Genomic DNA, 72,089 nt, shown 5'->3' with positions numbered 1-72,089 from the left:
CACATAGGAAGCCATTTTAAAGAGGTTGTCATGCGAAAAACTAAATTTAGATTCCTAAATACCCTTCCCTAGGATAAAGCAGTTGGGAGAGTCTCTAATAGGTTCATTAGGGGGATTCTGACCTAGTGCCTCAATTGCAAGAGAAAATCTATTTGGTCAGCATTGGATCAACTGGTCAAAATCAAACCCTGTCCTTGAACAACGGCTCTCTAACTGATGGGGAGCACAGAGAGATTATGAACATGGAGCAGCAAAGCTCAGCTCTGGATCTGCATGACTTCAGATTTCTGGATGTTGGGCCTATTTCTAGTCGAGAATTATTCAGCAGCGATTTCTAGCATATTCTCGAACAGTTGCAGGATAGCAAGATGGGCATTTTTATATCCTGTTCTTTGACAGGAAAGGTTTCATGGGTGGGGGGTTTTAGCACCAAGCACTGGATGGCTCAGCACCAGGAAGGTGCTAATGAGAGATGGATTCTTTCCCTCGAGGTCACTTTTCTGCAGCTGAGTCACCTGTAGATAATCACCATGCGCACATGACCATGGTATCTAGGGAGCAGAACCCTATTTTATTCTACAGTCCCTTCTTTGCTGCTTTTCTTGCAACTGCCCTGTTCTGGGGCTTGTAAATTACCCCAGGTGTAACCCCCCTCACTGACTGCTAATGGGGGCAAATGATGCTCTTTAACCACTTACGGCTGTTTTCTGATTGCCTTAAACCTGATGCTAGAGAGACAAGGTGGATAAGGTAATATCTTGTATTAGACCAACTTCTGTTGGTGAAAGAGACAAGTTAATGAGCTGCACAGAGCTCTTCTTCAGGCCTGAAGCTGTATATAGCTCAAAAGCTTGTCTCCTTCACCAACAGAAGTTGTACCATATAAAAGGTTTTACTTCACCCGCCTTGTCTCTCTAATATGCAGGGACCAACAATGCTTCAACCTGATGTGTAACTTACTCCACTATTTACATCACTATTAAATTGGCCCCAGAGGTTTCCATTGGAGCTGAACACTGGCTGCATTTGGCCTGCAGTGCGTATAATTAATAATAAACCTGTGTTGACTAACATTCTTGTAACTTTAAAACAGGGGTTCTTAAACTGGGGGTCGGGAGCCCTCGCCTCGGGGATCATGAGGTTATTACACGGGCGGATTGCGAGCTGTCAACCTTGACCCCAAACCCCGCTTTGCCTCCAGCATTTATAATGGTGTTAAATATATAAAAAAGTGTTTTTAATTTATACGGGGGGGTCACACTCAGAGACTTGCTATATGAAAGGGGTCACCAGTACAAAAGTTTGAGAGCCACATGCATCCGACGAAGTAGGTATTCACCCATGAAAGCTCATGCTCCAATACGTCTGTTAGTCTATAAGGTGCCATAGGATTCTTTGCTGCTTTTTACAGATCCAGACTAACACGACTACCCCTCTGATACTTGACTTCTTTAAAACATGTTTTTATACCCCGGTGAAGGTATTAACTAGTAAATTGACTTAGAGCCAATCAAAAGCCAGGGGAGGACAAATTAGGTCCATAGTTCGATTTCCTTGTGGGGGAGGGGTTGCCAGCTGCATAAAGATCTCATGATCAGGCCCTTGATGGCAATGACATTTGCATAAACATCAAGGGTACGCTATTGCTTTTTTGGATCTATGTTCACTTCCCTTTCCCTTCAGTGTTACATGCTTCACAGCTGTTACTCTGCCCTGGAATATATATTGCTGTGTCCAGCTGAACTGTCTTAATGTACTATCTTACCACATCTAGCAAGAGTGGAAGTGAATGTTGCCTAGCATACCTGCAATGTTAAGCAATGAATGGGAGCAGTTAGGCGGTTAAGGGGAGTTCCTGATATCAAGGATTCAAACCTGAGAATGGTGATCACTTGAAAGAGTGCTGGTCATTTGAAAGCCTTCATCCTTAATGGATTATCACAAGGGGAGTTTTGCTTGCATAAGTCTCTAGTACAGCAAGCTGCTTAAGCATGTGCCTAACTTCCTTGAGGTCACATCATTTATTGATTAATGGTGGCCAGAGGGGACAGTTAACCACTTAGGCTACAACGTGGGAGAATTAAGGCTATGAGCCCTAATTGGAGAAACTCACCTGTGTGGGAACAGGCGGGGGTGATAAAGACAGGAAGCTGATGCAGAGAAGGGGGTGGGGGTGTGCTGCAGTTATTCTTAGGAGAAGGGCAGTATGTTTGGAGGCTACAGAACTAGGGTACCCTAGAGTCACTCTCTACGGGGAGGGAGTTATGGGGTTGGCAAGCTGAGAGAAGTGGGAAAAACCAGCAGGTAAGGACAGACTCAGGGAAAAGGTAGCAGTGTTCAAGGGGGTGCAGATCTTGGCTGCTGAGTGGGGGGTTCCTGAGGTGGAACCTGGAGTAGAGGGTGGGTCTGGGTTCCCCTGCTGGTCACTGGGGAAATGGTACCATAGAGCAGTGAAAGGGGAGACTGCCTGAGACTGCTGGTCAGAAGGGACTTTGATACACCCCTGGAAGAGGGAAACACGTAGTGACCTAGCTGGAGGGCCAAGTTGTGAAGAAGGTGTCAGAGAGCGAGAGCGCAGCAGTAGGGCATGCAGCAAGCAGCAGAACGGGCCCTGGACCTGGAAGAAGCTGATTCCCAGAGCAGCCAGGAGGAGGTGTCCACCTGGGGTGAGTGGCCCTTGTGACAGCCTACCACAGTGGAGTTTGAGGCCTCTAGGACCTACTGCAATACACGATGATAAATAATCATCATAACTTGTACCTCGTTGAAGCCAAAGCTAGGAGGATCTGTACAGTGCATGATATGACAGTAACAGGCCTATTCCCAGGTGATACTCAGCTGTGACTTCATCAGCCCTCCCTACTCCATTTTTTTAAAATTTTCCTTAGCATTATATAATGGAAAATGCCAACACTGCAGAACTTTATAGTCCTGGACTTTAGAACTGCAGAGTGAATGGCAACCGAGAGGATAATCTTCTCTTATCTCTCTGTAACTTTGTCCTTTCCCGTCCTGTGCTGGCAACAACATTGTTCATTTGGTTGCGGCACATACGTGCGCTGGCATCTTTCTGACGTCAACTGGACCAAAGGAATCGGAAGGTGTTTGTAGCATGGGGACATGAGGCTAGAGTCATAGAACTAGCTAGTCTCTTTTTCAAAGCAACCTCAGCAAATGGCCAAGAGTTACAGAATTTGGACATTGTCAAAGATGGTGCCTATTTAGGAGATCTTAAAATTGCAGGTATTTGTCAGAGCCAGGGGAGGTGAAGGAAGAGTTTTGTAAATGTCTCTTCCCATAGGGTATTGGAGAGCTCCTTTCACAGGGATTTTCAGGAAGGCATCTCCCAGGAACATTCAGCTGTAAAACAGATCATCTCCAAAGTAAACCCAGCACTGAGTTAGTTACAGGTCCAACAGCAGCACTGCGGAGTAATAAGACTCTCCTCCTGACCTACAGCACTCTTACCGTCTCCTCTCCTGTCTCCAGATTGACAGAGCTAGAAAATGGAGGTCAGGGACATACACTAAAGTGAGGAAACAGCAAATTGTCACTGTCAGCTTGCTCCCAGTATGTCTCCCAATGTATTCCATTCAAAATCGGGAAGGTAATATACAGCAGCCACCCAGGTTTCTCTCCCACTCCCCAGTTTTTCTCAGACTTCCTCCCCATCTTCTTGGTCTTTCCTTCTATATTTTCCATTTCATTTTTTCTTTTCCCCATGTTCCTTTCTTCTCCCTTGGAACTGTGTACAACTTCCATTGACCAGGAGGTTTGATTCCTTTTTCATAGTATCACTGGCAGTGCTCTTTGGAACAGTACTGAATCTTGTCGCTTTCCACCTGCTGGGTAGAATGGTGAGGGCTCTGCTCTGCTCTCTGGAGGTTCTGTGCACTTCATCCTGCAAAGTGCTGGACTCTGGCCCAATCTAGCAAAGCACTTAAGCACATGCTTAATTTGAAGCATTGGAGTCTGGATGAGAATAGGAATTAGGTCCTATATATTTTACTACGGAATCAAATGGCAGACACTTGCATTTCTTTTGTGAATAATCAAGGTGCAAATCCAGCTTGTATTTTTACGCATCTTAGTTTACTCCTTAGACCATGCTCTGGCAGATGACTTAAGCACATGCTTAAGTTGCCAACTCCTGAACAGACACAGGAGGAATTGACCTGGACTGTGGCTTCTACCAGAGGGGAAGGTCTCTGGGCTGTTTCCTGACCCACATGGTGAATCTCTGAGGCGAGTGTTGTGTATTTGGTTGTCATGGTTTTTGTTGCTATGGCAACTGAGTTAGATTATTATGGGTTAGCTCAGCCGGTTTCAACCAGCTGAGTGAGCTCTCTGTATATCTGTAAATAAAATGGAGGTTTTGATTAGCTGCCTGCTCTCTGGCCTCAAGTGATTGCTTCCTACACCGGCTGCCCCAAGGATATAACACTGGCGACGAGGGTGAGACTCGGTGCTGCTCCAGTAACAGAAGGAAGTAGAAGTTAAGGTAAAGAACAAACAAACAAAAAATGCTGCTTGTTTGCACTGACTGTGAAAGTGAAACTAAAAATCATGGCTACTCTGACCAGGCCCCTGGAGCCTTTTGATGAGAATACAGAGCAGTGGCATGTGTATACTGAGCGTTTTGAGCTTTTTGGTATTGCAAATGACATTACAGAAGCGAAGAAGGTGCCAATATTCTTAACTGTTGTAGGGGCTAAAACCTACTCTCTGCTACGCAGCTTACTACACCCTGTTAAGCCTGAGACTAAATCTTACAGTGACATTGTGGAAATCCTGGGGTCTCATTTCTCCCCAAAACCACTGGTAATTGCTGAAAGATATAGGTTCCACAAAAGAGACCTAAAGGAAGATGAAACAGTTGTACAATTTGTAGCCATTTTAAAAAAGCTAGCAGAACACTGTGAATTTAAAGAGATGTTAAATGATGCCCTGCGTGACAGGTTAGTGTGTGGCCTCTGCAGTGAAGCTATACGGAAGCGCCTACTGACAGAGGCTCAGCTTACATTACAGAAGGCTGTTGATATTGCTGTCTCCATGGAACTGGCTACAAGGGAGGCACAATACATCGGTGCATCCCCTAGGGTGCAAAAAGTGTCACAAGAACTGACCCACAAAACGGTGCAGAGTCAAGAATGTTACCGCTGTGGTAAGCTGGGTCACCAGGCATCAGAATGCTGGTGTAAGGACCTGGTGTGTCGACACTGTGGCAAAAAGGGACACATTGAGTATGCCTGTAAACAAAAGAAAAAGAGGCCTGTGGTCTGGCCAACAAAAAGAGGAACCTTGCATACCCTAGAGCAGACCCAGGATGATCAAGGTGACACCTCCTCACAAGAGGAAGTGCCACTGCATGTTTTGTCTTTTGCAGCGGGCTCACATGAATACTGGGTAACCCCTTTATTGGAGGGCAAACCTATACGCATGGAACTAGACACCGGTGCAGCTGTCTCGCTGGTTCCTGAGACTGTGTATAAGGAAAAGCTACAGCATCTTCGGCTTAAGGCAACAAAAACTGTTCTGAAGACGTATACAGGTGAAGCTGTGCCCATGTTGGGCACTATTGATGTTAAGGTGGAGCTCAATGGACAGGCGGCTAAATTGCCACTGTTTGTGGTGAGAGGTGACTACCCAGCCTTAATGGATAGGTCTTGGCTTGGGAAGATTCAACTGAACTGGGCAGAAGTGCACCGGATGACTAAAGAAGAAACCAGTCTAACCCCTATTCTAAGGAAACATGCTGCTGTTTTTGGAGATGATTTGGGAAGTATGAAGGGAATCACTGTGACATTGAACATTAAACCTGACAGTCCACCAAAATATCTGAAAGCCCGAACTGTGCCATATGCCATCAGGCCAAAAGTTGAAGCAGACCTGGAGCGCCTGGTCACCAATGGAGTCCTAATACCAGTTACCCATAGCTCATGGGCCACTCCTATCGTTCCAATCGTGAAGAAAGATGGCTCTCTCCGGATTTGCAGCGATTTTAAAGTCACTGTCAACCCAGTGTTGTGTGCAGAGCAATACCCGCTTCCCCGCATCGATGACCTCTTCGCAGGCCTGGCTGGGGGACAAAAGTTCAGTAAGATTGATCTGAGTCAAGCATATTTACAGATGCACGTCGATGAAAAGTCCCAAGAGCTGTTGACTATTGTGACTCATAAGGGGCTTTATCGATACTGTCGCCTACCCTTCGGAATCACATCGGCTCCCGCCCTGTTCCAGAGGGCTATGGACCAGATCTTGTGTGGCTTGTCAGGAGTTCAGTGCTATCTGGATGATATCCTGGTCACTGGAAGAAATGAAGAGGATCACTTAAAGAATTTAGAGGCTACCCTACAAAGACTGGAAGAGTATGGCCTACGAGTTCGCAAAGACAAGTGTGAATTCTTCAAGCCCTCTGTTGAATATTTGGGACACATCATTGATTCTGCAGGTCTTCATAAGGCCCCTGCAAAAGTTAAAGCTATTGTGGAGGCTCCCCCACCTCGAAATGTAAGCCAGCTGTGCTCGTTTCTAGGACTCCTGAACTATTATGGAAAGTTCATCTCACAGTTAGCCACACTGCTAAAACCACTTCATGAGCTCCTTGGGCAGAACAAGGCCTGGAAGTGGACTGAAGCCTGTGATGTTGCGTTTAACAAAGCTAAGGATGCATTGCTAAATTCTGAAGTTCTAACGCACTTTGATCCATCCTTACCCCTGCAATTGGCCTGCGATGCCTCCCCTTATGGAGTGGGAGCAGTCGTGTCACATATTATGCCTTCAGGAGAAGAGAGACCTATTGCTTTTGCTTCACGCACTCTAAGCAAAGCAGAAACTAACTACGCTCAAATCGAACGTGAGGCATTAGGAATTGTTTTTGGAATTCGGAAGTTTCATCAGTACCTGTTTGGGCGAAAATTTACTCTTCTCACAGACCATCGACCTCTGACATCAATTTTTGGACCCTACACAGGCATTCCCCCATTAGCTGCTAGTCGTATGCAACGTTGGGCATTGTTACTTTCAGCACACACATATGAAATCAAATATCGGAAATCCACTCTGCACGGCAATGCAGATGGCCTCTCAAGGTTGCATTTGCCGGTCAAACACCAAGATAGTGCCCAAAAGGAAATCTTCTACTTTGAACAGGTAGAGAATACACCCATCACTGCTACTCAGATAAAGAAGGCAACTCGCGTTGACCCAGTATTGTCCCACGTTATGGACCTGGTGATGCATGGAAAATCTCGACAAACCTCTCCGGTCTCATCCGATCTTGTTCCCTACATGTCCAAGCGGACGGAGTTATCGGTCCAATCTGGTTGTTTGTTGTGGGGGAGACGTGTCATTATTCCACCACCACTGAGATCACAGATGTTAGAACAGCTACATTCCGGTCACTGTGGAATAGTGCGCATGAAGGAAATTGCACGAAGCTATTTTTGGTGGCCTGGACTGGACAGCGCTATTGAAGAGAAGGCAAAAGCTTGTATGTCATGTCAGGGTGTGAGGAATGCACCCCAGTGGGCACCCCTACACCCATGGGACTGGCCTGAAAACCCGTGGCAACGTATTCACGTTGACTTTGCTGGCCCCCTTGAAGGAAGCATGTTCTTGGTGGCAATAGATGCCCATTCTAAATGGCCAGAAGTCTCTATAATGCAGTCCACTTCTGCAGAGAGTACTATCCAAAAACTACGAGGACTCTTTAGTCGTTTTGGTCTGCCAGAACAACTTGTGAGCGACAACGGACCGCAGTTCGTTTCTCAGGAGTTTCAAAATTTTATGAAGGCAAATGGGATACACCACATCACGTCAGCACCATATCATCCGTCCACCAACGGATTAGCTGAAAGATTTGTGCAGACAATGAAAAACGCTTTGAAATCAGCAAGGGGACAACACTCCATTCAAAAGCGTCTGGATACCTTTTTACTTTCCTACAGAAACACACCTCATGCTACGACCCACGCATCTCCGGCCTTTCTAATGATGGGACGACAGCTGCGCACTTGCTTTGATCTGCTGAAACCTTCTGAACCCCGACAAATTGTGCAACATCAGCAGCAATATCAAGTCATCAGACGGGCACCCAGAGCAAAAGATCGAACCTTTAGCCCGGGACAGCCAGTTTTGGCTCAGAATTATACTTCCAGAGCTAAATGGATTCCGGCCACAGTCATCACTCAAACAGGACCTGTTTCCTACACAGTCCGGACTGCAGAGAATCTTACCTGGTGGCGACATGTAGATCAGCTGTTGCCAGGTCATGCCAGTCCTCAGGACCCATCTGCAGTTGAGGGGTCTGACTTCACCTCTTCTGGTGAGGGACCGAATCACGAGTCACCTGTTTCTGACTGTTCTCCTCCATTACTGCCGGCGGCTGAGATACCCCTTTGCCCAGCACGAGCTGATACCACCTCCTCACCTGTTCGTGCTGCGGACCCTGAGCCCCTAGTGCTTTCGGGTGCAATAACACCAGAAGTTCGCTGTAATCCACCTAGAGACAGAAGGCCTCCTCATCGGCTGGATCTTTAGCTAGGGCGAACCCACGGTTATGGGGCAAAATAATCCCCAGGGTTTAGCCGGGAATGGAGGCAGTCTACCCTCCTTCTCTAGTCTAGTGTGTGTTTTATTTAGGGGATGTTCTTATTAGGGGGGGAGGAATATGTTGTGTATTTGGTTGTCATGGTTTTTGTTGCTATGGCAACTGAGTTAGATTATTATGGGTTAGCTCAGCCGGTTTCAACCAGCTGAGTGAGCTCTCTGTATATCTGTAAATAAAATGGAGGTTTTGGTTAGCTGCCTGCTCTCTGGCCTCAAGTGATTGCTTCCTACACCGGCTGCCCCAAGGATATAACAGCGAGCAAATCTGCCAATAAGCGCAGGACCCACCAAGGTAGAGGAGGAACTTTGTCACAATATTGATTTCAATTACAACACAGAATACAAAGTGTACAGTGCTCACTTTATATTTTTGCTTATTATTTGCACTGTGAAAATGATAGTATTTTTAAATTCACCTTAAATTCACTGTAGTGCAATCTTTTTATCATGAAAGTGCTGCCCCTCCCAGCACAGACTCAGGGCCCTGCGCCGCAGCGACTCACACACCTGGGAGCCGCAGAGCCTGAGAGCGGCGAGGAGGGAGCCGGGGGGAGCATGGAGGCCATCGACCACATACATCTGCTGCCGCCTGTAGGAGCCCCCGGGGGGGAGGTGCCGGGCCGGGCCGCAGCCTGGGCAGGCGGAGCAGGGGGCGTGGCTGCTCCCCACTAGCAGCACCACCGCCTTTGCAGGGCTGCTGCCCCCCTGCACCGTGCTGGCTCCTCCCTGGCTGGGGCTCGCCGCGGCCGCAAGCGGGATGCTCTGGCTCTCCGGTGCCTCTGGAAGGCGGCTCCTCTCTGTCGAGCTGTGGCAGCGGCCCAAGCTCAGCAAGTCCAGTGAGTGGACTTGGGGTGGGGGCCATCGGGGTGGAGTGGGGAGGGCTCGTGGGGGGGCTGTGCACCCTCCAGGGGAGTTCAGGGGGCAGGGAGGGGGGAACCTAGTCTGGAGAGCAGCCCCTGGGCACAGCTGGCCCCTGAGCAGGCTGGCCCCTGGGGTCTATAAAGGCTCATTGGGATTTGCCCCTCAATGAACCAGTGTGTGGGAGGGGCACAAGGTGGAAGTTTCGCCTAGGTGCAAAATATCCTTGCACTGGTCCTGGTGCATGGTATTTATGTGCCAGACATGCTAAACATTCATATGCCCATTCATGATTCGGCCACCATTCCTGAGGACATGCTTCCATGCTGGTGACGCTCGTTAAAAAATGTGTTAATTACACTTGTGACTGAACTTTTTAGGGGAGAATTGTATATCCCCTGCTCTGTTTTACCTGCATTCTGCCATGCATTTCATGTTATAGCAGTCTCGGATAATGACCCAGTACATGGTTGTTTTTTGTTTGTTTGTTTTTTTCCCCAAGAGCTCTTTCACTGCAGATTTGACAAGATGCAAAGAAGGTACCAATGTGAGATTTCTAAAGATAGCTACAGCACTCGACCTAAGGTTTAAGAATCTGAAGTGCTTCCAAAATCTGAGGGATGAGGTGTTGAGCATGCTGTCAAGGCTGATTCCCCACTCTGGCACTTTGAGTGCAGAAGGTGGGGGCCTGCGAGGATTTTAAAAATTAATACTGGCCACTCCAGGCTTGTATCAAACTCCCAAGGTTACAGCTTTACTCTGACCTTGGATGACTAGATGCTGCCACCACCCAAGTGCAAAACCCCTTTGAGAACCCAGGAAGGTGCACTTGGAAATTCCTTTCTGTGGGGTACCCTCAAGCCCTTTCACGCCCCCCTCCCTGCCCCACAGGGAAGAGCTGAGAAAGAAAAACAGAGAATCAGTAGTTTCCACCAGCTAATTAAACATGTGCACAAACCCATTAGGACACACACGTCCAATCCAGTTCTTAAAAATGGTAAAAAAAAATTAAAAACAAAAAAGAAAATCTGGAAATTCAGGCTATTGCTAGATTTAAAAAAAACAACCTTTACAAGGATTAAGCATCAAGAGTAACGTTTTTGAGGTCCAGGTTAAAGGTTACAAGCAAAACAAAAGCATTTGGGGTTAGCACAGAGATGTCCACAAACCATAAAGAAATAATAAGAGAAATCTAATCATGTCTTCCTAGACATTTCCTGATCTACTTACATATCTGGGATTTCAAATGAGTAGTTTCTCAGTATGATACTGATGATTTTTTTTCATACCTGGCCCAAAGCTTCTTACGGCATAACTGCCTCTCTGACAACGACAGACAGACAAAAGGGGAGTCTTGTTTCAATTTTAAAATTTTAGCTTCCCCATTTTGACCAAGTGCCCACTCACTTCCTTTTACCTATGCATCACAGTGACTTTTAAACCTTTACAGGTAAAGCAAGTAGAGAACAGCTACTAAGAGGGATTTTTATGGCTGGCTGGCTGGCTCCATAAAAGGGAGCTAACCTCCCACCCCCTTCATTATATCCCACATGCTTTCAGAAGTCTTAAGAGCAACACTCCGATGCAGAAACTACAGAACCTGAACCATCAAAAAAGAGAATCAGCCTTCTGTTGGTGGCCTCCGCTCAGATGATGAAAATGAACATGTCTGTCTGCACTGCTTTGGATCATTGTTGAGCAGAACCTGTCATCAGCATGGAGACATGTCCTCTGGAATGGTCGTTGAAGCATGAAGTGTCATATGAATCTTCAGGGCATTTGGCATGTAAATATTTTGTGATGCTGGCTCCAACAGTGCCATGTGAACATCTGTTCTCATTTTCAGGTAACATCATAAACAAGAAATGGGCAGCAGTATCTCCTGCAAATGTTTGTCTGAGTGATTGGCTGAACAAGAAGTAGGACTGATTGGACTTGTAGGCTCAAGTTTTACATTTTATTTTTTAATGCAGGTTTTTTATATAATTCTAATTTGTAAATTCAATTTTCATGATCGAGATTGCACTACAGTACTTGCAATGGGGGAATTGAGAAATACTATTTCTTTTTTTACAGTGCAGATATTTGTAATAAATATAGAATGAGCAATGTACACTTTGTATTCTGTGGTGTAATTGAAATCAATATATTTGAAAATGTAGAAAACATCAAAAATATTTAAATGGTATTCTGATTGTTTAACAGCACAATTAATCATGTGATTAGTCACAATTTTTTTAATCGCTTCACAGCCTAGTAAAAACTAAGCATTGTGGTGAGGATCCTCACATTCATTCCCTTACATTCCTCAGGCCCAAATATTTACAATGAATGTATCCACCTTCTAGCTGTTGCCTTGCAGACTTTCCTGAGGATCAGGATTTGAGCAATAGAATGTAGCTGACATACTGTAATGTATTACATTTATAATACAGTTATGACTTGATTTACAAATGCTCGTCAACACATCAATGGGCATAATTTGATCAAATCTACTCAGTATTTATCAAATGAATTTAATAGTTGGGGGGGAGGTCCCTTTTAAAAATTAAGTGCAGAACCGACAACCGTGGAGACATGAGTCCTAAACTTACTCATGCCACAGGTACAATATGGGCATCAGCAGTGCACAGCCCTGTCTCCCATGCGGCCGTGCAAATGTGACTCAGCCCAGATGTGAATGGGGGAAGTTGGCATCTCTGCTCAGGCTGCCAACAAAGGGGCAGACTGTGAACTGAGCTGGTGGTGGCTGTGATGTGGTCACGTGCCACTGGAAACTGGACTGTTGCCAACAATTCATTTCAGGTGGGCCACAGAACAGCCATGAGATGGTAATTCTTTTCAGTCGCTGCTGCTCTAGGGCCTGATCTGAAGTCAATGGAAAGACTGTCTTTGACTTCAGTGAGCTTTGGATCAGTTCCTAGGCTGGACTTGCTCTGGCATGTTTTAATCTTTTCTTCTTTAGGCTTTGGAATAAGCATTACACCAGTTGCAGGTGGACAGGATCTTAGGGCTTGATAGAAATAACATTGGCATATGCATCTGAGTCATTTTGTGAGTGAGATCCTAGCCCAGTTGCTTCTGAATTTTTCCCACCTGTTTTAAGCAAACAGGTTATTCTATGGAAGAGAAGAAGTTGAGTAACTTACTGGTTGAGTCAAATGTAAATATATCCCTCTGACTTACACATGTGTCTCCCATTTTCCCACAATGATTGTCTTTTTCATGCAGGGGCTGAGAAACCTAGAGGGATTTCCCTATTACAAAGTCAGATTTCAAGTGTGTAGCTGAATTGATTTTTAGAGCAGTGGTTCTCAAACTTTGCTACTGATGACTCCTTTCACATAGCAAACCTGAATGCCACCCCCCTTATAAATCAAACATTTTTATATTTAGCACTATTATAAATGCTGCAGGTTTGGGGGGGGGAGACTGACAGCTTGTGACCTCCCCCTCCCCATGTAATGACCTCCTGAGGGGTTACAACCCCCAGTTTGAGAACCCCTGTTTTAGAGGCTGAACCTAAACCCTAGTAAACAGCTTTGTAATTGGAAGACTAGCAGGAATCATCCTAACAAGGCATTACCCATAGCCTCCCAAGGAGTTATTGTTCTGGTGTATGCCATTCACATAGTCCTTCATCTCCCTGTTTCTAATGCCCCTGCCCAGCAACTGCCTGCTTCTTTCACTTCTGGCCTCATCTACTTGATGGAAATGCCTGGAGGTGGGAGGTTTCTGGTCTTTTACTGCAGTTGTCCTGAGGCTACCACAACCTGCATGGTGCCACTCACCACATCCACTGCCATGCTTGGCTAGTTTGTATACTTACCACTGCTCCCTAGTGGACGGCATACCAAAAGTGTTATGTCTGGAATTATCACAGCTACCCAAACTGCCAGCACCCTCAGGCAGAAGTTCTTTAATTCCAGGCACAGGAGTCTGTGTTAACTAGAGTGAAACATCCTGGGTTCTATCCCTAGTGCTGTCAGAACTAACTCCAGCTGTCTCTGAAATCCAATAGGAAACTCCACATTGACTTCAGTGGGACCAGAATTAGGCAGGGAGAGTGTGTGTCTGTCTGTCTCATCAATTCCTGGCAACACCACCTAGGGTTCTAGCTGCTTAAATTAAATTGGATAAAATTCATTTTTCCTAACTGTCCCATACTTGATATTTCAACTATAATTCTGTCTCAATCAGGTCATTGTTTCGTACTTCTCATTTCCCTTTCCAGACAGTCTAATCATCGTCTTTAACATTATCTCTCTGACACACACAGTTCAATATTTCTTTGAAAAATGAAGACTTCATCGCTACCAGACCCTGTTCACTAGTTTGTCTTCATTTCATGGTTCATTTCAGATGACTAAATTAATAACAATCTGTGATCTTGACATGTCCCCTGTAGAATGCAGTCTGGATTGGAAATGGTGCAGTGCTGCATGACACGGCTGTGTAGACCAGTGGCTCTCAACCTTTCCAGACCATTGTATCCCTTTCAGGACTCTGATTTGTCTTGTGTATGCCCAAGTTTCACCTCATTTTAAAACCACTACTACAAAATCAGACCTAAAACTACAAAAGAGTGTCCCAGCGCACTGTTACTGAAAAATTGCTACTTTCTCATTTTTACCATATAATTATAAAATCAAGTGGAATAAATATTGTACTTACATGTCAGTGGGTAGTACATACAACAGTATAAACAAGTCATTGTCTATATGACATTTTAGTTTGTACTGACTTGTTTCTAGTGCTTTTTATATAGCCTGTCATAGAATTAGGCAAATATCTAGATGAATTGATGTACCCCCTGAAGACTGCTGCATACCCCCAGGGGTATGCGTACCCCTGGCTGAGAATCACTGGTGTAGAACTTTCAACAGTGCTGCGACTGTGTCACTGAGCATCACGGGGGACTTTATGCATAAACACTGTGTTTTCTCTGATGTAAACTCCTGTAGACAAAAGAGAGACCAAACTCATTTAGTGAAATTTAACTATTTTTAATTCCTCATAATCTGAACTCTCATAATTAGACCATTTGAAATAACAGGGCAGACTCATCCCAGGAACAACTCCCTGAGTTCCTTAGAGCTACATCAAGGCTGAATTTGGCCCAATAAGCTAGCGGAGAAAAGAATCCCTCAAATATAGGGCTATTGTGTCTAGTCTTGTATTCTTACCTCTGTATCCCAACAGCTTGTATTCTCTTCCCTCTGCCCCCCTTTTTTTAAAGTTTGTAGGCTCTAGCCTTAGAACAGCTAGGCAACGTAGGGAGATGAGCAATGCAGACTTTCTAGTGTCTTAACCCCATTTCACACAGACGTGACATCGTAATTCCTACACAACCACCTGTAGAGAAAAGCCAATAGTTCCCTCTCTATACTCATTTGATGCTTGATCTCTCCACTGTGCCTGCCAATAAGGGGGCTGAACTGACAAATAGAATAGCATGTTGTTGTTGTTTTTCTTCCTACTGTCAGAGATTTCTCCTCTGCAGCTCTTTCCAACTGGAGCAGCCTTTCTGTATCTCTTTGCCTCATCAGCTCTCCACTTTTTTTGCTCTTTGACCAATATCACTCAGTGTGTGTTGAATGTAAATTAGAAGGGAATGGCTGCATTAGCTTGTCCAGTCCTCATCTGCCTTGGCTTATGCAGCAGTATTGCTAGGGAGAGAGCTTTCTCCCCCATATGTTGTCCAAGGGAGGAACACCAGGGCAGATGGTTCAGGATCTGGGTGGGTAAGGGCTGCAGACCCTGGTTGGGGTCTGTGGAGAAGGTTGTTGGCTTCAAAGGTATAAACATGAATGTTTTGCTGTGGACTTTTTTCCTGTGCTGAGTTTGCTAGATATAACTTTCTATTTCTTCTTCAAGAGGAGTCTTTGCCAGGTCCACTCCATCCCTTTGAGAATCAGTGCCACATGTCCACTTCTTTACAGCAAATCTGCCAATAGTGCAGCTGGTGATAGGCCATGGCAAAGGGGAAGTTTCTGTAGTCACTGGTAATTTCTTGTAACAGGGCCTTAGCTATCATCAGATCATTCTGCTCTCCCTATGCTCATCTTGGCCTCTCCGTTGGCTCTGTTTGGGGATGGAGAACATAACCTCTGTACTCAGCCTGGGAGCTGCACATTCTTTTACTCAGTGCTTCATGTTCTCCAGCGTGTCAGACTGGGCTGTCTCCCAGCAGGGTCCAGGATAAAAGATTTCAGTGGCAAAGTACCAAAATCCGGACTGTGTCCTGCCCTGGCATGGGCCTACGGAGTAGGGGTAGAGCAAGAGGCCTTGAGCCCCCCCCACCTCTTTCATGGCCCAAGCAAAGATAAAACACATTAATCTGTGTTACCAGGGGCAATTTGAACCTTGCTCCCTCTGTGGAACAAATCACCCAGAAAGGGGCAGGGAGAAGGTGTGGTCATTGCCCTAGGCAGTAGCCCATAGAGTGAATCATGTCTCTTGCAGGACAGAGGACAATCTGAGTCCCCCAATGGATAGTATGGGGCATACTCCCACGGATGCCCAGGAATCCTGGAAGATGCACAGTCTCTCCTGATGCTGCTTGTGGGCCACAAGGCTCTGTTCTGGCCCCTACACTGAGGTGTGTCCACAAGTAAAGGCAGGAGCATTACATGAGTGGAAATTGAACTATATTCTCAGTAGGTCACTTTGAACTCACCCCCTCCACCCGGAGGCAAAGTTTAAAATTTGCCAAGGTCAACCCAAGTTTGTGAATTATTTTGGTGAACCTTTCAGGACAAAATGTCAGGAATTCTACACTGAGATTGTCACACATTGTAACAGTCTTAGCTCTGGCGAGAAAATCACTATTGAGCACCATTAACATATTGTGGAAATACTGTAGTGGCGATCCAAATAACATGAGTCTATGGTGTTACCTCTGACTACAGTATATTGTCCTTCCAGGCAGAGCAAACAAAGCTTTTAATTTTTCCACAGCTCACTTTTTGTTCTTTTGCCCATAGGTGCCAACTCTGTGGCTGGAGCACCCACAGAAAAAAAAAAGGGTGCTCAGCACCCACTGGCAGCCCTGTGGATCAGCGCCTACCACCCACTGGTGACCCCACCAATCAGCTCCTTCCTCTCTCCCCCGGTGCCTCCCACCTGCCAGTGATCAGCAGTGTGCAGGAGGTGCTGGGGCGGAGAAGGAGAGGAATGGGGACAGGAAGAGGCGGGGGAGGGGTGTGAAGAAGCAGGGCAGGGGTGGGGCCTGAGGCGGAGTGGGGACGGGAAGAGGCGGGGCAGGGCTTGGAGGAACGGGTGGAGTGAGGGCGAGGCCTGGGGCAGAGCAGGGGTTGAGCACCCCCTGGCCTCTGAGTAAGTTGGCGCCTATGCCTTTGGACCTGGACTGTGAACCAGCTGCTTCGTCATTTTACACCTGGCCATTTCAGATCCCAGTGGGTCAGAGATGAAGAAGGGAGCCAGCTATGATGGCCTCCTGAAAATAAAATAATTGATGTTCTGTCCCAAACATACCCATTAGTCAATATCAGCTTAATCAAATTCCATCCCTGTTTATTCACTATTGTATCTATTGAGGTCAGGCATGGGTATTCCAATTACATTAAAATGTTTCCCCATAACATCAATACAATATATGTCACACAGTAAAATTGCTTATTAGTGTGAGCACCCAGTCTTTCCCCTACAGTTAGGCCTACTTCCTTTCAGTAAGATGGTCCTCTAGGTTATACATCCATGCAGGTTGTAGTGGGGTGGGAAGACCTCCTTACTGTGGTTCAAAGACTACTTTATGCTGTGCCTCACAGCACAGAAGAGTCTCCAGCAAGCCACTGCATCCCTTCCTACATAAGTAAGGGGGAAGTGGGTTGTCCAGGCAGGTAGGGTACAGATCCCACCTCTCTGCCCATGCAGTGTGGAGCCATGCAATAATTCTGATTAATGCACACTAGTGTTTGTGGTCCCAGCTTACTGACTTTAAAAGACAAATTCTTCAAAGAAATTCCCCCATGGTGTACTTTAGAGAAACTCACACAAAACTGTCATCTTTCAAAATGGCTGCCATCTCCCAATGCTCATGTTTCAACTTACTGGTCTCTTTTGCAACTTCCTAAATTTCAAACAGTGGTTTTGTAACCTTATCTCTGAACTACCTAACATTTGTTTTTTTATTTTTCATTCAACCGCTTTCAAAAACAGTTTGTTTAGTATAAACACTGGTATCTGAGATATCACAGCTTTATCCCATATTTATTTCTATCTAATTATAGGAAATAAGGCCCTGATCCAAAGCCCACTGGAGTCAGTAACTGTGTGCAGTAAGTTTGAGTAAATGTTTTATTAGAAGTAACTACTGTATAACTAGTTCACAACAATAATGCTGTTTTAAATAAACAACTATCTGCTTTGTTAGCTAAATGGGCAGACATTTGGTTCCCCAGATGCTAGTTGTCTTGAAGTTTTGGTAGCTAGAGGCCGGATCCAACAGCCACTAAAATAAAAAGGAACTTCTCAGTTGACTCAAATGGAGTTGGATTGAGCTCTATAGAAGCAAAAACTCTTAGATGTCCTGCAGACACCCCCCTACACACACACACCTTTCCCCCCACACACCTTAAAGAGAACTTTTAGGAGACTGAAATTATGGATGATGATCTCCAAGGTTTTAGGCTGACAGACCACATTCCATCACCTAAGAGGAGGCCTTCAATCCCTTATTGAAAAGCCCTATAGAACATAATACAGAATGGTGACCTTTCGATTGAGTCCTTTAGCATGTGACAGAGTGTTAGCTTGTAGGATTTGTAATGATTTCTTTTCTCTGCCTATTTACCATATCTCCAAATGCTGTACAGTGTTATGCTCACCAGCTGAGCCAGTACTACAGCATGAGAAAAATCTGTTAGAAAATGTTGGAACACGTGCCACAGAGGAAAATGGCATGAGGGAGACAGCCAGGCTTGGCTGACTCAGGAAAGTGACAAACAAGTTTGGGTGCTTCCATTCTGAGGTACCAGTTTGAGAAGGTGGCTCAAGTCAGACACCAAAAATAGAGATGCTCACAAGCTTGGCCAGAGAGTGCATGCACTTGGCCTAGCATTGTTGTCAGGTCTGTAGGGACAGTAAGCCCAATGGGAGATCAAAGGAAGAAGTTACTGTGTGACACCCAAGCTCCAGACTAGCTCATCTCTTTTTTGCACTGTGCCCTGTGAGAGGTGCTTTCATGTAACTCAGGCATGCAAATACCAGATGTGCACTGCAAATGAAGTACTAGCACACATGTGTGGCCAGTTAGGAGCAAGCAAATGTGTGTGCAAACTTTGATAATTCCGCCTTTAAAATTGGCCAGCATGAATTCATGATTTGTGTCAGTGGAGTTGAAGGCTGGCGGCTGGCTGGGCAAAGTATGGGAAGCTGCATGCAGGGAAACCTGCTCAACAATGCACGGTGTGACAGGTTGGATCAAAGAACCCCCCTTGGGAGCTGCCACCTGATGTGCCAAGACTACTTCTGCCGCTGCTTTCCTACCCCGTCATCTTAGGACTTCAGTGCCCTGCCTGGTTTGAGACAGACTCACAAGCCTGCTGCAAACCCAGACCCAGGTCTGTATTACTTGCCCCACCAGCTGTAGGCTTACCTGAAAGCAGCTAACAGAAGTGTTCCTGTCTTTAACACTCAGATGCCCAACTCCCAAAGGGGTCTAAACCCAAATAAATCCATTTTACCCTGTATGAAGCTTATAAAGCTTATACAGGGTAAACTCATAAATTGTTTGCCCTCTATAACACTGATAGAGAGATAGGCATAGCTGTTTGCCCACCCAGGTATTAACACATACTCTGGGTTAATTAATAAGTAAAAAGTAATTTTATTAAATACAGAAAGTAGGATTTAAGTGGTTTCAAGTAGTAACAGACAGAACAAAGTGAATTACCACGTAAGATAAAATAAAACACACCAGTCTATATCTAATACAGTAAGAAACTGAATACAGATAAGATCCTCACCATTTCCAGAATGCTTCCTTTTACAGACTAATCTCCTTTTAGTCTGGGTCCAGCAATCACTCACACTCCTTACAGTCACTGTCCTTTGTTCCAGTTTCTTTCAGGTATCTCTGGGGGTGGAGAGGCCCTCTCTTTAGCCAGCTGAAGACAAAATGGAAGGGTCTCCCCTAGGCTTAAATAGACTTTATCTTGTAGGTGGAGACCCTCTCCTCTTTCCTAAGCAAAGTCCAGCTATAAAATAGAGTTTTGGAGTCACCTGGGCAAGTCACATGTCCATGCATGACTGAGTTCCTTACCAGCCAAGCCACATTCCTGGGAAAGTCCAGATATGGATTGGTGTCTCCAAGTTCATTGTTGTCTTAAGTGTTTCTTGATGGGGCACTTACTGAGAATAGTCTTTTCTCAGGAAGCTGAACAACTGCTTCACTACAGCCTTCTTAGAATCAAACAAGTATGCAGCCAATAGTCATAACTTTGAATACAAAAATGATACATGCATACAAATAGGATAATAGATTCAGTAGATCATGATCTTTACAGAGATATATTACATGGCATATGTAGCATAAAACAGTGCTTCTCAAAGTGGTGGTCTGCTGACTGGTGCTGGTCCACGAGCCATCGGCTGCCGGTCCGTGGCGAGTTTCCTCATAAGAGCATCGAATAGGATAATAATATGACACCGGTCCCTGGCACATTGGAAAAAAAAAATTCCGGTTCCCCACATCAGATAGCTTGAGAAGCACTGGCATAAAACACATTCTAGTTATGTTTGTGTGTATATATATATATATATATATATACACACACACACACACATAAGCATATTTCCATAAAGCCTTGTGGGTGGCACTGTCACACATGGATTATATCTTGAATTTCAATAGCACCTTTTTACTTGGAGCATTGTATAAATGATACACATGTAGGCATTTCCGTATCTCCCCACTCAAATGCAGCCATCTCTGAGGCGCTGCTGATAAACAGTCTGGAACAATACCACGTAATTGTTTAGGGCAGGAAGCAAAGAACAGCTTGTGATCTCTTCCAAAAACTGCCACTGACTCTTCAGTGACAATGCTAGACCAGGCTGTACATTTTATCTCTCATCCAGCTGATGGAATCTAAAATAGCACAGTGGCCTCCTAACTCCATGCTTGAGTACTGGTTCAATATTGACTCAGACACCACTTCCTGTAGAACCTTTGAGGTCTCCCATCCAAACACTGACCACACCTACTCCTGCTTGGCTTGTAAGAACTGACAAGTCCTAGCCTGAGGCGGGAGGGCTTCAGGCCATGTTTAGAGCCATTGTTTCTAAGACTACCAAGCATGCAGGTTGCCATCAACAGGCTGCCAGCAACCTCTCCCTGCATCCCCGCTACATGCTCGCACACTGACACACCAGTAAGAACTTGTCTGTGAGTCACTCCATTCTGTTCCCCGGGTGGGTGTCTTTGGAAAAGGGCAAGGGTTTGGATTCCTTTTATAAAAATGTCCTTTTACAATCAGTGTAACCTTTCCATTCCAATCCCTTTCAGCATCAAGACTGGCAAGTGCAAACGGTAGGGAATGTCTTGCAGAATATTTGGCTCAGCATGAGTAATAGTCTCAAATGTAATTTTTTTTTTTGGCAAAAAGCATAGTGTAAATATAGTATAAGGAGAAGATGAGAAGAGAGGTTTTGTAAATAATGGGGCAGTGAGGAAACACAGGGCAAGGAGCATGGACATTGCCCCATAAAGGAAGGGTGCTTTTGAGAAAGGACTTTGAGCAAAGAGCCAATTTAGTGGATTGATATTATGTTTTGTATCAGCCAAATTGAGAAAGTGTTGGGGGGGGGGGCGGAAATCTGCACTAAGTGCATTTGCTTTTTGGCTGGGACTAGGTTTATTTTGCAATATGATTTGCCAGTGTTGTTCACTGACTTCAAGCATGCGGGGGTGGAGGGGAATCAATTTGCAATTAATAACCTCTCCCCTTCCCCTACCATTTAGAGAAATATAAAACACAGACCAGAACAAACCATCTACATATTTTATGTGATATTTTACTTCCAGAAGTATTTGCGTTTTAGTGGTCAATTACTTCAAGTGGTCTCTGTACTCCATATAGTGTGTATGTGTGCCCTTTGTAAATCAATCAGTTATTATCCAGCACAGTGTTTCTGGGATTTCTGTAACCAGGGGCGGCTCTATAAATTACAGCACCCCAAGCAGGGCGGCGTGCTGCGCCGCCCTTCCCCGGTCCCGCGGCCAGGGCAGAAGTGTCTGTGGTGGGTGCGCTGGTTCGCGGCTCCGGTGGAGCATCCGCAGGCATGCCTGCGGGAGCTCCGTCCGAGCTGCGGGACCAGCGCACCCGCCGCAGTCGTGCCTGCGGGAGCTCAAGCGGAGCCGCGGGAAGAGGGGACCCTCCGCAGTCATGCCTGCGGCAGGTCTGCTCGTCCCGGGCTCCGGTGGATCTCCCACAGGCATGACTGCGGAAGGTCCGCCGGAGCCAAATGCCGCCCTGCCCCGATAATGCCGCCCCATGCGCCTGCTTGGCGCGCTGGAGTCTGGAGCCGGCCCTGTCTGTAACAACCTTGCATTCCACTAACACATCAATTTCTATGTTTGTGTAGGTCATACAGTATGTAATGCACAGGGCAGGTGGCACCATGGCAGTGATTCATGCAAAAAAAGAACCTACATGTTACAGCTGACTGGAAAATATAAGAGAGGGGAATCATAATTTTTGTTTCAATTTTTTTCTGTTTTTATATTGAAATTTTGTCAAAATTCTGACATTTGAAAAATTTTGACCAGCTCTAGTTGGCTTAAAAAACAAGGGGGGGGTTTCCTTCCCAAAATTGATTTTTTTTTACTTTTTTTACATTGAAATGAGACATTTTGACATTTTTCATCAACATTTTGAAATGAGAAAAATTTCAACTAGCTTTACTAACTTCACTGTCATAGCAGCTGCACCCTCCATGGCCAGAGAGTCCCAGGCACCATACCACTTGCACCTCATTCTATCTTAAGGGCAATGGGTCATCCCAATAGGCTGCAGCAGAAGATATCTACAGAAGCAGAACTCAAGACTATGTGGCATGCTAATCCTTTGCCCAGAAGATCTTGACTAGACGGTTTCATTATGAGCAAATAATAGTAAAAACATCTACTTTTTTTAGCGATTGCAGTGGTGGTGAATGGTGCATATTGACAACACTGTATGTTAAGGACACAGACTAGGTAAAGCAAGGCTCTGGCATTGTGAGCTCCTAGGGTTCCCAGCTCAGCCCACACCCTATATCATCTTTTCTCTCTAGAAAGACACTCCCACCTCCTTAATATCTGAGGTGGTAATGATCACCTACCTCACTGGCTCATCAGAAAAATGTGCATCAATTCTGATTGGCAAAGACCACCTCTGCAAGAAGAGTGAGCACTTAGATTAGTCTTTGTGAACATTAATTACACCTCTACCTTGATATAACGCTGTCCTCGGCAGCCAAAAAATCTTACCACGTTATAGGTGAAACTGCGTTATATCGAACTTGCTTTGATCCACTGGAGTGCACAGCCCTGCCCCCCCGGAGCACTGCTTTACCGAGTTATATACAAATTCACGTTATATCAGGTTGCATTATATCGAGGTAGAGGTGTACTTTGATTTTCCTATTGGAAGCTCCCACTCACAAATATGGAAAAAGAACCACGCTGGCTGCACTGTGGTACTACTATCAGCCTAGCTTTCAAAGCACCATTTAGGGAATTAGCCGCATGACTTCCATTAATATCAGTGAGCCAGACTGTACACTGCGCCCCGTCTGCGTTGTACAACATTTTCAGAGAGAGCTCTCTGTCTAGGGTTTTCTGCCCCACCCATCCTGATGCTATCTGAGCACTTGAAAGAAAAGTTGTGCAACAAGAAAAGAGCCTGATGCACCAGGATGTGGTCAGGCTTGAATGAGCCAAGCAGCTCCGAATATCATGTTTTGCCTCTTACTGATTTTTGCAAGTGACTCAAGGTGAGAGCTCTGTGTATGATTCATAAAACACAAGGCTCAGTTCAAGCAGGCATGAACTGACATGTGGCATGCAGAAGCAGGGCTTCCAATACACATTTAGGGAGCAGCTCTCTTTTTGAAGCAGCCTGAAAACAGGGTGTGAAGCTGTTTTCCATGCTGACAATGTGGTCTCCACCAAGAAGCCTGCAGGAATGATGTCTAAAGGGAAAACAAGGTGTAGTTCCAGCCACACTTAATGGATACCATAGGAAGTGTGCTGTCATAGGGCCAATAGCCAAAAGCACACTCTGGAAATAGCCTGGAATGAGAACTCCAGATCCCAACACTCCTCAAACTTTGGGGCAGTTTGGATCCAGATTCAAACTTTGCAGTTTAGTCCCATCTCTAATAATTGTCAGGCCCATGGAAAAACTAAACAAATTGTCACTAGAATAGTGTGAGGAAAAAGCAACTAATCAAATAAAATGGTGTGTTTGCTTATTGGGATGGTTACAGCTTTGGTGATTATTCATAAAGGGAAGGTGTGCATTGCCAAGAGCAGAATTTCCTAGCTCAAAATTGGGCAGTGACATACACTGCACAAGTGATGCAAATCAGATAGTGGGACAAATTGTCAGGTGGTTTAAAGTGGGGTAGTGTTACTAAGAGGTAGTGTGGCCTAGCAGATGATACACTAGACTGTGGGTCAGGAGAGACCTAGGTTCTAGTCTGAGCTCTGGCCTGCTGGTTGACCCTGGGCAAGTCACTTTCCCTTGGCTGTGCTGCAGTTTCCCCATCTGTAAAATTGGGATAATGATGATAAACTTTGTAGAGTGCTTGGAGTACTAATGATAAGTTAGGCATTACTGTGAAGAAAAAGAATCACTCGTGTAAACCATAACCTCATTGTCAGAATCTTCACTGCCCCAGGGCTGGATCTGCCATTACTTGTATAGTAACCTCATTGCAGAATTATTTCTGAGTGTTTTATTGTTCACAGATGTATGTATCTTACTCATAAATTTCAATTATCTGTGTAATATCTGTAGTCTCAGGGACACCTTTGAATACAATTAAACAGTGATAATCACTTACGCGTGTGGGGAAAAATGAAGGTTAATGTGTTGCTAGTTAGGGAGGCTGACCAGAAAGAACACACAGACAAATGCAGCTGCATGTTTTCTCATGTAACCTAAGTATAAAACCTCCCATGGATCAGTCCAATAGCAGATGCATTTGTTTACATGGAAAACTAACACACCCAGAAGATAGGCTCTTCAGATCCTTTGAGGCCATTTGATTACATTTGTCAAGTTAGTGAGTGTGGTACTCTTTTTACAAACAGAGAAATATGCATCACTTTTTGATCCAAAGACCATTAAACATTCACTGGGAAGACTCCTGCGGTGCTTTGGATCAAGGACCCTAGATTGGGCCTCAAGTGTGCTGGTTGTATGGAAATGAGTCAGAGTGGTCTAACCTGCTTTGAGGGCCAGATCACAAATCTCCTATTGTACTAGAATTAGTCTCACAGTTCACTGATGATATTCACAACCAAAGAAATGTAAAGCTATCTAAGGCCTGGTCTACACTAGGACTTTAAATCGAATTTAGCAGCGTTAATTCGAATTAACCGCTCAACCGTCCACACCAGGAAGCCGTTTAATTCGACCTAGAGGGCTCTTTAGTTCGAATTCGGTACTCCACCCCGACGAGGGGAGTAGCGCTAAATTCGACATGGCTATCTCGAATTAGGCTATGTGTGGATGCAAATCGAATTTAGTAGCTCCGGGAGCTATCCCACAGTGCACCACTCTGTTGACGCTCTGGACAGCAGTCCAAGCTTGGATTCTCTGACCAGCCACACAGGAAACGACCCGGGAAAATTTGAATTCCTTTTCCTGTCTGGGTACTTTGAATCTGATGTCCTGGTTGGACATCGGGGCGAGCTCAGCAGCACCTGCAACGATGCAGAGGTCTCCAGCAGAGGAGTCCATGCAATCCCAGAATAGAAAGAGGTCCCCAGCATGGACAGACCGGGAAGTCCTGGATCTGATCGCTGTGTGGGGCGACGAGTCTGTGCTTTCGGAGCTGCGCTCCAACAAACGGAATGCAAAGACCTACGAGAAGGTCTCCAAAGCCATGGCACTCAGAGGATACAGCCGGGATACAACGCAGTGCCGCGTGAAAATCAAGGACCTGAGACAAGGCTACCAAAAAGTCAGAGCGGCAAACGGACGCTCCGGAGCCCAGCCCCAGACATGCCGCTTCTACGAGGCACTGCATGCCATTCTAGGTGGGTCTGCCACCACTGCCCCACCAGTGACCGTGGACTCTGAGGATGGCATAGTGTCGACGGGCAGTTCCTTGGCGATGTTCGCCGATGGGGAAGATGAGGAAGGGTTTGTGGAGGACGACGCAGGCGACAGCGCTTACAATACCGCTTTCCCCGACAGCCAGGATCTCTTCATCACCCTCACAGAGATCCCCTACCAACCCTCCCCGGCCGTTAACCCGGACTCAGAATCAGGGGAAGGATCAGTCGGTAAGTGCTATAAACATGGAAACATTTATTTTTTAAAAAACAGGAATAAAAAATGTATAAAAACTATATAAAAACTTTTCCCTATAAAACTATATAAAAAGAAGGTCCACACATATAGGGATGGAACAGAAATCCTCCTGGGACACTTCCACGAAGCTCTCGTAGAGCAGCTCGAAAAGTCTCCGCAGGAGGTTCCTGGGGAGAGGTGCCTTATTTGGTGCTCCGTGGAAGCACACTCTTCCGCGCCAGGCCATCCTAATGTACAGCGGAATCATTGCCTCCACCAGCATGGCAGCATACGGTCCTGGTCTGTGCAGGGATTCTCGCAGCATCCTCTCTCTCTCTCTCCGAGTGACCCGCCTCAGGGTAATCTCGTTCGGCGACTGCTGCATCTAATTAGGGCAATTAGTGTACTGTTACTATTGTGAATGCTTGACTTTTACTTTGCATAGCAATGACCTTCGTTTAACAGCCACGTGTTGGAGGCCGCAGAGGAAAAGCATACAGTGATCTTTCCCGGGCACAGCCGCGAGGGGCTGGAACAGGGTCAGACTTTATGCTTTCCAGATTGCCTTCAGCGGGAGGGCACAGCTATCCATTAACTGTTAAGCAGCCTATAGTGTAGTGCTTACCAGGCCTGGCTGCTACACGGATTCAGCTGTACCGCCCCGCTTGTCCGATCTCCTGTGCACGACCGCAGCCAATGAAAGCGTATTCCGAAATCTCGAACTTGTCCTGAGAGCTCGTGAGACTAGGTGCCCTGTATGGTCTTGTTCACAGAAACTGACTAGACTGTGTTCAGTGTTCGCAAACATGTATCTTTTCAAGGAAATCACTTCCTTTTTCCCATCACACAGCTGCGGCTCTTTCACGAACTGCCCCGGCTTCCCCCTCACAGAGGCTGGCGCAGATTAGGCGGCGAAAGAAAAAGACTAGGGACGACACGTTCTCGGAACTGATGGCTTGCTCCAGAGCCGAGGCGGCCGAGCAGAGACAGTGGAGGGAGACCCTATGTCAGCACCAGCGCTCACACAGCGAACGGGAGGACAGGTGGCAGCAGGAAGACCAGCAGGCGACTCAAACGCTGCTTGGGCTAATGAGGGAGCAAATGGACACGCTCCGGTGCCTTGTAGATGTTCTGCAGGACCGCAGGCAGGAGGAGAGAGCCCCCCTGAACTGTATCTGCAACCGCCCTCCCCCGCCACAAAGTCCTGTCCCCCCCTCACCCAAAATCACAAGAAGGAGGGGCGCTAGGGGCCGTGAAAACTGTCACTCCACCCCAGCAGAGCGCTCATGTACCAAACAGCTCTCATGCCATAAATTTTGAGAAGTGCTTCCCTTCCTGGATCACCCAGTCCCAAATCCAAGTTTCATCCCCCCACTGTGTAGTTGAGTATTAAGAGTAGTTTGTTGTTATTCACTGTTTCCGTCACGTTTTCCTTGTCAGAAGACTTTGTGTGAAGGGGGGGGAGGGTTTTTTTAATTGCATAGGACAGCCTCCATTACCAGGGTACAGACTTGGGGGCAGGATCAACAGCAGGACACACACAGACTGCAGTCACTAGGCACCAGGGTCAGTCTGTGAGGTGTATGCTGCCCCGGGTCAGTCTGTGAGGTGTATGCTGCCCCAGGGTCCTAGCGCCTGCCATCCACAAATGGCAAGGCAGGCTGCCCTTACCATGCCCTTCCACCCTAGCCACGAGCCTCTCCGATGCCCTGAGCCCCAGCAAGAGCCCTCATCCACGGACACATACTCATCCTTCCCACACACCCCTCACCCCTTCCTGCAAACCCACCCCTTCCTGCACACCCACCTGCAACCGTCATCCCCCCAGAGACCGCTGTAGGAGCAGGAGCCTGTCATTCCTCTAGTGTAGAAGCGGTCTGTACATCAGTGCACACCGTACCCACCACAGTCTGCGTCCATGTTTCAACCCTTGAACAGGAATTCATAATTAAAGAAAACTTTGTTAATAATCAGTGTTCCATTAAATTTATTTTAAAACGTGTGTTGGAAGGGGGGAAACCTGGAGAACGGGGTATGTAACCGCAGATCGAAGTCAACAGTCACTGAAACAGGCTCAGGTTCAGCTTCTCTGTAAATCAACTGGAAAGTCATAGGTTACCCTGCTCTCCGAGGAACCTAGCTTTCAAAGCCTCCCGGATGCACAGCGCTTCCCGCTGGGATCTTCTATCGGCACGGCTGTCTGGCTGAGCGTAATCAGCAGCCAGGCGATTTGCCTCAACCTCCCATCCCGCCATAAAGGTCTCCCCCTTGCTCTCACAGAGATTGTGAAGCACACAGCAAGCAGCAATAACAACGGGGTTATTTTTTTTGCTGAGATCCGAGCGAGTCAGTAAGCTCCGCCATCTCCCCTTGAGACGTCCGAAAGCACACTCCACCACCATTCTGCACTTGCTCAGCCGGTAGTTGAAGAGCTCCTTGTCACTGTCCAGGGCGCCTGTATAGGGCTTCATGAGCCAGGGCATTAGCGGGTAGGCTGGGTCCCCGAGGATCACTGTAGGCATCTGCACATCCCCAACCGTTATTTTGTGGTCCGGGAAGAAAATACCTGCCTGGAGGCGTCTAAACAGACCAGAGTTCCTGAACACACGCGCGTCATGAACCTTGCCCGGCCACCCGACGTAGATGTTGGTAAAACGTCCCCTATGGTCCACCAGTGCTTGCAGCACCATAGAAAAGTAGCCCTTTCGGTTAATGTACTCGCTGGCCTGGTGGGCCGGTCCCAGGATAGGGATGTGAGTCCCATCTAGAGCCCCACCGCAGTTTGGGAATCCCATCGCGCCGAAGCCATCTATGACGACCTGGACGTTTCCCAGGGTCACTACCTTTGAGAGCAGTTGCTCAACGATTGCGTGGGCTACTTGAATCACAGCAAGCCCTACGGTAGATTTGCCCACGCCAAAGTGGTTCGCTACTGACCGGTAGCTGTCTGGCGTTGCAAGTTTCCAGAGGGCTATGGCCACTTGCTTCTGCACAGTCAGGGCTGCTCGCATTCGGGTGTCCTGGCGCTTCAGGGCAGGGGACAGCAAGTCACAGAGTTCAAGGAAAGTGCCCTTACGCATCCTGAAGTTTCGCAGCCACTGTGATTCATCCCAGACCTGCAGCACTATGCGGTCCCACCAGTCCGTGCTTGTTTCCCGGGCCCAGAATCGCCGTTCCACACCATGAACTTGACCCATTGCCACCATGATCTCCACTGCGCGGCGTACCCTGCTTTGTGAGAGGTCTGCGCCACTCTGTGACTTCCTGTCCTCACCGCGCTGACGGAGCCTCCTCGCCCGATTTCTCAGCAGCTGACTGTGGAAGAGGTGGACGATAAGGTGCGAGGAGTTGACAACGGCCATAAGTGCAGCGATGATCGCAGCGGGCTCCATGCTCACAGTGCTGTGGCGTCCGAGCTGTAACCGACCAGAGAAGGGCGCGAACAGATTTCCCGCCGGCGCTTTCGAGGAGAGAGGGCGGGAGTGACGGTTGAATGATGACAGTTACCCAAAATCACCCTCGACACATTTTTTCCCCCAGCAGGCATTGGGGGCTCTACCCAGCATTCCAATGGGCAGTGGGGACTGCGGGAACTGTGGGATAGCTTCCCACAGTGCACCACTTCCAAAGTCGACGCTGGCCCCGTTACTGTGGACTCAGACAGTCGAATTAGTGTATTTAGTGTGGATACACAAATTCGACTTCATAAGGTCGATTCCACAAATTCGAATTAAGTAGATTCGAAATAGTCTTGTAGTGTAGACGTACCCTGAGTAAGTCATGCCTGGAGAGGACACAGTGGAAAATTAGCAAATGTCAAACAAGGTTGTTGGTTGGGTACACTGGTCTTGGCGTTGAGACAGTTACTTAATTTTACTGACTTGGAACTTGCAGGTTCCAAGCTCTGTTCTGCAGGGTGAGAGAACAGGAAACAAGTTTGGAGAGAGGAGAGAACATTGTTATTGCAGCACTTAGCCTGGGAACCGGTTTCTAGGAAAAAGGCCATTTTGTGCCACGAGGGACAGTCATCCTGTTTTTATTAGTGTAGCTTGTTTTAACTTTTCCACTCTGGTAAGATTACAGGCCCAATGTCAAATATAAGGTTGAGAATGCAGGCACTGCCCAGCTGTATCATTGCCCCACACCGTCACCTACAGTACGCCTGCTACTTGGTTATTGGACCCTCCAGCAGTTCTGCCATTGCAAATCCACTTCAGTCCTGACCTGCAGCATTCCCTGCCCTTCCCGTCCTTGCCTCTCTCTCAGCTCTGTGCAGTATCTCCTGCTCATTCGCACGTTTGCTGCTCTATGAACAGATGGGTGCTGGTGAGTAACTGGAGGTAAAATCCTGGTGAAGACATGGCACTTTGAACTTTTCACACAAGTTGCCGGGGTGAGTTGAAGACTAGGCTCTGTCATAACCTGACCTAACTCGTGTGAAAACTACAAGCTAGTTTATTTAGATTATGAATCGTGTTTATTATGGTAGTGCCTAAGAACCAAACAAGAATGGGACCTCAGTGTGCTAGGTAAAACCGGAAGGTCCCTCCCCTGATGAGCTAAATAGAGCAGACAGAGCCAAGGAGGAGAAGAGGTAGAACACGCCGGTGGAGCAAACAATGTGGTGGTAGCAAATGTCACATTCGTTTCATGATTTTGGGGGGGGCAGGTGTAGTTAGAAGGGGATGAGCTAACTGGGAAGTGACAGGGGGTAAGAGGGGCAGGTGTGGAGTGAGGCTGAGGTGAAGAGACAAAGAAGGAGGGCTGGATCAAACAGCACAGGGCTGAGAAAGCCTGGTCAGAACTGTACAAGTTTCTCTGAATGTCCGGAAGTCCCTGCTTTGGCGGCTTCTGCCCCTATGGGCTGGAGTGTTTGGTTGGTTCTTCTCTGACGTCTTCTCCCAGGGCCATTGGTGGGGGAGACGGGAGGCAACATGGGTCCTAGTGCCACCAGAAGGGCACTCCAGTTAGTGAAGGGCATGCCCTGTGTTCTCGGTGAAGGCCAGGCCTCAGTCAAGAGCTCCCATAGTTCTGCAAGGGCTCTTGGACAGCACCCATTTCTGGGCCCTCACACGGCTCTGCCAGTGCACCTCGGCTCTGCCAAGCTGTGCCCTCCGGTGTTGCCTTTCTGGACAGATGCTGGGTTCAGGTATACTGAACAGCGAGGGCACCAAGTGACTTTCCCTTCTGAGGTGAACAGAATATGAACTTCGGCCTCCTAATAAGAAATGCTGGTGCAGCCTCACTCATCACTCAGCCCTATCTTCTAGCCCTTGTGCAAAAGTGACATCGCATCTATCAGACCTTTTACATTGTACCATAAAGTGTGAAATTTAAGAATAAAAGCACGTACCCCATGACGATCGTCCTATGGCAGGAACTCAACTGCATTACTGTAAGACATGATATAATTGAAACGTCTGGCAGATTTCCCACAGCATAATTGTTAATCCTCACTAGCTAGGATTAGTCACTACTTCTTACAAGCCCTGACACAAAGCTTGCAAGTTATTCAGTTAATCCCCACTTATGGGATAAATATTGCATCCTATGGGAAATTTGGCAGTGACTTCCTTCCATCCTATTGCATAGTGATGCATTGTGTCTCTTACAACTGAAGTTGGGGGTGCGGGGGTGGGGGAAGCAATAAGGTGTGATTGATGCCAGCAGACTTCATCTGTCAGAACGTAGCTGGATCAGCAGGAAAGTTTAGTACAAAATAGCTCATTGAAATACAAAGTGGTGAATGCCTGATTCTCCTTCTCAAAACACTAGAGTATTCCACCTTTACTGTTTTAAAGTATTAAATAGTCCTCAATTCTAGCTGGGATATACCTACTAATGTTTTCTTCTTTCTTTTTTCCCATAATAGCATGCTGCTGCTGGAAATGGTGGTGTTGCCTTCAATCTCATGGGGGTAACATTTTTAAAAGCATCTAAGTTCCATTTTGAAAAGTGCCTAGGTGCTGAACCTCCATTGAAATCATTGGGATTTAGGCACCTACATACTTTTGAAAATCCCATTAGGTGCCTGTCTGCATGTGTAGTTGAAGTACCTAAATATTTTAAAAAGTCTGGCCCTAAGTCACTTAGGTGCTTTTGAAAACGTCACCTTATGAGCATTTAGTAAATACAGCAATGGCCAAATCTTCAAATTTGCTGCTGAAGTTTGAAACTACCAATTTTGCACCTGTGTTTTTCCATCTGCAATCAAATGATGGGTGCAGATTTGGGTACTTTCATTAATGACCTGATTTGCATCCACAATCAGGTAAGTGTTGCAAGTATTCAACAGCTGTAATTTGTTTGGAAGGTGCAAAAATGCAGCTGCCAGTTGCTCCTGCAAAATGGGAAGTTGGAGCTTAGCTCTTTTTCAGAAGTTAACTCAAAGAGCAGACCAGCAGATGATTGAAATCAATGGACCTAGGCTGATTTACACAAGCTAAGGATCTGACCAACTATAATAAGGTAAAGAGTAGAGCTGCTTGGAAAAGCATAAATATTTTCTGTAAAGAAAAAATTCAAAATAAATTAGAATTTGTATTTATCTTCCCAAATTGTTTTTTCATTAGAAAAATCCTAAACAAATATTTCCCCTAAACTAAGTGGGGGGGGTTATTTTTTGGAGGGGTGGGGAGAGGAGGTTGGTGGGTTTCAATATCCAAAAAGTGAAATTAAATTTTGTGGGGCTCAGTTATTCATCAAACAGCTGTCTTTTTTTCTGCAAATTTTTCTTCTTCTTTTGAAAATTTACATCATCTAATTTTTTAAAATGAAAAATCATGACTAGGTTTAGTAAAGAGCCAGCAGGGTTATTTAATATGAACAACTTTTCTGATAAGCCTACCTGTAACTAACCACAACTTCCAAAGTTTCTGAGTCTAGCATGCACTGGGGCTTAGATAAAGTCAGGCATGGATTCTTCAGGAGTTTTCTCTGTTGGTCCTGGGTTAGCCCACAAAGCACTTTCTGGTGGATTTGGTACAAATGAGATCCTGTGTGTCAGAGCTTTCTGTGCTCTTTTTCCAATCTCTTGCCCTACCTGGTGGACTTCCACCCTACAAGACTCTTCAGGACTGGTTTGGATTCTGATCCAAGCCACAACAGGCCAAATTAACCTGCTGGATCAAGCTTGCCCCTGTTGAAAACAACAGGAGTACTTGCGGCACCTTAGAGACTAACAAATTTATTTGAGCATAACCTGGTGTAACCCCACTGGTTTTAGAGTTAGAGCAGAGTTAAACGGTGTCATTACAGTCTGACATCTTCCATTTGTTTCTGCTGGTCATTTTGTTTTCCCAACATCTGACAGATATATTTGCCTTGTGGGGCTTTTAAGCATTCTTGTGTGGCAACTGAGTTAGCAACACAGACATTTTTCATTATTCATTCATGGCATATTAGTGACTACAGAGAAAAGAGCTGTTAGATCATCTTGCATGTCACCCCTGCCAGTGTAGGCTTGTCCCCTACAGTAGTACTTTGTCCATTCCTGTTTTAAATAAGGCCCTGATCCAAAACCCACTGAAGCCCCATGGAAAGAATCCCTTTGATTTCAATTGACTTTGGATCAGGCCCTAAAGCTATGATGCACCTATCCCTTCCTTATGGTGTTTATTCTACAATCTAATAAGTCTCACTCTGAGGATATATTAATCCAATATTCAATTTAGATTTTAATTTTGTCCTAATTATCTATACTTTAGTCCCTGGGGAAAACCCTCACACACTTTGTGATTTGAGTTGATTTTGAAATAACTGCAGGTGTCTTGGCGTCAAATTGCAGAGTCAGTTGGCATTTGCAAGCTTTATTTTTCTCCCCTTCAATCCTTACTGAGAATTTTGTGTGAGAAGGTTATTTTTCTGTTTCCTCTCCTACATCCCTTGTCATACAAGGTCACTTCTTCAGCTGGGGACTGGTTAGACTTTAATTCTGCAGCCATGGAAAATTATTATCAAATGGGACTAGTTTTAATGCAGATAATTAACTGGCACATCCGGTACCTGGTTATATTTTAACAGGTTAATATTGCACAATTGCCTTCAGCTGTAGTGACTCAACTCAAAAATAAGTTTTCACTGAACCCTGTTTTCACTTAACTTTAAAACATACATGGCCTTGACTGTGGGCCTGATTCTCCCTTGCAACAAGCCCACGTTATACTTCTCTGGCAGAGTACAGGGGACTTTAACTGGGTGGAACTGGCCTGCTGAGAACACCCCCATTTAGGGAGACTTCCTGGCTGGTGTACAGTTCATATAAGAATTCTACTCTGGCCCTGCTCCCAACACTTGGGTGTGGGGGATTGGGGTGTGTCTGATGCATGGCTGGGATGTGCTGCACTATGGCTATTCTCCATTTCCAAAGATTATGGGAAGTAGAGTGTATGGTAGCACAACCCTGGGGCTGCTCTGAATTACACCAGGGGCCAGACAGAGTCTTGCATGGCCCCAGAATACACAGAGCACAAAGGTGGCTTCAAGCTTGCTCCTCCTATTCTCTGCTTGCCCCAAGTGCAGCGATGGAGTGACTGTGAATCAGACCTGTTTCTTTAAGGCATAACCCATGGTGATGGGATACAGTGGTGCACCATGGGAACATCCAGCAGTGCAACCCTTGATGCACCTGCCCCATGTCAGGAGGAGTGAATTAATCAAACAGCTTATGCACAAGGGGTTGAGTTAAGGCCTACTTTCACCCTTTGCATCCTGAAAAACGTTCTTAACATAGGGGCTCTTGTATGGCATATGTATTGTAATATAGGATAATTTTGATAAATATCTCTATTAGCTGTATTTGTGAATGTTGATTCCTATATGGAAAAATGATTGATTTATAATGAGGAAATATTACAGTAAGTTGTAGCTGGGTTGGGAATAAGGAGTCACAGATTGGGGAATCCTAACAAGAGCATGTTTGTAGACCGCATTCATCACTCCAGTTAAAGAGTGTGTCAGTCTTTCCATTACAACTCCTCCTTACTGGGATTTGTAACTAATGTTAAGAAAAATCCCCCAGAACTTGTTTCTACCTGCTACATTTCAGGCTATGTTCCAGGCAAGCCCATTTACAGCCAGATCCTCAGATGCTAGAAATTGATGTCATTCTGTTGACTGCGGTGGAGCTACACCAATCTACATCAGCTGAGGATCCGGCCCTTAGACCTTTACTACTTCAGGATATTTTATCACTCTTTTCATCTGAACTCTCTGTTGCTCCTTAGTCCACTGCATGGGATGGCACCTCTGTGCAGGTGTCTTATACACAATCTCAAACCGCGAAGGCTGGTTCATCTATGGGTCATCCAGTCAAAATTTTGGCTTTAAAACACAGAGGGTCAAATCTATAACTGTTGACATCAGTGGAGTTATGCTGGCCAAATTCTGTCATAAATGACACCCAGAGGCTTAGCTAGTATACAACTGAGGACAGAAATTGTTCCTTATTTTTTTAAAAGATCATCTCATTTGATAAACATTAGGGGACAAATCGTAGAATATCAGGGTTGGAAGGGACCTCAGGAGGTCATCTAGTCCAACCCCCTGCTCAAAGCAGGACCAAACCCAACTAAATCATCCCAGCCAGGGCTTTGTCAAGCCTGACTTTAAAAACCTCTAAGGAAGGAGATTCCACCACCTCCTAGGTAACCCATTCCAGTGCTTCACCACCCTCCTAGTGAAAAAGTTTTGTCCTGATATCCAACCTAAACCTCCCCCACTGCAACTTGAGACCATTACTCCTTGTTCTGTCATCGGGTACCCCTGAGAACAGTCTAGATCCATCCTCTTTGGAACCCCCTTTCAGGTAGTTCAAAGCAGCAATCAAATCCCCTCTCAGGGCTTGGCTACACTTGCAAGTTGCAGCGCTGGTGGAGGCTTTCCAGTGCTGCAATTAGTAACTGTCCACACCTGCAAGGCACATCCAGCGCTGCAACTCCCTGGCTGCAGCGCTGGCTGAATACCTGGTCTGCTTGGGGAATAAGCATTGCAGCGCTGGTGATCCAGCGCTGCTCGTCAAGTGTGGCCACACACCAGCGCTTTAATTGGCCTCCAGGGTATTAGGAGATATCCCAGAATGCTTTTAACTAAATTACTCTCTTTGTTTTGTTATGCAGCCTTTCTTTGTTTTGTTGTGAACGAGCTCCGCGCAGAGCTTCGTTGCTGGTGCTGCTTATCTAAAAAACAAACAGAGCTCCTGTTTGCTGTGATCAAGCTGTACCTGGGTGTAAACAATCAAATGAGAGGCAGGCAGGGAGTGAGTGAAACAGCGGGGAGTCGTGTTGGCTGCAGGCTGTTTGCAATTAAGAGTTAAGACTAAGGGGTTGGAAACATTTTCTGATTTTTTCAAGGCAGGAAGCTAAACACACAGTGTTGGCTCCAAAAATCCACTCTCTCTTTCCCCCTGCTCCCTGTCACACTAGACCCCACTCCACCCCTCTCTTTTGAAAAGCACGTTGTTGCCACTTGAATGCTGGGATAGCTGCCCATAATGCATCACTCCCAACAGCACTGCAAATGCTGCAAATGTGGCCACACACCAGCGCTGGTAGCTGTGAGTGTGGCCACACACCAGCGCTGTTCCTGCACAGCTGCACGACCAGCACTGTAACTCCCAGCGCTGCAACTTTCAAGTGTAGCCAAGCCCTCATTCTTCTCTTTGGCTGACTAAACAATCCCAGTTCCCTGAGCCTCTCCTCATAAGTCATGTGTTCCAGCCCCCTAACCATTTTTGTTGCCCTCCGCTGGACTCTTTCTAATTTTTCCACATCCTTCTTGTAGTGTGGGGCCCAAAACTAGACACAGTACTCCAGATGAGGCCTCACCAATGTCGAATAGAGGGGAATGATCATGTCCCTCAATCTGCTGGCAATGCCCCTACTTATACAGCCCAAAATGCTGTTAGCCATCTTGGCAACAAGGGCACACTGTTGACTCAAATCCTGTGAATGCAGCATGTGTAGCCATACCTGAGCTAGGTTTGATCTGGCTAGTTCTAAGTACAATCTCAGTGAAGCCACAGTAGCATTGGCAGCAGCACCGGCTGTACAACTTGCTCGGGTGTGTAAAGTGCCAGTGTAAACAGTGCACCAGCGCTGGGAGTCGTGCCTCTTAGCATTGCCAGTCTAGACTAGCCCTGAGAAAATCTTGGCACCTGGTTAAATTCCTTCTGCACTTTCAGCTGGACACCAGATTCTTTTTCATTTCCTGCCATACGTAGAGGTGCAGGGTTAATTACTAAATTTCCCCTAGGTAGTTGCATTTCAGTTACAACAAGCCCTAAATATGGGACTAGACTGTGGCTTTGCCACAAGACCTGAGTAAAGGGTGGTGTTACCCCAACAGCAGGCCAGGAACAGTCAGAGAGGTGCACTATGATTCCTGCTTCAAGCCCTGCTCTTGTGCCAGAGGGGAAGTAATCTGTGCCAGCCCTATAGCTTGTCTGATTACTTGCCTCTCTGTGCCTTCTCAGCTGCATTAGCTGGTGTGTTTGTGGGGAGGAAACAAGACAGCACCCACTCTTTGTCCTCCTGTGCAGAAGGGAAAGCAGCAGCTGCACCTAGGCTACGCCACCTGCAGCAATACTGTGACCCACACTAAGCATAACCCGTACATGGCAGGAGAGTATTCGGGCTCGTACCATGTGTCACCGTTGTGCCCATAGCTTGCATATCCGTTTGAAAAGCATTGTGGGTTGCTTTGGGATAAAAACTTCTATACAAATGCAAGATGCCATGGAATTAATCTGCAAAGGTCACTATGACAAGCAAGGACTCAGGGAATCAATGAGATCAGAAGGTGAGGAAATGAACAAACAGGAGAGTGGGGAGAAAAGCAAACAGGAGAAGGCACAACCAGCCAAATGACCTTTCTTTTAGACTAGGCTTCTGCTCTCCTTTTCAGTCCCTCCGTGAGGGGGTATGCAGACCCCACACTGGGCTCCCAGGGGTTAATACTGGACCCAGATAACCCCACCCCTCTGATCTGCCAGGCCTGCTCCATCTGGAGGAGCAGGCTTGGCAGACCAGAGGGGTGGGGCTAACAGGAGCTCAGAAGCCCAGGTAAAGGGCTGGTGGGCAGGCTGTAGAGAGACAAACTTTCACCTGAGAGGCCAGACAGAAGGTTGAGCCTGAGAGGGGACTACAGAGCAGGTAAGGGCCATAGGCAGGGCCTTCTCCAACCACCACCCACTTGGAGAACCAGCAGTTTATGCAGAACCCTGCTCAGTTGGACTCTTTGTTACTCTGACACACCCCAAACTGAAGGTCTACAGAGGTAGGAAGCAGCCCAGGGCAGCAGATGTAGACTCTCTGCAGGGAGGACCCTGCCGGTGTTGCTTCCCACAGGGCCCTGGGTGGGGACCCAATGGAGAGGGAGGGCCTGGGTCTCCCTAATACCTTCCCCCTTAAGGGCAAAGTCCCAGATGTGGGTGGAGTCCAAAAAACTCCTACCCTAAGGCCCAGAAATAGGCACATCTACTGCCCCCTGACAAAGAGCCAGGGGGCTGGAGGTCAGATGTGCTAATTGCTAGGCCACCTGACTCTCTGAGTGCCCTCTCCTACTCTCTGCCGTGCCCTCCCTTAGGTTCAGCAGTTGCGTTTGGTAACAAGGTTTATGTAGGGAGGAGTTCTTTGCTCAGGTCTGGCCAGAAGAATACCAGATGCACCATAAGGGAGCTTTGCACTAGTTGCTGAAGCTCTGAACTACAGGACTGGACAACAGGCCTGGTATTGATCACATTTATGACAGCTTGTGTCTCTAGTGTAACAACAGCAACTTCAGTTCAGTTGCTCCTAAGTAATTCTATTGATTTGAATGGATTTGACCTCTTTTCTTTACTTGACCTACTTTTCCCATTGCTGAGTTAAAATGGATGTTTGCATTTGTATTAGCAACCAGATTCCACTGCAATAAGCCGCATTATAAAGGAGTGAAATACATAGACATCCATATGTTTTGATATATATTTAATGATTTTTTTTAGCTGTTTTATGTGGGTGTAGTGCTTTGGGATCCTTGGGGGTGAAAGGAGCAATAAGACATAGGTGGTTGTTGTATACATTCATGCTGAAGCCTTGTGCAAGTCCCAGCTGTGAAGCTGAGCTTTAAGTGTAACAGCGAAGAATCATCCCCTAAGAAAACACAGGGAAGCATTCAATAAACTGATTCCATTTTTGTTAATAAAATTTCAGGGAGAAAAGTCAAAAGTGCTGAGGAGGCACTCTGCAGTCAATATGATGGCAGATTCTTAGGTGTCCTTAAACAGCATTTCCATTAAGGGCCTGATCTTTTACACCAAGACTCCTTTACATGGCAGTATTAAGGGTTCCATAACTATACTCACTTTCGGGTCCCTTTTCATTGCTAAAGTAAATGAGGCGCAGGCCTGGAAACTCTCTTGGAAACCCCATGCAGCACAGAGTCCTCCATGCTTGTAGCAGAAGTTGACCAGTTCCTTGTAGAAGTGCCTGTTAGTTTGGGAGGAGGCTGCTCCTGCCAAAATTTAAACTGACAATGCTGAGGATTAAAGGCAAGGATCCTGGTCCTCAGCAGATGTAAATTGGTGGAGCTCTACTAACTCCAATAGCGCTCCATGGATTTCTATGAGATGAGGATCTGGCTCATTAAGTCTACTACCTGAGTTGAAGGAGACACTTCAGTAGCTCAGACAGCCTCATGCAGGCCTCTTTAGCCACTAGAGAAGATAGTCAGTCATTGGAAGTAACTAATTGAAGCTGTTCTATTTAGAACATGACCTACAAGGTTGCTTAAGAACACATTTTGGCACATGCCTACAATTCACTAATGTGGGGCCACGTGTTATCTGTGCTTTCAGAAAACGTCTGTGGATTCGCCTTCTGTCTAAATAACAACCTATCCCAGCATACAGCCCTCAGCTCTTCACTATGTGCTTCAGATATGTAGCAAGTGGGGTTTGCAGCTTGTTGGGCCTGCACTGGTCATGGAGACAAGGCAATGGCAGGAACTTCCCTTCAGCATCTGGGCTTGAGGTTGCTGTGGTGGCCACCCCTTCCTCTGAGAAATGAACAGGGTTTCAGCCTGAGAGGGACCTTGGTTCTGGAGGGGAATGTAAAATAGAGGACCTGGCTGCTACTTGTAATTAAAGATCTCAGGGCACTTGTCTTAGAAGAATAAACAGGTTAGCCCAGGGGTCTCAGTCAAGTCCTCACTGGGTAATTACAGCTCTTCAGTCTCCTTGCATTTCCTAATGCACACACTCTTCCCATCAGGGGTCAACCTGGAAAAAAATAAGTGGTGATGCTCAGAGAAGCTCTGCCTGCAGCTTACCCCCAGACCCCTCCACATCAGTGTACGGCCAGACACCTCCTCATCCTACCTCCAGTTTACCCTACCACTGTGGTCATAGATTATAAGGGCAAAAGTGACCCCTGAGACCAGCTAGTCTGACCTCCTGTATGACCCCAGCATTTGGACCTCCCTGAATTAATTTCTGTCTAAACTAGAGCCTTTCTTGGTTGGGGGAAGTGAGGGAGGAAGAGGTAGTGGTGGGGGAAGAGGAAGAAGGGAGTATTGAGTCACTTTCCAATGTATATTAATGCTCATATTTAGTGGCTTTTACATTAAAAGCATACTGTGTCAGGAGTGTCGCTGAGCAATGGCTGCTGTGTTTAGGCTCAGAGATAACAAACCACTCAAGTGCAGCCAAGTGAGTTCACGTAACTAACCGGATACTGTATGCTTATAGCTGGACGAAGAAGAGAGAATGACTCTGGGATGCCTTTTCAGATGAGAAGTACAGTACAGTATAATATAAGGCATTGTATTATTGTACTCCTCCTCTTAGAATCCCAAGGGATGGCCTAAGACTCATACAGAGAAAGTTAAAGTGCTCCTGTGACATGTATTGCAACCGCATGCAGTATCTTTGGGACCCATCCATATCGTATTAGGTTTATGAATGATTTATGTATCAGTGTGGGCTACAGACTGCATGCAATTCCATGGGGGGAAGGTTACCAGAGCTCCCCCAGGAATTAAAATCAGTGTGTGTGTGGTGGCTGGGTGATTACTACTGTCCTTGAGATTCTAAATGGCTCCAGAGAAGTAACAACCCCATGGAGTGGTTTGCATAGACTAGTTAAGGCTGAGTTTTCCAGAGACTGGGAAACAAAGAAATGGCTTTTGGTGTATAAAGGCTGAGACTAGGTGGTCTTCCTCTTGTGTCACCAAACAGGATCATGGGCCCTAGGGGGACCCAACCTTTGCTGAAAAGTTGGAAAGACTTGGCCTTAGTAGAGCCCATAAGACTGATGGGTGAGTCTGGTGGTATGCTTAGTAAGCATGTAGGAACTTCTACTGGTCTTTGTTGTCTCTGTGTGCTTTTTTGTACTTGAATTGCTCTGAGCGAGCGCACTTAGCTGTGTGGTCGCTGCTAAAAACACTGTTCACAGCCTTCAGAGAGAAGGCCACACACGGGCTCTGGTCTTTAGGCAGACTGGCTTGCTGGGGATATCACAGTGTAGTCAGGGAGCTGTGCAGCCTCCAAACCCCTGGGTAGGAGGGAGAGAGACAGACATGGGGTCTCCATCCAAGAGAGGTGATGGCTGGGCACCTAAAACCTCAAGGGAATGCCCTGGAGGGATCGCAGAGGGGAAAACGTAGGTGCAATTACCCTGAAACTGTGACAGCTCCATTTATCACAAAGGACGCTGGCTTTGTTACTGTTTGGCTTCTTAGCATAGTACCTAGTATCCCATTGTGCTAGCTGCTGTACAAACATGGAACAGAGAGACTGTCCCTGCCCCCGTGATCTCATAATCTCAGTACAGTTCTGAAGCAAGATGGTTTGTTACGGTGGAGAGCTGATTCTTAGCCAAATCCCTTTGGAAAACATGGAGTACGTCTCACCTTTATAAGGTATTTTATGCTCCAGAGCTGACTTACTCACACCCAAAGGCAGGTGAGTCAGACCTGACTGTTTGTCTGGAAAAACAAACAAATAAAAAACAATGAGTCACTTAATATAAAGCTGGAAAAGGCAGCCTTTGAAAGTAGGATTTTATCTATAAAACAACAAAGTTCTGATGAAGTACGGAGGTGAAAAAAGTTTTGTGGATATATTTGCAATCTTCCATTCTCTTCCCCAACGTGTATGAAAGGCGCCATGTTGGGGACAGAGAGAGAAAATAGACTTACACAGTTAGGTATTTTATTTGTTACAGGTGGGTCTTATGTTGGCCTTGAACCACATGTTATGTGGGGTGGGGGTTATTTTGTTAGCCAAAGTGAGTCTTGCAGGGCAAACTCATCCCTGGTGTAGCTTCACTCAACTTGGTGGAGTTACACTAGGAATAAATTTCATCCTGTGTCAGAGTATGGGACATAAAATAAAGAACACAGCAGGGCCTGTACAGCAATGTCTGGTTTATGTCTGGTTATCAGGCACTCGCAATGTTCAAGTGGTCTCACCAAATTGTTATGATCCTTTTATGTGCACCAACCAGGAGGGAGAAAAATATATTTAGGGGTCTGATAGCTACACACATTAGGTACATGATTTGTTTCCACTGAATGGAATTCTGCCACAAGACCTTTACACACTCTCATAAAGGAAATGAGATACAAGAGAACTGCATTTTGGCTAGTAGTTCTCTAGTATCCAACTTACTTTGAGCACCAATTTCATTTAACTCCATCATGACAAGCTACGCTAGCTCACCATCCAGCCAAGCCAGAACTGCCCTAGCAATAGGTCAGAGCAGAGGCTGGCCAGCTGAAAATCAGCATTCTCATCAGGATGAAAAGTCAAAATATTTTACGGAACAGAAAACTCTGAAAATCTTCAGTGGAGAATTGCTGAAAAGTTTTGTTTTGACACTTTTATTGGAATAATGTTTTGAAATTCCCAAATCAAAATGTTTTGTTTGTTTGGTTTGGCATTGAACTGCATCTGCCAGAGCTACCAAGGTGCTTCAGGGGAGTTGCAGCTCAGCTGTCTTGTGCCCCCCTTCTCTTCTCTGGGCTGGGCTCCTCCACCAAACTACATCTCCTGTGATGCACGTGGTCATGGGACTCCAATGACCCTCTTTGGTAGCTCAACCAGAGGGCAGGGCCTGGTGTGCCATGGCTAGCTGGGGAACCATATTTTTTCCTTTGGGGGGGGGAAAAACACTTGTGAGGAGAAATTCCTGGCCAGCTATAGTCTCCAGCTTTTCATTCTGCAAACCTCTTTGTACAAGAGAGAACTGTTGAGGGGGCTGGGATCTCTCCCAACACACACACTCCACTTCTGCCTTCCCACTGTCAAAATCTTAAATTCTCTGGAATACCAGATAGTCTCTGAAACACAGACTAAGAACCACTAGACTAGAGTCCTTCAGCTACAAAAAATCAGTATATACAACTAAGCCAGGTATACAGCTGCAATAGCATTCAGTCCCTCAACCTCCAAACATCAACGTATAACCAAGCCAGCGATAGCGCTGTCATACACAAGTATGAACCTCTGCATAGGTGAACCTCAATAGAGAACCAGAATAAGGTGTCCTGTACCATAGCATAAATAACTTAAATGCCTCAAAATACAACCACACCAAAACCTATAGTAATAAAGTTACTGAACCTCCATGTACAACTAGATTACACCTACATCAGCAACAGGTTACAGCTCCAATGTCTAACAAATATGTACAACCAAAAATTGGTTTGTTTGTTTTTTCCAGACAATAGACCAAGTAACTGGGAAGCTGCGCAAATGGCAAGCTGGGGGGTAGTCTGATAAACCTGACACCAAATTAAAGTCCTGTCACTAAGCAAATTCCGAACTGGTCCACATCATGCAATGAATGGGGGATAATCTACATTCTAGGAGGGGCCATCCCACATATGCCCATCATGGGGGGTGGAAGGGAGAAACCACCCTGCAAATCTCTTTCATGGCAAGTAAATAGTAATGAGAACATATGTTTCCACTGCTAAGAGAATTTCCTGTGCAATGAAGTGCAAATATATGTAAATATGCAGGAACAAATGACACGCATTAATCACTGGGCTATTCTATAGCTATGGTTTTGATAGCTAAGCCTGTACAATAGTGCCACCATCTCTGCACTGGACTATAAGGTGGATAGAAAGCTGGCTAGATCATTGGGCTCAACAGGTAGTGATCAATGGTTCCATGTCTAGTTGGCAGCCAGTATCAAGTGGAGTGCCACAAGGGTCGGTCCTGGGGCCAGTTTTGTTCAGTATCTTCATTAATGATCTGGAGGATGGCATGGACTGCCCCCTCTGCAAGTTTGCAGATGACACTAAGCTGCGGGGAGAGTTAGATATGCTGGAGGGTAGGGCTAGGATACAGTGTGACCTATACAAATTGGAGGATTGGGCCAAAAGAAATCTGATGAGGTTCAACAAGGTCAAGTGCAGAGTCCTGCACTTAAGACAGAAGAATCCCATGCACTGCTACAGACTTGGGACCGAATGGCTGGGCAGCAGTTCTGCAGAAAAGGACCTAGGGGTTATGGTGGATGAGAAGCTGGATATGAGTCAACAGTGTGCCCTTGTTGCCAAGAAGGCTAACAGCATTTTGGGCTATTTAAGTAGAGGCATTGCCAGCAGATCGAGGGACATGATCATTCCCCTCCATTCGACATTGGTGAGGCCTCATCTGGAGTACTGTGTCCAGTTTTGGGCCCTACACTACAAGGAGGATGTGGAAAAATTGGAAAGAGTCAAGTGGAGGGCAACAAAAATGGTTAGGGGGCTGGAACACATGACTTATAACGATGATTTAGTTGGGTTTGGTCCTGCTTTGAGCAGGGGGTTGGACTAGATGACCTCCTGAGGTCCCTTCCAACCCTGAGATTCTATGATAGGAGAGGCTGAGGGAACTGGGATTGTTTAGTCTGCCAAAGAGAAGAATGAGGGGGGATTTAATTGCTGCTTTCAACTACCTGAAAGGGGGTTCCAAAGAGGATGGATCTAGACTGTTCTCAGGGGTACCTGATGACAGAACAAGGAGTAATGGTCTCATTTTGCAGTGGGGGAGGTTTAGGTTGGATATTAGGACAAACTTTTTCACTAGGAGGGTGGTGAAGCACTGGAATGGGTTACCTAGGGAAGTGGTGGAATCGCCTTCCTTAGAGGTTTTTAAGGTCAGTTTTGACAAAGCCCTGGCTGGGATGATTTAGTTGTGGATTGGTTGAGCAGGGGTTGGACTAGATGACCTCCTGAGGTCCCGTCAAACCCCGATATTCTATGCACTCTGAGCAGCTGAATATCTACATAGAAAAGGCTTTGTCAAAATGAAACTTGTTACTTTGATTCACCTCTTAATGCCTTTAAAAGAAAACTGTCAGTCACTGGAGCTATTGGATGGAAGTGTGCAGCATGTGGGGGCCAGTGCTATGAAAGCATTTTAAAGTCTTCCCTTCCTTGATTGTCTGAGGTAAAGCAAAAATGATTGACAGCAGTATATATCTTGCAGTCGTTAGCTGGAATGATCGCCAGCCTTTCTTTGTCAGATTTCAGGGAGAATCAAATATTTACCACTGAGTGTAAGAAGGAGTTGGGGGAGGGAAGGAAGAGCCTGATTCTGATCTCACTTGCATCTGAGAGAATTAGGAGTAATGCTACTGAAGTCAGTGGAGTGATTCCAGTGTGGGCACCAGTATAACTGAAAGACCTCTTCCCCACCCCTCTGGTCATTGCTTGGTAGTGTGGGTTAGCCCTGTGCTATCTGCGAGTCTGATCTCGAAAGCTGTCAGTGCTCTGGGACCTGAGGGTACTTGGCACATCTCTGGATCAGGCTCTGAGCTGTAAGCTGAGCAATCTCCGACTTCAGAACATATTGTATTTTTAGCACAACTGATGGTGATGATACTGACAGCGGAACAATTCAGTTCCCTCCCAGTGCAACATGATTCACACTCTGTAAAAATAATGCTCAATGAAAGAAGCCCTCAATCCCAAGAAAAGAGCACTGGAGCCTCTTAAACTTTCTAGAATGGACCTTTTTTCCCCTGTGTTGTGTGTGGGTTTTTTTGTAAGAAGCAGTTTCTTGTGGAATAGTTATTTTTGGTCAGGTCTGCCAAAGAGCAATGACCGGAGCTCTTGGGTTGCTTTGACTTATGCTGGGGGACCAGCCTGACATAGGGAGCACAAATGTGTTTCAAACCCACTTTGTCACCTCCATCCTAACCCTGAATGGTGCTGTTGGCTGCTGAGTTCCAGCCAAAAAGCTGGGCTCCCTCTGTCCCTTAAACAAGTGGACGCCAAGTACTCCAGTTACTTGTTGGGGAGCTAGTTGGCTGAAAAAGCTGGCTCAGGATATTTCCAGAAAGCTCTCCGGCATCTTGATATCACAGGAGAGGAAATGCTGATCCAGATGCACATCACTGTTTCAGGGAGATTTCAGAAACGTTCCCTTATTTTAACAGTTGCCTGAGCAGAGAAGCATCTTTTTGAATTTTACATAACTTCTCTGTTTCACCGATCACAAGGCTAGAACTCTAGCAGGATTTTGGAGCTGCAGTAAAACAACTCTCTTCATGCTGCCAAAGCTGGTCCTATGTAGTTAGTGCTGTATAATAGCACTAGGGCAGTGGTTCTCAAACTTTTGTACTGGTGACCCCTTTCACACAGGAAGCCTCTGAGTGTGACCTTCCCCCCTTATAAATTAAATACACTTTTTAATATATTAAACACCATTATAAATGCTGGAGGCAAAGTGGAGGCTGACAGCTTGTGACCCCCCATGTAATAACCTTGTGACCCCCTGAGGGGTCCTGACCCCCCAGTTTGAGAACCTCTGCACTAGGAGGTGCTGCTAAGGCCCCTAGCAGGAGATATCTGAGGACACAGCCATGCTTATCTCCTCAGTGCACTCAAGTTGCTCTCCTACTGTACTACTTATAAGCGTAGATACTTCCTGGCCAATGACTCCATACAGGCAACCCCCATCTATTCCCCTCAGACACAACTATAAATTAGCAGCCAGGGATGCCTGACAGAGAAGAAGCCATGATACTGTAACATCTGCCACTACCACATCTTCAATGGATGCTGCTGCAATTGAAGCCATATGGGAAATTCATTACCAAAGAGACAGTGCTACTCCATTTCAAGGGAGAATCTGGATGTAAAACATTGGCTAGATTCTATGGTGGTTTTTTAAAGATATGAAATATTTCAATTCACTAATTTTGCTGGCAAGGTATTAAATTGTTTTAGCAAAAGGTACAAAAATTCTATGCAAAAGAGGGCTGTAAAGAGTAACCTCAGGGTGTTGGTACCTCTTTAATTATTAGTACAATGAACATGTTCCTTTTCACAGCCCTTAAGTGGGGATGTAATTCATATGCTAAAAATGATCGACTTCTTTAGAATCCATCGATAGAAATTAATAGCCCTGTATGGGGCCTCTACCTGCATAATGACCTGGTTTGAGAGTCACTTGGTAGCTCTTTACAAACTCTAGAATGTCCAGTGCCAGAATTAACATGCAAGTGCACAGAGGTGGCCAATCCTTTTTGTTGTGAAATTTTTTATGTAGCAAATGCTCATCCCAGCTCCCCTTGATCAAATAACTGGGGACTTTTGTGGGGCTTTTCTAGGAGATGGTCTTGGTGTTGACACCCCATGCTGCAATGAATGGGGCAGCTCAGCCATCGCAGAACTATTGTTTCAGGGTCTCTGCAAAATCAGGCATTGCTGCTTTGGTCAGACTTGAGTCATGTTTTAAAGATATTCCCCTCCCCCCGCCATGGGGGGCTAGGAACTTGCCTTCATTTTTAAATGAAATCTGAGGTTGAGATTCTGATGTAGTCACATGAGGTGAAGATCTGGGAGCATAGGCCCAGGCCTGTGGTGCCTATACTGTAATCCCGATCTACCTGGGGAAAGTGAAATCACAGTTTTATTTGCAAGGAAACAACCACTAGTTACAGCAGAGGTTACTTCCTGATTCCAGGCTAGGTTTGCAATGCAGAGTAGCTTCGCAATTATATATTCCTGTGCAGTGTACATTAAACGATTCAGCCATGGGTATGAAATAACGATTCAAGTCCAACAGCACTCATATAAAAGCTGCAGGGTGGCAAGAGTCTATCTTTTCCCTGTTCTAATAGCCACCTCTGACCTTTAACTGAGTGAGAAATGGCTTATTCAGAAGGAAAAACCTGCAGCAGGAATCTAGCTTGTTACTATCGCTTGAGCTGCACATGACATTTATTTCCTTTCCCTTTTGCAAACTTGATTCTCACATTTTAAATGGCACGGTTTCTATTCTGGGAAGTTGACTGATACATTAGCCACATCATCAAAGATCTTCAGATTGTACTGGGGTTAAGAAAATAACCATAAACTGGGGATTGGAGACTACATGGTTGCGAAGGTGAATAAATCTCTAGAGACCTGAATTCAAAGCCTATCTAAGGTCACAACTCATAAAAGTCCCTAGAGAAACTTTTTTTATCAAGTTTACCAAACTGCTGTACAATTTTAAACAAATGGCATTCTTTGCTCTGGAGCATTTGGCGAGTTGAACAGCGAGGATGTCTCAGGTCAGAATTGAGGTGCAGCAGCAGCACTCGGCAGGAGAGGACCCAGAATTTCATAGTGCCAGTTACGTTGCACTGCTGTAGTTACATTGATGCATATGTCCCTAATCTAAACAAGGCTTTACTTGGGTTTTCTCCCTTGAATAGAGCAGGAGAGCAGTAACTTGGATAACTTCTTTCCCCAGGAAAGCACAGCTCAGTGCAAGCCCCAGGCACTTTAGGATCCAATCCAATACCTTCCCCATACAGAATCACAGCCTGGCCTATCAGAGAAATGTACACCCTCCTGTCTGCTTAACATACAGGCTGTGAGAAAGCCCCCAGACCTGAATCCTGCAGTTGATATTTTGTGGACACAGCAGCAGATGCACCCCATTACACTGGGTCAGGGTTCACGCCACACAAGGCACACGTGGTAAATTAGGATAATTAACTGGATAGACTGTCTCTGGGGAAGAGCTGGGGCTTGAAGGACTGATGGAGCCCACTCAGCTGGGGAGAAACAGGAAAGGCGGGTATAAAGCCAGTAAGGGGCAGAAAGTGGCTGCAGGGGAAGTAGTCTGTAGTTGCTCTCTGGGAGGAAGGCATTTGAGCTGGTACACCTAGAGGTGGGGAAAGAGCTCAGGGTTTGAGTGAAAGCAAACTACGGTTGCCAGGTATATGATCCTGGATTGGAACCCACAGCAGTGGGGTGCCCTGGGTTCCCCTACCAGCCATTGAATGAGTGGGCAGTGATCCTGAAGACTGTCCAGGACCATTCATCCCAGTCACTGAGGGAGTGACTTGGCCAAGGCAGTGGACTTAAGGACTGCCTGGGATGCAGTGGAGGACATTGATAGTATCCCAGAAGGGGAGGACTACAGTGAACTGATCAGAGGGCCGAAGGAGCACCCCATGTCCCAGAGGGGAGGAGAGACTGCAGGGTGAGGAATTGACAGAAGGGGGCATCAGATGGGTGGAGAGCTAATCCCCAGAGTGACCACAAGGAGCCACCACCTAACATTGAGTGGACCCGGTGACTACACCCAGTTACATGGGCAAGAAGGTAGGAAGTAGAGTGGAAACAAGAGAGGGCAGTTAGGGAATTCAGTGTCTCCTGTGGCTCTTCAGCAGTGGATTCAGACAGGACTGTGGATGGGAGGAACCAGCAGTAACGGCCTCATTCAATTTGGTGGTGTCGGCTGAGAGCGGAAGGCCTGGGAAGGTCAGGGCCCATGTCACATAGGCCTAAGGCCTCAGAGGTCACAAAAGGAACAAAGCAATTTTCCTCAAATAATGGTAGGTTCTGACATAAAACAGGAGATGGTAACTCAGTCATCGGAGGGGAAGCTACTTACTCCTAAGACAATGCAGAATGAGAACAAATGAACCATTAAACCATGAACAAATGGCCATGAAATACAGCCCCTCCAACTGAAGAGTTCCTGGCCTCTATATGGGCAGAGTGCAGCACTGCTCCAGAGCTCATTGCAGGAGCAGGGCATTGGTACCTACCTAGCCCAGCACTGAGAGGTTCTATAAAACGGGTGTCCTAAGGATATAAACTGGGACTATGGGGACAACCTACAGCTGGAATGGTGACTCATCCCTGATTCTGATCAGGTGCCTAATGTAAAAATGTTAGTTAACTGGCATGACAGACAGAGTCAAAACCTACATGGTTCTCAGACTAACGGGTAAAATAAGCACGTTGTCTAGCAGTTTGAAGCGTAACAACGAAAGTGGCTTTTTATGGTGTCTGTTGTGTGTGAATACAGTGATGACCCAAGTCAATTACATGCTCACTAAAAGATCTCTCCCTGGATAGCCTGTGCCCTACCAGTGGCTGTGAGTCATTATGATCATATTCACTGTGGAGATGATGGCTTACCACTGTTCAGCAAGTCTTTTGTGAGGTATAAATGCCAGTAGTATGTTAAGTGGTGTCCTTTCACTGTACGATCGAGAGTCAGGAATCCAAGGGGATATCACATTTCTGCTTTTTCACTCTGACAGCGCTTGTTTGGGATAGGTACAAGACAAAAGCTAGTATGCCTGTCTGGCATCTTTGTGTCTAATCCTTCAGTGAGCAACTACCTTCCCTGAGCAGAGATCCTTGTCTCATTTCAATTACCTTTCCTTTTTTTCCCATCCGTGAAAGAAGGATTGTGTCTGTCCTCACCTTTCCCCACATGTGTCCTATTTTGAAACCTGGCATTCAAACCCAGTCCAACACCACCCCAAACCCACTAATTAGTAGTTGACAAGTTAGGAATGCGAAGCTGTGCCAGTCTGAATGTGTGAGATTTTAAAAAAGCAAAATTATGAGAGATTTGAAGGGTGTCATTGAACCAGAGCAAACTTTTGTATTGTAAGACTGAGATTTTTTTTAAAGGCCTTTAAAATTAGGGGGCCAGATTGTCACGTTTACTCACACTGAGGTCACCTTACTTGGTGAGTAGTGCCAGTGATTTCAACATGGAGTAAAATGCTACTCAGTGTGAGGGAAGCAGGCAGAATCAGACCCAGAAATTATGGAGGCGGGTGTGGTGTGGGATTTGCAAACCCAAAATCCAGGAGTAGTTTTGATCCTATTTTACCTGACTCCACAAAATTCAGGGATGGGTGTGGATAAACACATCTGATTTTTTTTTGGTTCAGTTCTACTTTAATATTAATCTGAAAGGCAAGAGTCCCCTCTCCAAGCAAGCTGGGTCTAGAAACTTTGTGGCTTGTAGTGCTGGTGATTATCTCACCTAAGAGGCGGGGCATCTTGTGGTGATTAATCTCTGACTCTAGTCAGTTACAAAATCTTATTCATAAAAAAGTCAATAAAACAGCATTCAAGTAAATAGATTGTCTTGCCTTGGACAAATTTCCTGGAATTTCATTCTAAATACACACATTTCCTGGCACCTTGGTTGTGGAAATACAGTAAGTTCCCTTTAAAGTCAAACATTGAAGTTTCAGTTGCCAACCCTGTCTTGCTATCTCTCTGTGTAGCCGCTTCCCCCACGGATGCTCTGAAAAGTCACAGCTAGGTCACACATTCTGACTGTCTCTGTGCTACTTGTTGTCATGTCTGCTTGGAGCACTAAGTTCAAAGGCCATTTCATATTGAACCAGGAAGATGAGTTTGTTCCATACGTGTGCAGGAAATACAGCTTTAGGCTCCTGCTCATCTAAAACAGTCAGAGCCTTTCAGTAAATACAGGGACTTCTGCGAACACGAAAGGAAAAATGCTAGGGCCCTCCATGTCCTAATGAGGAAATTAAAGAATTCACACTGGGCCTGACAGTGCCATAGAGAGCTCTATTGACTTGAACAGGATTACTCAGCATCAAGGTTACAGAACTGGGCCCATTATTAGTGTCTTGTCCCATTTGAGGATGTGATATTTAGTTTTCTAGCCCAAGCAACTCACCTAGGTTAAGTTGCACTTAATTCCACAGAATCTGGTTTATGGGCAAAAGTACTCAAATTGTACATGAGTGCATCCATATTCAGCAAAGCACGTGCCCAAGTGCTTTGCCAAATCAGAGCCCAGGTGGCTTATGTGCTATGTCAGTATTGGTGCTTTCTGTGGAATGAGCATCAATGAATTCTATAGCCTGGAAAATTAGCATTAGTTTCCCACAGACACATAAAATGTTCCCAATACCCCTGTCATGCCGGTGCAAATCAGGAGTGACTCTGAGTTGGCTAGGGTTACACAAGGGTAAGTGAGAGGAGAGTGTGGCCCAGTGTTCATCAGTCTTTTGGTTCTTATAGAATTGTAGAAATGATGGGCTGGAAGATTCCTCAAGAGATGATCTAGTCTCTCTCTTCCTCTTCTCTGCCCCCTCACCCCCAGGCAGGATTAATTATACCTAGACCATCCCTGACAGATGTTTGGATACAGTTTTATGCTCCCCACTCATGCCCAGTTTAGGAGAGCCCAACACAGCCACAGAGTGGAGCATCAAAGGGGGGACCACAGATGTTAAGGGCCAGCTTCTCAAAAATTGCTCAGCACCTTAACTGTTCCCACTGCCACTTGCAACCAGATCTGTAGATGGGTTCGTTGCCTAATATGCACCTGGTGCTCTGGAAGACCTGTCCACTTATTCTGAGACCTACATGGGAGCTGAGCTCTCTTGAAAACTTGGCTCCAATTGTGGGTGCTGAGCTGTCTTAAAAATCTGGCCCTCCAGAATATTGTTCTTCCTCTGTTAAATTCTTTGTATTGATTTATAGCGGATGGGAGCTTAGGCCCAGATCCTCAAAGGCATGTAGGAAATCAACTCCCATTGATTTCAATGGGAGTTAGACTTACCTGCCTTTGAGGAGCTGGGCCTTAGACAGTAAATCCAGTATCCATCCAGATCCTTCTCTACGCTGGCTGGACAGGAGGTTCTGGTCACTTGGGTGGAGCATGAGGCCTTAGGCGACCAGTGGCAGACAGCAAGCATGGAAAAAGCTGTGTCCCATTGCCCATCCCCCTGATCCATGCACTCCCCTTAGTGTATCCAGGAGCCTTATGTATAACAAAAGTGCATGCCGGTGTATGCTATTGTGTAGCTAGATACATACTTTCTAATGGCTCAGGAATCTTGTCCTGCAGCTTTGTGCCTCACAGAGGCCCCAAGGTCTTTACACCTTTGTAACCGCACTCCCAGCTGCTTTAATATAGCAAAGCTCTTTGTGAAGCTGGACTATAGACCTTTGCAGTCTGTGCCTCTCTGAATGGAGCTGTGAATAGTAGGTTGGTTGCTTCTTGGCTGGTACTGTAGAGAAAACACAGAGAGGAACTTGCCTGGGTACTACTTGGTTCCTCCAGAGCATCTCAAAATCTCCGTGACATGGTTAGTATTGTATTTCTGCTGTAGCCTCCCCGGTCAGCGTTTCACAGTTGTCATAGGCACTGATCCCCCTCTCCCAGGCTGTGTTGGGAAAGGTATTAAATGCCCACTAATTTAATAACCAAATCCTATGGCTACAGATTCAGAGTCCTGTCCTCAGCTGGTGGAAATCAGCGAAATTGACTGACCTCAATAGAACTACACTGCTGTACACTAGCTAAGGATCTGGCCCTCCATTTTTAATAACAGCCCAGGGCCTTTTACTTCCTTCATTCCATCTCTGGTGACGATGAGCGAAGTTTGCACTGAGTCTAAGGCTTGTGGGCCTGAGACTCTTCCGTTCCGACGCTGGTATAAATCAGGAGTGAGATGACTGATGTGAATGGAATTGCACTAACATGAAACTGGTGGAAGAGGGATATCAGGCCCCAGGGTTCATTGTGCTGGGGATGGAGGGAGGAGAGAGAATGTGTTTTTGCACTTCCTAATGAATTTGGACTCTAGAATGACAGTCTGTTTTTTGTTCCTTTTTAGAGCGGCATACAGCTGATCTAAACTGGGGCAGCGCATCTCTGGAAGTTGTCTTTCCATGGAGAACTCGTTAAAGTGCTTTTTATGGAGATCTTCCCTCAGGTTAGAAATCCTTCTGGGTTGTTTTTTTCCGAACGCAGTTAATGTACAGCTCCCTCAATAGCTTGTGCAAACATTAACCTGCCATTCTAAAAGTGGAAACCGGAGGGGCCTGCCAAGAAGAGCTGGTCAGTGCAGGTCCCATGAATCATGTAATCAGCTCATTGGCTCACGGTGACAGCTCTCTTACTGACACAGGGAAGGGGGAGGGAACGTGACTCATTTCTCAAGCTGCTACCTTTAGGTTATGGAAACTGTTGTCGGGGAGTGCAGAACTGGGCCAGAAGTAAATGAACTGGAACAAGGAAGGCAGTGGTGATTTTTACAGCTTGGAGGAGGAGCGGGGTGTGAGGCAGTGAGTGTGCAGTGCCCGTTCCTATTTAATTTATTGCTTTGAATAGCTACATGTACCCGATCTCCTCGTCTCAGAAAAGCTGGGGAGGAAATGAGTTAATTAGGATCAGGAGGGCATTGTTTCTGAATTCAATTTCAGCTGAGATTCAATTGCTGCCCGCCGCTGGTGCCAACTCAGATTTCAAGATGTGGCACTTGTGCTTTTGGAGACAGCAGCAGCAGGCTTACGCTGTGTGCATCTTAGCTGCTCGCTTAGAGAGCTTCATCTAATTAGCATTGAAAGCCCTGGCACTCTGGGGTAATAAAGCAAGAAATTCATACTAATGAGTAATGTGAGGCGGTGTTCAGGCAGGAAATTTCTCAACTGGAACCACACACATGAAATATCCTGGGGAATAGTAAGAAAAACAAAGGGAGAAATTGAAAGGAATTGGCTGGTTTGGGTGAGGAAGCTGGGGAAGGGAGATGTGAATCCTACATAATGGGAAAGAGGAACATACTTTTCATTACTCACACACCCACTGGCTCAGAACACCCATCAACATTCAAGGTGTCTGCTAGTCAAATTGAGGTCTGACCTTCTCAAGCAGCCCATGTCTTTCTCATGAGATGAACCTAAATCCTGCATCTGAGCACCCCAAAACTTTTGTATGGTCAGAGTAGGAGCAGCCATACCTGATCCAGCCAGTCCAGCATCTTGTCTCTGACAATAGCCAGGATTAGGTGCTTCAGAGGAAGATTGAAGAAACACCATTCTAAAACCACCTACCCATGGGGGCAATTTGTTCATGCTGTCTCTCTGTTAGCAGTTGGTTTATCATCTCAAAGCATTAGGGGTCACATTTTTTTATACATCTCTCCTATCTAACAGGTTTCAGAGTAGCAGCTGTGTTAGTCTGTATCAGCAAAAAGAACAGGAGTATTTGTGTATTTGCACCTTAGAAACTAACAAATTTATTTTGAGCATAAGCTTTCGTGGGCTACAGCCCACTTCATCGGATGCATAGAATGGAACATGCAGTAAGAAGATATCTAACATACAGAGAACACGAAAAGGTGGAAGTACCTATCTAACATAACGGTGGGTGTTCTTGCTGAAGAGCTAGTCCTGTCTGAGTCCTCCCAAGCATGGAGAATATCTTGTGGCAAGGAGTTACTTTTTATACAACATAATTAACCCATGTATTTCAGCGTTAAAATTGCCTGTCGGTTTCATGAATGTCCCCCTGCCTGCCTGTCTGTGTATGATTATGTCAGTTTACAACTAATGAATAGTGTAGAGAAACAAATTACAGAAGCAGAAGGGATCAGAACTATTTGTGGTAAACCATTTACTGGGTCTGTCCGGCTCTGTCCTGACATGTCTATGAATAAATAATGGCTTCAGCCGATGTATTCAGAGGTTTTAGGGCCAGGAGGGACTATTAGATAATCTAGTCTGACCTCCTGCATAACACAGGATGTAAGAGACTAGGGTCTTTCAGAAGATCCTATGGGGTTTAGGAGCCCAAATCTTTTCATTTCAGTGACAATTAGGTACCTAACTTCCTTGGGCACCAGCCTTGGTGAGTTTCAGGTAGAAGTTTGGCCAAGCAGGATGTATCCACTAAGACTGTGTGGTCTTTCCTTTCATAGACAGGCAGTGCAGCCTAGTGGATAGAGCATGGGACTGACTCAGGAGACCTGTGTTCTATTCCTGTGACTGAACTGCTGCGTGATTTTGGGTCAGTTAATTTCCTGCTCTGTGCCTCTGTTTCCCCATCTGTACAAGGCCACACCTTGGTAAGTGCTTTGAGCTCCACGGATGAAAAGTGCTATAGAAGAGCTGGCGGGTGAAAGATGTTACTGAATCTCAGTGTATGTACTGAAGTTGCCAGTAGCACAACAGTACTCATCTGCATCTCCCCCTTCCTAGGTTTTTCAAGCAACACTCTTCTTCTGGGAAAAGAGAGCCCTCCTTTTCAGGTCCACATTAATACAAAAGGGAAACAGCATAGACTTAATCCCATTTGGATCATGGCCTTTAGTCTGGTGGAAGATTTATGACACTTCATTTGAGAGGCCTCAATTCTGAGCTCAGTTAGGTGGATCTATATGTATTGTAATTCAGACTGAAACTCTATTGAATTGCCTAATATTGTTGATCCCTGAGTTGGACTCAAAGCAGAAGCCAGCAGCAGCATTTCTCTAACCTTCACTGCTGTCATCGTGCTGTGGGCATGACTTGGAAAAGGGAGAATAATGACTAATTGCAGGTAAATGTTAAATCACTGGGGCCAGAGAAAGGGAAAAGCTGATCAGTTGGAGAGATGTAAATGGTATGTCCTAAAACCTATTAAAATTGGGGCTTATGATTTAGTTAAAATTAAACCTGACCTACTACTAGCCTCTATGTTTCCTAAAGTATTAGGAGAGAAATTGGGAGCAGAACAGAGTAATTGTTTATCCAGTTTGGTGTCCTATCTCCATCAGTGGCTTTTGATAGATGACTGAGATGAGGACGCAAATCCTGTATAATAGGCCAGATTCACGGACATTTAGTGGAGTTACATCAGCAGAGATGTTGGCCCAACAATCTAACTGTGCCGTACTGTTCCCTGGAAGAAGAATTCCTTCCGGACCTCAGCCATCAATCAGTGTATGCCCTGAAGGATGAGCAATGAATAGCTCTTATCGTTTTACCTTTAGCTAGTTGTTTTGTAGGCTTAGCTGGTATAAATCAACGTAGCTCCAGTGACTCATGACGCCTCAGCTGAAGATCTGTCCCTCTCTTCCTACTCATATGAAGTACTAGTGGCTTTGTGCAGTATGTTTTTTCTAAAGGGAAATGCACGTGCAGTTGCTTTATTATATTGCAGCCATCTTCTAAAGCAACCAGTTCAAAGATTGGCCTCCCTTTGGCACACTTACTTTACACCCATTTCTCTCAAATGAATAATCCTCTGATGCATCTCACGTGGTGCATGTTTATGCTGCAAAGATTCAAGCTTTGATCCCCCTGGAGCCTCATGGGTGAGCCGTGTAGTTTTAAACAACAGGAGAAGCTTAGAAAATCTGGGGAACTTCAGTTTTAGCTGCTTTGATTCTGTACTGACCTCTCTCTCACCATTGGGCTGCTGCAAAGTTTCCAGTTTCAGAGGGATGCCTGATAACATATTTTGGGAGAATCCTGTTTGGCTTTTCTACAAGTTCCTTAACAGCTTAGGTCCAGATTCTGATGCCTTTTCCATAGGAACATTACCATCATACAGGTACATCTGAGTGGTCATTCTAGTTCAGTGTCTCCCAATAGCTTCCAGAACCAGCTGCTTCAGAGGAAAATGCAAAGAACCCCTCAGTAGAAAGTTGTGGGATAATCTGCCACCTAAGCAGGTCTCATCCTAATGCCTAGTAGTTGGAGATAAAACCTGAGGTATATATCCTTGCCATTTATTTCAGTGGGACTAGCCATGGAGTAAGGTGCTATTCACCATGTGTAAAGGTATCAGAATCTGGCCCACTGGCAGCAAGTCACATGAACGGTGTTCAAGGCCTGTTGAAGTCCAGAGGAATATTCCTACAGACTTCACAGGGCTCTGGATGAGACCCCTCTCCCCAGCCAATGCAGTGGAGGTACCTGTCAGCAGTGACTTCTCAGAGATCAAGGAAGGTGAGGAACCTTGCAGGCTGCAGGAACCTCAATAACTGTGGGGTGTCACAACGCTTTCACAGAAGAACCCTGGCATAGGAGGTTTACAGACACACATCCCTGGGGCAGATTTTCAGAAGTGCCAGTGGGATTTAGGAACACACACTGAAAAGCCAACGGGCCTTGTGCTTCAAATCCATGAGGCTCTCTTGAAAACCACCCCTCTTAATAATAAATAATAATAAAAAGAACTTGCATTAGAATTCCCTTCCCTCTCATCAGTCTGCTCCATAGTTAGGAGAGCATCTTTAAAAGCAAAGACCAGGGAGCCAGGAGGCTGGAGTTACTGAAGGCAGGACCATAGAGAGGGTTGTGGCTGTACGAGAAAGGAACCTCAAGTCAGGAGATGCCAGGAGGTGCCAAAGGGAAAAGTTTGCAGGGAGAAAAAAATGGTGATGTGTATCCCTTGCTCCACTAATTTGGGGGGGAGGTGTGAGGGGAAGAAACAGTCCCCGGTTACAGCCAAGAAAAGAGTCCCTCTAACAGTCAGAGCTCTGAGCTCCAGAACAATTCCTCCTTTAAGAGAAAAGGGTGACTGTTCTCTATGGCGCATGCTGTCTTTGCCCATAGCTGTTTCACTCTGAGGCAGTAAGTAACTTGTCTCAAAGGTCTTGTTTGCACTCGATGCAGCTTTTGAAATCCTGAGTCACTCTTTACCCAAACTCACCCTTAGATACATCTGTTTGCTCTGTGGTTATATAATGGCTGGGAAAGTCCTTGAGTGCAAAGAAAGAGGAACCTTTGACTGCATCTTAAAACTCAGCCCTGCTTGTATAATGAGAAGTTAAAATATCATTTTTAGCAATTGAGTCCCTTAATGAATCATCCCTGATTTCAGCATAACAGCTTTGCAAGCCCCAGAGTTGAATTTGGTTGTGCCTTTGGGATGGGAGATCTTTACGGATTTTGAATTCAAGATGAGCCCTATGAACCCGTGTGTTCCAAATTGCTCCCACTCAGGACCGGTTCTAGGCATCACCGTTCCAACCATGTGCTTGGGGTGACACGTTTAATGGGCAGCGCTCTGGCCCTTTGGAGGGGGGCAGCACTTTTCAAGGCTGCACTTTTTTTTTTCTTTTTTTCTTGCTTGAGGCAGCAAAAAACCTGGGCGGCAAAAAACCTCCCACTCTAAATCACCCTCCAAGAATCCGACGAATAGGTTTCCCCTTGCCATTATTACTCACTGATAACTTTGAGTCGGTACTCGTGACTCCAGCTGATTCAATGTGGGAGCAATGAGAGACTCTGAAGGACAACAAGCAATTACACTTATCAATAGGCGCTGGGGTGCTCAGCTCCTTAGAATACAGAACTGAGCAGCTTCACACTTGGCTTTTGCTGTCAATGTTATGGAGATCTAAAAAAAATCAAGTTCAGAAGAAAATTGGTTGAAAGTTTAACATTGGAAAGCCCCTGGAAAATCTTCTTTGAGCAACGAAGAGAGCTTTTGATTAATAACAACACCACCACTGCCTTTCTTATAGAACACTTCTTACCCACCGATCTCCAAGCCCTTCACAATCTCTTAGTCTAGTTATCTTCGCAAGAGCCCTGGGAAGAAGGGAATCATCATCATTATCATCCTCACTTTGCAGATGGGAAATGAGGCACAGAGAGGCTAAATGACTTGCCCAAAGTCCCACGGGAAGTCTATGTAGAGCAGGGAATTGAACACGGGTTTCCCATGTCCTCCATCAGTGCCTAACTGCTAGAACCACCCCTCTCAAAGGAGTCTGCAAATCATATTACATTTGAAGTTGCAGCCACTGTTACATTGTCCAAATGTTCGCAAATCAGCTGTGGACTGAGCCCATGCATGGAGAGAGGTAGCACCAGAAAAGTTTAGCTGAGCCAGTAATCAGCAACTGAAAAACGGGAGGGTTGAAGGGAAACCTTAGGTATAGCTGGCACGGCATATAAAGTTAAATAGAAACACAAATGATTATCAAGTTCCCCTTTTGAAATCATACAAGATCTTTTAATGCAAAGAGACTGGACAAAAATCCTGCCACCTCAATCTTTGTTCTCAGATCCAACAGAGCAGCAAAAACCCTCTTCTGGCCTAGTGCATTTGTTAATGATCCTTTCCCGGCTGGGTGCATTACAATGGAATATGCAGGCATTTCTGTAGTAAGAGCCTTTTCCACAATGTACAGAGATTGGAGTTAGCCTTCCTTAGCGCTTGTCTTTGCCGGACAGGGCTCCCAGTCGCTCTCTGCCAACTGCACTCACTTAATTCCTTCCCTTTGTTCCTGTGTTTCCAGTCTCCTTTTTGCACCTTAGGGGTCATCCTGGGTGCAGAGGAAAAAAGAGAGGGAGAAGATGTAAAGACAGCAACGTGTTGACCAACCACTCCAAGAAGGTGAAACAATAGAAAATCAGACTGGAGCCACATGTACTTCCTAATTAGGCAGTTCACTTTCATCTGGCCATTAGATTTCAATCAACAGCCCTCAACTTCCCATGGTTATTATGGGTTCACATTCCCTTATTTTCCTCCTAAGTCTAGAGAATTAAGGGAGTTTCCCTAACCCTGCTGTTTAGGAACTATTCCCTCTCAGGTAAGCAGTAGTGAGAAGCTGATGCTTATCTGAAACCTCCAATCTTAATCTCTTACCCTCATCTCCACAAAGGTATTTAGGTGCTTAGCTTCTATTGGTTTTTCATTTTCCTTTAAATCCTGTCCATTTCAGTCACATGGCATCAGGCAGATGATGATAAACCCATCTGGCTTTGCTGGCAAGGATATTAGCAAAGCCCCCAAACCCCAGAAGATCCTGCAGGAAATAGTTAGGAATGTCTCTTGACTCCAGCTTCAGGGATAGTGAGTGGAAGCCTTGGTATGGGGCCCGGGGTGACTGCTGGAAATGAATGCACTGTTCTCATTACCTAAGCACGCTAGTCTTAAGAGACAGGAAAAGCCTTGAGACACAGGCAAATCAGCTAATTAGCAGAGAGTGCTTCCAGCTCCCTGAACAGAGCATTGTAAAGAAATAGGGGAGTAAACAATTCTGTTTATGAATCAGTGTTTGTTTATGTTTATTTGTTTGAAATGATGATGAGCAAACAACTCTCTCACTATGCTGTCTGGACCTAATTTTTCCATTGCCTAGTGAAAAGTGAGGAGGAAAAGCTACCATTGTGCCCACGGAGTGTAATGCATCCAGTCTGATCCTGGTGTCAACGGCCACAGGGCAGGGCAGTGGTGAATCAGGCCCATTATTTGTGTCTGGCATTCTCATGAGCCTTGAAAAAGTTGGCTGCACAATGAGCAAAATGAAAGCTCGGTAAATTAGGTGGCTTAAACCTCCATTCCTGTTAAGCACCATTGGCCCTGCTGCCTGGTGTTGTCTGGACTGTCTGTTTGTAGAGCCATCAAGAGGCAGAGATGTCATTGAAACTGACAGTAGGACTATGCACCAGGGAATCAGAATGACTGGTGGCATCTGCTGTGCCACATCTGAGCCACTCTTCTCCAGGAAGGGTTTCTGTCCCAGCTGATGATAGGAATCTTCTCACAGGAGAGAACTGATGTGTCATCTTACAGCAGTGGCATAGCTGAGTGTGGCATATGACAAGGCTCCCAGCTTTGACATCTCTGTTAGGGCTAAAAAGTGTCTCTTGCTCCTGTTTCTCCTAAAAGGAGAATGAGGCAAGGGTGGGGTTTTTTCCCCCATCTCCCTTCTATTTAAATGTAATTTGTTTTTTATGGAAAACATCCTTGTTTGTTTCAAATCTTCAGATTTTTCTGTTAAAAAAACAAAAAAACCAGATAATTTAAAATTTTGAGGTTTTTGGAAACCGAAACCCCAAACCCTTTCCTAATTTCTAAATGAGTGACTGAAATCATTTAGATTGTAAATGTTTTGGGGCAAGGACCTCTCTTTATTATGTTTTTTGTACAGCATCTGGCACAATGGAGCTGTGATTGGGGCTCCTAGACACTACTGCAATACAAATAATAAACACTATATACATACAGCGCCTTCAATTTAATTTGATCACTGGTACATTGGGTCCCTCATCAAATTTGATCAAAACTTCACAAACTGAATAACTGTTAATAAAACCAAATGCAACTTTTGCCATTTATTTGTTACTTTTGCTCACATTGGGCCGATTATCGTTGGATCATTGATTCAACCATTGGCTCAAGACAGTTGTCCTATAATTATAATAAGGATGAGACCTTTTGAATGAAGAAGAAACCGCTCCCTTCCCCCGGCCCCTTGTTGGCTTTTCAGGAGCTAGCGGGAAAGGAGTGTGGGAACTTTAGTTCTGTCCCCATGTGACCGGAGTTCACATCTCAATAAGTAACCACCACAATTGCCGCCATTGTTGGCAGTCTCAGCAGAGAGGCCAAAGACTCAATGGGCCATGGAGATGGAACTCCAGCCTTGCCCTTAGAAGAGGTCAGGGTCAGGGAACACGGACAGAATGTAGTGTAAGGGGAAGCTATTATTTGTGGATAAACAGAGGATATCAGTCTTCATGGCTGTCAATCTAGCATCTTTCACCAGCAATAAATTCGCACAAATTTAAAATGACTTAACAAAAAAAGGGAGCCAAGGAAAAACTGTAATAACAAAGGTAGTGACATCTGAGAGCCCCATTGTGCTAGATGCTGGGCAAGACATAACGGGATTGCTATTCCAAATTTTAGCTCTTTGGTTGCATAGATTAGAGGGGCACAATTTATCTCAAAGATGACCGTGAGAGCATCAATGAACATTTACACTTGCAAAATGGGGAATCTCGCATGCAACAGGCACTTAATGTGCAAGTACCTGTTTGCACATACAATTTTCCCTTATGTGCACATATATGCGCATATCTTATCAATTACACCCTTGGCGCATACCACGTATGATATTCTCCTTGGTGGTCATCTGGGTTGCAAGATCAGTCACTTAATTCTGTCAAAGCACTTCCAAATGGACTGGATTGAAATGAGCAAAAAGCTAAACAAAATATGCTAACAGTAAGTTAATATTCACCCCACTCTTCTGATTCCAGAATGTCCGATCAGGTGTGCCAAATTCTTCTCCTCCTCTTTCATCATCTCTCCAGCGAGAAGGAAGAGTCCTCTTCATGGGAAATAGATGTTACTTTCCCCAGCTGCTGCCTAAGCCTAAGGGCTTGGCTACACTTACAAATTTGCAGCGCTGCAGCAGGGTGTGAAAACACACCCTCTCCAGCGCTGCAAATTGCAGCACTGCAAAGCGCCAGTGTGGTCAAAGCCCCAGCGCTGGGAGCGCGGCTCCCAGCGCTGTCCGTTATTCCCCACAGGGAGGTGGAGTACGGACAGCGCTGGGAGAGCTTTCTCCCAGTGCTGGCGCTTTGACTACACTTAACGCTTCAAAGCGCTGCCGCGGCAGCGCTTTCAAATGTAAGTGTAGCCAAAGCCTAAATGATTGTCAGCTAAACGTTAAGAGATGCAAAAACTGCTTCCAGCCAAGACAATCATAGCATGAATCCTATCTGTTTGGTCAGCTGGAGGCTTCCTCATAGGTCTCCTGGCTGCACTGCTACATCAAAGGAAATGTGCTAACTTGGGATGAGCTCTTGCTGCACAATTCAGAGCTGGGCCTGAAGTCTGAATACTTCAGTTTCTGGTGTGTTTGGAGTTGATGTTTGTTTAGCCATTTACTCTATTATGAAAACTGGGACCAGCATTTGAATAAGGAATTTTGCCCTCTGCCCTGGGTATTTAGATCTGGGGGGTTGGTTCAGGCCCAGCACTAGTGCAAATTGTTTTTGCTTTTCAGTAATGTGGGATTTTGCTGGATGTAACAGTAGTGCAAAACATCCAAGGGCCAGGCCTAACTCAGGGTATGCATAGACTGCTGTTAGAGATGTGAGTGCAGCACATGGAGCCAGCCCTACCTAGCTCAAATAACAATAGCACTGAAGCCATATCCAGGGCCCTGACCAGGTGTGCAAAGCCCATGCTAAGGCCACACTGCTAGCACTGTAGAAGTATCCCAAGTCCTTACTCTCTCAAATTCCCCACTGAAGTCAGGGAAGCTAAGTCTGCTCTTCCACTGGTTTTATGTACCGTGACTCTCCCTGGGTTACTCCTCATTTATAGTGGTGGAAGTGGGGATCAGGATCTGGCCCATTTTTCACTTTGTGACAGACGTGCTCTGATCTCTTGTGCTCAGACACCTTCCCAAATCACAAGAATCCCTGGTGAGACATTCCATGCTAACCTGACCTGCTTCTGTGCAGCAGTGGGAATCACATAAGTCTAAAGATTCCTGGTCTCTTGTTCATGTTTGAAAATTCTCTGAATTACTGGCAATTTTGTGTGAATACCTTTCCAAAAAGAGGAAACTCTCTAAAGGTTTTCAGTTGTCGTCTGTTTCTAAATGACCCTGCTATCTGCATGCTGAGTCAGCTGTTTGTCATGTACTGGGGTTAAGTAGCTGCAATATAATCCTGCCTCAGGGTTATTTCATGTACATCCCCTGTTCAGTGGTTTTGAATTTCCCTAAAATATATTCACATAAATTTAGGCAGCAAAGAGAAAATCCCCCCACAATGCATGTTTGTGCTTATGCTCCATGACTTGGCCTCAAATGACATTGCACCACTGGGAAAACGACCTTGATCATGAAATACCACAGGCCTGTTTTTCTTTGTTTTTGTAAAACTTTTTCCATGTGTAGGCATAGGATGTCTTCTGCATAATACTCACTCTGCACTGGAATATCTTTTGTATCCTAGGTCAGGTGTGTGCTGGAAGCCACTGTCCAGTGTATACTGTGGAGTGAGTGATTTAGTCCAGTTCCCATTCAAGTCAATAAGAGCCTTTCCATTGACTATATTAGGAGCTGAATCCTTAGGCCCTTGCTCTGTTTTTAATTGGGCAAAATTCTCATAGGTTAGGGTCGTTATGATTCAGTTTTTATTCAGCCCTTGTTCAGGAAAACTTCCATTGGCTCCTCAGAATTAGGACCTCAGGAGCTGGCCCCCTGTATGCAGACTCACAGTAAGCTTGCTGTAGGCTGGTGCTGTTAGTCCATCTGTGACAAATGACATACCCCATCAGTCCACCAGTAGTACTATTTGTAACCCAGGGGTAGCCTGAGAGATTCGTATTTATTGCCCTTAGGTAAAATCAGCGAACTTCTCAACTGCCAACATTGTTGGCAACATTTTGAGGCCTAGCCTAGGACTTTGATTTCTCCATCCTTCACTTGTGAATTAAGGCCTTGTGGGCAGAAGGAAAGAAGGGGAAAAATGCAAAAATAGATCCATTAATTTGAATAAATACAGATACGTTCTGTAAAACTAAAAGGCTGTGCTTAGCAGTACATTAAACTTAGCTAGAGGCAGCTGGAGGGAAAGGGCAGAGGTATTTTTAGGTAACAGGAACTGGCTTTTTTTTTTTAAAAATGGTGAGATTTGTTTCTATAATAAATGCTGCTTCATGGCATGAGGGACAATATAAAGACAGAGGCAAAGGGCAGAACATCTTTTATGTTGGTGCGTGGGCAAGGAGAAATAACATGCTGTAAATATTGTAGCTGACACAGCACAGACCTATTTGGACTGGAATATAGGGCAGTAAAAGCCATCAGGTGATTCCTGGGTGCTTTGTTAAATCTGCCAGGTAGTTAAGAGAAAGCAGATCAGGAAATAAATATGGCAGATAAGGGTGGCTTGTAGGGAGACCAGCACCTCCTGTAACCGTGAAAGGGTTTAATGATTAACTGCATGGAAAAACTAAAAAAAGAGGGAACGTGCTTCCAGGGGTCACACAAGATTGCTCTCTTGCACCATTAACTTGATAGCTGCCTTAACAGAGCCAGGGACTGGTCTGCCTGGACCTCCTCATGGAATATGAGCCATGAGCGAATTTTAAGGTGCTTTTAGGATCTGAGATCAAAGAGCAACTGGATTCCAAGGTTTGAGTGCAGCATCCAGAACATCTGACTGTGAGGGAAGACCTGAAAGGCCCTCGAAGAATCCTGATGGGGAATTCTAGTCTCAAATGAAAACCATCCCAGCAAAATGTAAACAAATGGGAGGGCAACGTGGCTTTATCGGGTGTTTGGGGAAAAGATGGGAAGAAGAATGAGCACTTTGCCAGAGTAAGAACTGCAGGATTTGGCCTATAGGTATTACAGGGCCAGATGCACTGATTTACACCAGTTGAGGATCTCCTGTGAAGCCCATTTACACTAGATGAAGCTTTGGCCCTAGGATACTATTTTGAATGATTTTCTGTCAGTTTCCTTAAGAACTGCTGATAGCAGCATATGGCCATAAAAGTAACTCTTACCAACCGATCCCTATTTGGTAGTCTGTGGCTCTACTCTTGTTGCGTGATGTACAGCACAAAATGGGCCTGATTTTCCTCACTGACATCAGTGTAACTACATGTGCTTTCGTGGAGTTACTCCTGATATGCAGCAGTGTAAGGGAAAATGAGCTACTGGCCCTGTGTATTTTACTTCAGCGGATTAGGAGCCTTACTGAAAGACAGTGGAATTTAGGCCCTTACGTTAAAATGTTACCCTTTGTCCTTTACCTATAACAGCAAATACAGCACAATGGGCAGATCCTCAGCTGGCTTTAAATCAGTATAACTCCATTGGAGGAAATGGAGTCTACGCAGTTTAGACCAGCTAAGGAGCTGGTGCAGAATATTAGAACTGCTGCAATACCAACTGGTGGGCATCATGAATGAACTAAGGTTGGGACATATATATAGTCTTATAGGTAGTCTTTCTTATAACACTACCTATAAGACTATATATATGTAACATATATAATCTAATAATACACGCACATATACACCTAGCCAGGGGCGGCTTTATGAACTACAGGGCCCGATTTGAATACCCAGCGGCGGTCCGGGGCTTTGGCGGCAGGGGGTCCACACCGGGTCTTCCACGGCACCGAAGGACACCCCCCCCCCCCCCCCGCCGAAGACCCAGACTGCTCCCCCTCCCCTGCTGCCAAAGTGCTGCCAAAGACCCAGAGTGGAACGGGTGAGTTTAGAAAAAAAAAAATTAAAAAGGCGCCTAAGGCGCGGGGCCCGATTCCAGGGAATCGGCCTAAAGCCGGCCCTGCACCCAGCTGTAAGTCTACCTGTGAGTTACCTCATGAGTGACAAAAAGAGAGCTAGTTCCCTACAGTATAACAGAGCCTGGATATTTAGAATTGCATTTGTACAATTGGGTATGCAAAAATGCACACTTATAATTTGTTCACACAATGTTTGCAAGTGCATAAGTGACCACGGTAGCTGCTGGATCAATTGGCTACACATTTACCATGAATGTACGTGTAATCATGAGGACTGCATGCACAAATGATGCATACAGATTTGTCTAATCATCTTGGCCTAGATACCTACTATCTGATCATTTCTCAGAAAAATAAATCATTAACATATTATTCATTATTATAGGTAATCAATATGCTCTGGTCCTGATTCATGATGATACTAAGCGCATGCTTAGGTACTTCGCTAATCTCCATGGGAGACATGTTTAAAGTTTGGCATGTGCTTTGTTGAACTCAGGCCTCTATGCTTTTGCAAGCAGTGTGAATGATGGCTTGGCCACAAGGCGCAAGATACTTACCACATAAACAGGACCCTATAGTTGAGAGGGGCCATCAATAAGTAGAAGACGGCTTCTAATTAAAGCCAAGGAAAGGGACAGTCACAAATAAGTGCATTTGGGTTCCTCCAGCTGCTGGGGGTCAGCTTACTCATACAAAGTGTTGATGCCAGAGATCATTTATTGTGGAGTGTGTAAATGTGTTTAAATTATATTGGACTGCCCTTAATGATTGTACTAGAACACTATGTCCATGAGGCGAGAGAAAGAGAGGACTTATTTATGGAGAGGCAGTGAAGTGTTGCAATGGCTTCTGCAGCATGTACTGGGAGAAATAAAAACATTGACTCATTTTCAATGTACTGTTGTGCTGCACTTTGTGGTTATTTACAGAATCATGGTTGAAAGCTGATTTTGTAAACAGGCCACTATTTTAAGGACCAGAAATCAACAGTAATTGTTAATTAATAGTTTCTTAGGTTCTTGGCACATTATTATCTGGCTTTCAATTTTCTTATTCGGTTCAGGTAGTTGAGTCTTTTAATCAGTTCAGTAATTATCCCCTAATTGTCATACATTTCATCCAATTAAAATGCCTTACAAATATAAACTTATCCTCACCAATCCCCTGTAGAGAGTCCACTCTAGGGGGGGATGGGAACAGAAGCACAAAGCAGTTAAGGCCAATGGTTTGAAATGTGGATGCTTAAAGTTAAGCATCAAGGGTGAATTTTTCCAATGCATATAAATGTTTTAGAAATGTAAGAACTTGTCTACATGGTGGGCTAATGAGCTCTACAGCGGTGTGACTTCTAAAGCACACTAACGTGTGGCACATTAACCGGTCTGTGTAGTGCACACCAGCAGAGTCTAAAAGTTCCCTAGTACAGTTTACCATAGTTCTGTTTCAAACATTAAAGCACACCAGCAGGATCTACACAGACCAATTGATGTGCAACACACCAGAACCTTTTAGAAATGCAGCCCGCCATCCCAGAGCGCATTACCCCATGGCCTGGATGAGTCCTACATCCTGTTGAAAGTTAGTGGGACTTGGACACCTAAGTCACTTGAGCTCAAAGGTGTTGAAATCAATGGAAGCTAGACACCCAAATACCTTTTGCAGAGCTGGACTTGAGGCACGTTTTGAAAAATGGACTCCAAATCCATGTTTAGGCACCTCCATTAAAACCCTGACTAAGTAAAGCATGGCTTAAGTTTGAACATGCAAGTAATCGCATCCTTATTCAACAAAACATATACTTAAAGTTTAGCACACACGTGCTTTGTTTGACTAGGGATGGGTCTAAGGAGTAGAACCCAGGTCTGCAGGGCAGTGGGAAACTGATGCTTCCATACTGCCGCCATGGCAGAGCTGTGATCAATGCACTATAAACCCGGGAGATGAAATGCTGCCCATGGAAGACCCAATTGGCAGCACCCTCCATGACATGTACACTATTTAAGCATAAAAGCAGCAAAGAATCCTGTGGCACCTTATAGACTAACAGACGTTTTGGAGCATGAGCTTTCGTGGGTGAATACCCACTTTGTCGGATGCAAGACTTGCATCCGACGAAGTGGGTATTCACCCACGAAAGCTCATGCTCTAAAACGTCTGTTAGTCTATAAGGTGCCACAGGATTCTTTGCTGCTTTTACAGATCCAGACTAACACGGCTACCCCTCTGATATTTAAGCATAGAGGAAGTTCCAGGAAGGTGTCCATGCAATTTAGCAGAACTTGGCTTGTTGCTACAACAGATCCTGATCCTGTTCCCTGCTATGGACCCTGGCTCTGTTCTCCAGTTCTGACCTTTTGGTTTGACTTCTGGTTTCTGACTCTTGGCTTGATGCTCTATTCCTGCTCTGATTCCTAGTCGTACCCACTAGATCAGCCTGCATGCTTCCCAGCCGTGACTAATGTGTGATTCATGTGAGTAATCCCATTGTGTGTATTGCTGAATTAGGGCTGAATGGGTCTGATTCTCAAGAGGGTGGGACAGCTAGCACTTTTGTTGCTAGAGAGATTTCTTCTTGCTGTTTGGTGGAGCGTCAAGAAGAGCTCCCAGCGTTTTGTAGTCATGTTAAGAAAGAAATGACGTAAGGGTGGCACCACCTCAGTGGAGACTTCATGCTCTGATCAAGAAAAGGATACCTAAATGGCAAGTTGAAGGATTCTGTGGCCCAGACGCTTTGCTGGTATAAAGTAGTGGCGTTCTGTTTAGTGAAGCTTTGCTTATTTACACCGGCTGAGGAGCTGGCTCTAGATAACTATCAGTGGGTTTTTTAAGTGAATTTAATTTCCGATATCTTCCTACTTGCAGAACACGTATAGAACCTGCACCCCTTACCACCTGCTAAAGCACCATAACTCTCATTTTTAGTGACCTGCCATGATAAGATAGCTCAGTCTCCATACCCACTTGATGAAGGTAATGGAAAGATTCATATTGACTCCAATGGGTTTTGGATAGTCCCTTCGTACTGAGACTATCCAACAAGCTACAGTTCTTATGGTTGCCAAATACAATGTATTCTATCCCACCTCTGTGTCAATAATGAAGGCCTGCAGCTGTGCCTGCCCATTGGTCAGGCCGTCAATGAGCACAGCTGGACCACTGCAGAACCACCTGTTTGGCTAAGGCAGCCAGGTGGCATGGTCGTAAGCCCAGTAGCTGCAGAAGATCAGCAGCTACTCAATGCACATGCCTGTGGATTCTCTGCCTCCCTGTGGTTTCTTTGCTCCAAGCCCCATTCTTGCTTTGCTGCAGCCTAGAACCTGCCCTGCACCCAGCCTTGTTCCAGTCCTGTCCCAGCCCTGTTCCTGCCTTCAGGTATGTGATGCTGTACCCCATAATGCTTTATGGGAATATGACATAACTGGAATATGTTTTGTGCTGCCTGTGCCATGTAACATATCTCTGTAAAGGTTATGGTCTACTATATCTATTCATCCTATTTGTACACATGTATCATTTTGTACTTGAGGTTAAGAATATTGGCTGTATATTGGCGGCAGCGCTTTGAAGCGCTAAGTGTAGTCAAAGTGCCAGCGCTGGGAGAGAGCTCTCCCAGCGCTGTCCGTACTCCACCTCCCTGTGGGGAATAACGGACAGCGCTGGGAGCCGCTCCCAGCGCTGGGGCTTTGACCACACTGGCGCTTTGCAGCGCCGCAATTTGCAGCGCTGGAGAGGGTGTGTTTTCACACCCTGCTGCAGCGCTGCAAATTTGCAAGTGTAGCCATGGCCTAAGTAAGCTTTGTGAGGCATTTGGTCAGCTTCTTTAGGAAGGAATTGACAAGGTTAAGTACTTGATCAAGAAGCACTTAGGGAACAATGCATCTTGGAATGCTCCAATCCACATAAGAAGTCTTCCTGGAGACCTACAAGATACCATGTGGACAATGGCTTCTGCCTGTAAAGACTGAGAGTCATGCATGGACATGTGACTTGCCCAGGTGACTCCAGAACTCCATCTTGGAGCTGGATTTTGCATAGGACTGAGGAGAGGGTCTCCACCCACAAGAGAAAGTCTATTTAAACCCCTGGGAGACCCCTCCATTTTGTCTTCAGCTGGCTAAAGAGAGAGGCTCGCCACCCCCTAGGATACTTGAAAGAAACTGGAACAAAGGACAGTGTGCAAGGGGTGTGAGTGATTGCTGGAGATTAGTCTGTAAAAGGGAGCATTCCGGAACTGGTGAGGATCTTATCTGTGTTCAGTTTGATTAGACATAGATTTGTGCATTTTATTTTATTTTGCTTGGTGACTTACTTTGTTCAGTGTTAGAGAGGGCGAACAACTGGAGTTTACCCCGTATAAGCTTTATACCGGGTAAAACAGATTTATTTGGGTTTAGACCCCATTGGGAGTTGGGCATCTGAGTGTTAAAGACAGGAGCACTTCTGTTAGCTGCTTTCAGGTAAACTTGCAGCTTTGGGACAAGCAATTCAGACCCTGGGTCATTGTTGGAGCAGACAGACGTGTCTGGCTCAGCAGCACAGGGTGCTGGCGCCCCAAGCTGGCAGGGAAGGCAGGGGGAGAAGTAGTCTTGGCACTTTGGATGGCAGCTCCTAAAGGGGTTTCTGTGATCCAACCCGTCACAAGGTAATCTGGTGCTGACCCTTGGCTCTGACTCTGTCTCGACCCTTGGCTCTGGCATTGAGACTCTGGTTCTGATCTTTTGGCTCCAATCCCTGTCTCTGGCTCTAATTCGACCTTGGGCTTTGGGATTTTGCCTCTGACCACTAGGCCTGACTGCCTACCACCCAGTCTCCTGATACACCCCCACCAACTTCTTTACCATGCTGTCTATTCTGGTTTCCCTAGTAACATGTAGAACTGCAGTGCTACAACTGTCATCTGTCCATGTTCATTGATCCAGTCTCATAGCTTAACATTTAAAATGACAAATTCTGTTTTCAAAGTCTTGGTAATAAATTCTCTAATCATCCTATTCTCTGAAGTAGCTGAACCCTGCT

The 72,089-nt window shown here is 45.7% G+C and overlaps 1 long non-coding RNA gene across 1 annotated transcript; it reads left to right on the top strand.

The window, feature by feature from the left end:
• The first annotated feature begins 32,335 nt into the window (after positions 1–32,335).
• Positions 32,336–63,164, top strand: LOC123374681. The gene is made up of 3 exons (XR_006581156.1): positions 32,336–32,468; positions 53,894–53,992; positions 63,048–63,164. It is a non-coding gene; the product is annotated as an uncharacterized LOC123374681 (long non-coding RNA).
• The last annotated feature ends 8,925 nt before the right edge of the window (positions 63,165–72,089 follow it).

This window comes from Mauremys mutica, chromosome 7 (genome assembly GCF_020497125.1).
Source record: "Mauremys mutica isolate MM-2020 ecotype Southern chromosome 7, ASM2049712v1, whole genome shotgun sequence".
Lineage (NCBI taxonomy): Eukaryota > Metazoa > Chordata > Testudines > Geoemydidae > Mauremys > Mauremys mutica.
This window is presented reverse-complemented; position numbering and strand designations above follow the sequence as displayed.